Source organism: Lissotriton helveticus, chromosome 11 (assembly GCF_964261635.1).
Source record: "Lissotriton helveticus chromosome 11, aLisHel1.1, whole genome shotgun sequence".
Lineage (NCBI taxonomy): Eukaryota > Metazoa > Chordata > Amphibia > Caudata > Salamandridae > Lissotriton > Lissotriton helveticus.
The window spans coordinates 587,208,696-587,280,784 of NC_136072.1; the positions used below are offsets into that span (position 1 = coordinate 587,208,696).

Below are 72,089 nucleotides of genomic sequence, written 5' to 3' on the forward strand. Positions count from 1 at the left end.
CTCCATTCCCTCCCCCAGGACCTTGGTTCTGAGCCACTTTATTTAATTTACTCAGCTGCTTTTCCTGTTGTTCTGCGAGCTTTACTTGAGCCCACATCACTTTCTCCTTCAGGGCCTTTTTCTTTTCTGCCATTTCGTCCTCACAGTACTTTGCGTACCGTAGGACCTCATCTATCTTTTTGGTATGCCAACAGATTTTATTATCCTTTATCCACTGACAAATTTCGGGTCTTAAACCGTTTACAAACCTGTAAATGAAGTGGGTCATGTCCTTCATCTCGATGTTATCTATACCACTGTATGTTTTGAACACCTGCAACAGCCTTTCATAAAACGAGTGCACTGTCTCGTTCCTTTCCTGCGTGGTTCTATCTATTTTGGTCCAATCAGTTTCCTTTGCAGGTACTTTTATTTTCAAATGTTGAATTACCTGTTCATACTTCCTCATCACTTCCTTTGATGGTTCCCCTGTCTTGTCATCTCTCGGGTATTCCTCACTAGGCCAGGCAATGGCTATTTTACACTCAGTCCACAGATCTACAGGGACCACTATGTCGAAGAACCCATCCAGGTCTTTCCATAGGCATTTCTGCACTTTTACGAATCTTTCTACCTGCCGGTACCAATCGACTGGTTTTTTGCGTAATTTTGGGAAGTCATTTGTGAAGGACACAATATCCTGTCGGGACCATGGGACATGTACATATTTTCCCCCTGGTACTTCACGCATAGGGCATAACTGTTCTGGTTTCTCAGCTTCTCTTAGAGCGAATTCGGGAGTTACCTGTCTAGACCTGGCCTCATCTTTCTTCCTAGCCCATCTGGCTTTCCATTTTTCCACGTCTCCCCATTTCTGCAATACTGTCAATAGTTCCTTGACCTGTGCCTTTTTCCCTGACACATTCAGGTTTTCCAAATCTTTGTCTGAAAATTCTGCTCGGTAGGGTTTTTGCAAGGGTTTCGATTTTGAAATGTCTATTCCCATACTAGCAGCAGTATCTGTCAATTTTTCATGAAGTACTCGGACATTGCGGGTAAGACTTTTGCACATAAACAACAGTTCTTCTTCAGAGTAGGTATTTAATCTATCTAATCCTACGTTTCCTGCCATTAATTCTTCTATTTCTACTCTCAGTTTGTAGAGGTCTAAAGGTTTCGTTTGCGAAGTTTGTTTCTCTAATTCTTGACTCCATCTTTCAATTTCCTCAGGTGTGACCAAGGTGACACTTCTAGTACCCGAAGTCGATTCCATTTGAATCTCCCTCGCATTGAAAGGATTATGTCTTTTCTGCATTCTTTTTCCTGTATTTCTAATGGGCAGATCTAGCAGTGAGACTTCAGACTCACACTCACTCGTCTGTTCATGTACAATTAAGGGTTCTGGTCTGGGCTGTGCTATGACGGGAGTAATGACTGGAGGTTTTGGACTTTCATGCCGATCCCCGTACAATGAAACCACGGGTCCGATTGTTACTGGGATTGTCAATGCTTCAGGACTGGTATTTAACTGGGTCATTTTCTGAATGATCTCAGCTCTCTGTTTTGCTAGAACCTCCCGCTCCTTTTCTTCCAGTAATCTCTCTATGGATTGGTCATGTAACACCTGCGGGGTTAGTGTGGGAGCATAACTTGGGGCAGTGGGATGAGTCTCACTAGGTCCTTCACCATAATTTGGTCTTGGGAATAAACTTCCTGTACCTAGGGATCTTCTTTCTTCCTCATACTGTGACTGTAATAACGGCATTCCTGAACTTGAGGGTCTCATCTCGCCTCCATAGGGAGGTCGAGAACAAAAATCTCCTTCACGGGAATATCCCGTCTCCCCACTAGCTGACATCCTGGGGTAAATGTTTCTGGTATCCACTGGTCCTAGACTCTCGGTATAGGGAGGAATGTGGTAACCCCCTTCTACACTTGCGGACCTTACTTCTTCCTGAGGAGGAAGTCTTCGGGAAATATCTCCTGCACTGGAAGGTCGATGTCCCTCATTATAAGGAGGCGGACTTCTTGTACATAGGTCATCTAACAATTCATCATCTGACTCTCCGATGGGTACCCAATGTTTAGATTTTTCCAACCGTTTCTGTCCCCCAGTAGGATCATCTGCTGGCATCATGGGAAACAATCCCTCCACTATCATATTCTGCCTCCACTGTTTCATCTTTTTAGCTCGTGCTTCCTGTTTCAATTTTGGATAAAATTTAGTTAACCCTTTGTCCATCCGTGCCTTATCCCTTTCGAAAGCCTCGATTTCCCATTCCTCTAGTGCTTCATACTGCGTTAATCTAGGTCTGGGATGTAAATCATTCATTCGGGTTCTCAAATTAAATAGAATTCTGCTGTTAAATGTTCCATCTAACGGAAAAGCCAATACTCCGTCATCTTTCGTGTATTTCACCCAATTCTCCAACCATACACATGTGTTGTACCCTTTATCGAACATCATGAAAGATGCGGGAGTGTTGGGTTGCGGTATGACAACACCTTCTCTAGTTTTAATCGGCTTGTCCTTTTTGAAATAATTCTTCACCCTATTTACAAGAGATACTTCTCTCTTAGTTCCGTACATAATGTCGTTTTTAACTCCTTTCCACTGATCGTTCTCAAATCCCATATAACGTGGATCAGGTCTGGTATGCGGTCTATACGAATGCCACATACGATTTTACGAGTGATTTTGTTTACAAAATCACTTTCAATCCGAGTGCGTCTATTATTTTCGTGCGACCAATGAAATGCACGAGTTCAAATAATCTCGACCAATGGGTGCGCGGCCCTTTCGCGAGACAGTTCCCACGCTCCGGCGCTCGCCCCTCCTTTACAATTCCAGCTACGCTAGCAGCCCGCTGCGTCTACCAATCCCAGCGCGGCACGGAGTGACGTCAGAGCAGCTTCGCGACTGACTCCCTCCTTCACAAGGTAACGGAAACTTTCTTTCTTTCTAAAGTGCTTAGTGCTTGGTTATTTTACAACGAATACACATTCGCCACCGTGCTCAAGTGTCTAGACAGGAAAGAATTTGTTTCGCTGCAAGTAAACTACTTCCATTTACTTTTCACTCACTACGAGTAGATCTTTTCTGCCTACCCTTCACACTAGCATTGGAGAACCTGTTACTTCCCTAGACTCATCCACTTCTCCGGGATATATCTGAGACTAAGGTTTCCCTAGCGAACCCCTTCGCTTTCACTCGAGCTCCGATGAACCTGCTACTCTTCCGATGTGACCCTGACTAGGTTACGCCACAATGGGAATTTTGCCAATGAACCTCGTTACTAACATTTATTCAATCATATATTCAGAAAAACCCTAGTTAGTGCTTCCAGTTCTACCTAACCTGCACCAACTTTCCTTAAAACAGGTGACCTCAAAGCGAATGGATTCTATTCACCACTCGCTATTCAATTCCCCGGGGATTCCTAACAACATGCAAGACGTTTTACGTACAAATGGATTAATACATATAACAGTATAATAAGAAAAAAAAAAATTTTAAAACATTTCATAATTTTTCAAAGTAAACAATTTTCAAGTGAGTGATCAATTTCCCTTGAAGCGCCTACTCTTATAGCAGCATCCGACTTAGCTAGACTAACTAGTCCTACCTAACCTTTAACTATTCCCTAACCATAACTCTGCTACCAGAAAATTACTGCTAGAGATCGCGGGTCACCCGACCAATAATTTCGCCACTTCTGGCTTCGGGCCCATATACTTTACTTTATCATATACATTGATCAGATGACCACACAATCTACTACCAATAATTGTGAGTTCCTTTTCGATTTATTTTCAGTGTACCCAACTTACCATCCACCGTTATGGGTACCTATGACCACGATGGGTCAGGGAGCTAGCTGTAAAAGGAAAGGCAGCAAAATACAAACCCAACTTTTATACTTTATTTTATGAAATGGCCACGGACAACTGGAAGTTTTTGAAAGTTTATCTTAAATTCAAGTAAAGGGCAGTCATACAGCGTTATCAAAAGACTGCTTGTGCGACAGGGAACCCGCTAAGTGAGAGGAAAACTAAGATAAGGGGCAAGATGAACACGCTATAAATCTGAGTTACTTAGTCAGTTTTCGAGAGAAAACCCAAGACCATATCAGGAAGTTGCAAACTGCAATACAGAAAATGATTTCTAAAAGGTAGGGTAACATAGGAACACGCTATGAAATCAAATGCAAATGACTTTATGAAATGCAATGGTTGCAGGAGAAAGCATGGAAAATTATCACGTGCAAAGGTATGTCTTTATTGAAGCAAAGACAGAAAAATAGAAAGGTGCAGTTTTAAGAATTTCAGAGCAATATTTACCTAGACTGGTGTGAAAACCAACCCTGGCCACGGGTCAGTTAAGGACAGGAAAACCCTCAAGGAAGGATAACCCTCAGTGGGACAGCAGGTGCAGAATGGACACCCCAGGACAGGACAGGAAACCCAGATTCGGATCAGGACAGGACCACCAGGATACGACCAGCACCCGCAGTTCGGAAGCAACGCCTGCGCTCCACCCTCTCTGCAGCTATCAGTCAGGACCCCGATTGGGTCAGCGAATTCCCAGAAAAAGTGCTCCGCCAGCACTTAAGGTTCAGTAAAACCTTCAGAGTCTATGGTCAGATTTCGGACAGAGAGCTCCGCAGCACCTCTGTATCAAGTCACCTACTGAGTGCGTTGGGTCAGTGACAGGTCAGCTATTCAGACAAGTCGGACAATTTTCCCTAGGTGAACCCAGGGTAGATATACTGTTTTGGGACAGGGTACCACCCCCCAAATGTTGCAAAGTGTCAGAATCCCCAATTTCGATTGGTCCTAAGGTAGGATTTGGTTAACACACCAATCAGAACAGACTATTACAAGCCCTACTTAGCATCCTAGGGTGCCGCCTAGCAAGATTGGGGTTCCCACGAGAAGTCGCAGAGAATACAATGGAAACTTATACATTTGTTACAATATAGGGACATTGGCTCCATCCTCCTGGGTCAGAGGTAATTCTCCCAGGAGCATCTTGACTGTGGCTGCCAGCTGGCTGAGTTCCACGGTCCAAGGTTGTCTTTGGCCTCGCATTTTGAGCATGCGCAGAAAGGACCTTCAAAATGGCTCACGACCCATTCGGACCCCCATTTCCCGTGATACATGAAAAGTAAGCGAAAACAAATTAGTACATAAAAATAAATGAATGTATTACATGTCATGATGTCGTACTTTAGCTTCATCATTATAAAAATATACTATGCATTATTGGTGAGTGCAACAAACAATTTCACAAGAGCAGCAGCACAAAGCTTCACCACGTTATAGCCATCTTATTGCTTATTACGCATGCGCACCCTTTCCCTCCAAAACTATCTCTACACGAAGTCACGTGAGTGTGACTGACGCATGCGCAGAAGAGGAAAGTCAAGCAGCGGCCATTTTAAAACACGGATTAATCGTATTAGTAAAACACATAGGCAAGCTTCTCTATCATACATATATATCGGAAATAAAAGATATTAGTAAAACATACAATTCGTTACGAGGTTACAACGGTTTCGAGGTTCATGAATCGAGCAAGTCGCGATGCGAAATCTTGCTCTATCAACAGCACCATACATATAACAGGTTATCAGGAAGTTCATTCATAACAAACAAAGAAATATTACAAGGCAACAACACAAGTGTAACACTTACCAGCTCCTTCAATGAGTAGTTGGTGTTGATCCTCTGAATGCATGGGGAGTGGACATGCTCCCAAATTTCAAAGGAAACAGAGGGTCAAGAAAACACAGCATACATTTTACAGCTGAATCTGAAGGAGGAACAAAACAGGATACATTAAGTTGAACTCTGAAAAATAACACAGTAAAGAGCCCAATGAGTTCATTCTGACAGGACAATATTGAATAAGTAAACTTGTTGTGACAAATCAGTATCTTGTGTGTAGCACTACATGCTAAAATGTGATCTTCCTAGCCTTCTGCTAAAGGCATCAATCATTTCACTGTAGTCCAATGTTGCTGCAATATCTCCTTCTATTGAAAGAAGGGCAAATCCTGATAGTCGTTCCTGGGACATCGTTGAGCGTAAATAAGTCTTTATCAATTTGAGGCGTGAGAAACTGCGTTCGGCAGATGCTACTGTCACTGGAATTGTAAGCAGAATTCTTAGGGCAAGCACACAGGTTGGATAGATGTCTTCCAATCTGTTCAAATAAATATACTGAAGAGCCTCTAACATGCTAAGTTTTTCAGGAAGGACTTGAGCAAGAAAGGAAATCTCCTGAAACAGTTCAATCCCATCTATGTCTGAAGATATAGCTCCATCAGCTGAGCTGTCTGACAGAAGATGACGTAGATCATTGCAGTGCTTTTGTAGGTCTCCACTTTTCATGTCTTTTAGGATGGAAATATTATAAAGAAAGCCAAATTGCTTTTGGTGATTTTTTAGCTGCTCAAATCGTCTGTCAATGCACACAATTGCTGTATCAACAAGAGCATTAAAAAACTTGATGTGAAATTGCTCTTTTGGGTCCGTGATTGGCATGTCCGCTCCCTCATATCCAAACATTTTCTTTTTCTTATATATTCTTCGATCACATTTAAATTCTTTTTGAATTTCCAATACATCTGCAAGTTCATTTGCTGATATCAATGCAGCTGTAAATCCTTGATGGCGATACTTTGTTAAGAATGTAAGTAGTTCCTGAACGTGTTTCACAGCTACATCAAGCTGCATGTTCTCACTCTGCATCAGTTTACTGACTGTGTTGATTCTCATTAAAATATCATACCATATGATCAAACATAGGAGGAATTCATATGATTCAAGCTCTGATACTAGTGATGTTGCTTCACTTCTGGTTTTCACATCTTTATCCATTTCAGACACCTGCAGAAGTCCTTCAAGTAATAAACTCATCTGAAATCGGACCGCTTTGACGCTTTCCAGACGGCATTCCCACCGAGTAGCAGAGAGGCTTTTGAGGGAAAGGGTCACTCCAGCTTCGTTTAATACATTCCATCTTTTTGTTGATGCAGAGAACAATGAGTAAAGTTGTTGAATAATACCAAAGAAGTTGGCAGCATATGTAGATGAAGCTGCAGCATCTCCCAGGACCAGGTTCCAATTGTGACAGGCGCACAGTGTAAAAAAAGCCCGTCTGTTCTCTTTTAAGATTCGAGCTTGCACGCCACTGTATTGCCCATGCATATTTGCACCATTGTCGTAACCTTGCCCACGACAATCAGCAAGGGGTATTTTCAGTGCCTTCAGCTTGTGCAACAACGCATCAGTAAGAGCCAGACCAGTTTGCTCTTCCAGGGGAATGAATCCAATGAAATGTTCCTCAATAGTTACACATCCATTTGTAGAACTGACGAGTCTCACAATAAATGTCATCGGTTCGGTATGACTCAAATCAGGAGTACAGTCAAGAAGCACTGAGTAATATTTGGCTCTTCGGACACGCCGTAGAATTTCTTTGAGAACCATCTCAGACATCAGCTCAATCAATTCATTCTGAATGTGTTTGCCAAGATAATGTGTATGAATCTCCTTTGTGGTAACTCTGCGAACATGTTCCATCATAACCGACTCAAATGTGAATAAAAGTTGTACAAGCCCTAGGAAGTTGCCATTGTGGGGTTGGTTCAGCTGGTCAACACTGCCGCGGAATGCCAAGTTATGTTCTGCTAGGTACTGTGTAATTGCTAGGAGCCTCTCCAAGACATTTCGCCAATGCATCTTCTCCTGCTGGATTTGAGCAAGGTTTTGCTTATCAATAGTGCATTCCTTCCGCATTCGAAGTTCAAGCTCTTTCCACTCCCTAATATTTTTTAGGTGCTCCTGAGAAATTGCAGGTTCATGTAAACGCTGACCAAGATGATGCCAATCAGACAAACCGCTGCTCACAAGCTGAGTGTTAGTGAAGGAAGTGGTAAACAATTTGCAGCAGAAACAAAATACAGCATTTTTGTAGGTCGAATACACTAGCCACTGACGGTTAATTTGCTGACCATTACTCATTTCCCTTTTGAAAAAAGTAGGTTTGAAGGATCGATTTTGGGAGTCACGTGGGAAATAATCACATGCATTACGTCCAGCCTGGGTAGGTCCTCTTTCTACTAGGTAGCAACGTATTCTATCGTCTTGAGTAGTAGGCCATTTCCCCGGGTCATCATCAATGTGGTGGAAAAACTTTTCGGTAGTTTCGCTAGCAGTTTCATCGCTACCAGTCTCTGCCACTTTTACAATGTCCAGCCGCAGGGTATACTGGTTCTTTACTCCACAATCATAATATTCAGATGGCATATTAATTGTGATGTTAACTTGCTGTTGCACATCCGAATTCCTTTGTATCTCTCCGTGGAGCTTGGAAGTGTCACTGGCTTTTTCTTGCTGCTGGTCCTCTGGTTCCTGTTCTTGCAACTGTGATACTGGTCCTTCTGTAACTTGCTGCTCATGTTCCTGATCACGTTGCTCAAAACTGGAGACTCTACTGGCTGTGTTAGTATTGATGTGTTTAGGATCTTGACCCAACATGCTCTTCACCACTTTATTGTCGTATTGAATGAGTACACTAGTGGCAGTTGATGCTTGGTGCTGGTCCTGCGGGTTCTCTGGCTCCTGATTTTGGAACTGGGAGACTGCTGTGTTGGGGTTATGTTCCTTCTCATTATGCATCCCTCTTCTCATAAATTTAAGTAGCGAATACCGCGGACTTTTATCTTCTTCAATCTGTTCCTGCTTCCTTTTCCTCTTGAATGCACCAGAGGCATGTTTCCGTCCATTGTCGCGGTCACGGCTTGCCATTTTTCCTTATGTTAAAAAGCTTGATCCTGCAGAATAAATGTAAAATTAAATACCATATTAGATACTGAAATGGGAACAGACAGTATGTGTACGATTTTCAAATATACAAGATACCTATCACAAAAATGGATAGGATTCTATTTAAATGGCAAATCAAAGCATTAAAAGTTAATCTTGTATCTGATATCCTATCCCCTACTACTTACCAATTAATATTATATACCCAGCCCAATCTAAAACATAATATGGTGCCTCCTACTGTACCTCCATAATTTTCAAACACTGTGGACAATATAAGTTGCTATGGCCCAATTTAATAAGACTGTACATTTTATCCAAAACATACTTCTCTCCTTCATGACCTACACAATAGACAAAAGAAAGAAAAAAACAGAAAAAGAAAGAGGCTACAGTTTGAGGAAGGTCCCTCAACGTATGTAGGGACTTTCTACACAGATCTATATTCAATCTGCAGGCACTTACTTCAATATCAGTGAGATAAGCGTATTCTGCAAGTAACCGGATCCAAGGTTAGAGAGATTGCTCCTTCTCAGCAGGTAGAGTTTGGCCTATATATAAGGTGAGTTCTCCAGCAAAAGAAAGAAACCAATGTAAATATTTACTGCAAGAATGCACCATCAATCTAGGAAACCCCATCGGTAGTATTCTAAACACTTTGATGATCCTCTGGCAGCGTCTTAGAGAACCTTGTACTACCTACAGGCCTAACTCCAGTGCTCTCAGTCATGGCTTGTTATTTGTTGACATACACACACACACACACACACACACACAAGTTATATGGGTTTGCGGCTCAGATTTTCTTTATCGAGCTCTTGGTCTGATTTGTTGAACATAGGGGTGCTCAGTACCAAGGCAACCAACACTTGGTTTCACCCTATTCTGCTTTCTTTCACCATCCTACTCTTCCTGTCTCTTTATTTCACTGTTGCAAGTTCATTTTCCTCTCTCGTTTCTCCAATTGTCAGTGCTTTGCTATGACTTTGTTCCCCTTGTTTTCTGCCATTCTCTCTCTTACGGTGGTCTAAGTCTCATGTTAAAAAGTAAGCCCTGGTGTCTTAGAATTAGTGCTTGTGCCAGCCACTACCAAATGTCTACACGTTAGGCACTGTGTTAATGTTGTGGTAAAATGATGCAGATGTGTATAGTGAGGACAAATAAAGTGAGCTACAGACATCGGTGCAACAAAGTCAAAAAGCAGAGCATTGCTAAAAGAGGCAGGAAAAGAAAGGAAAGGTGCATGCAATTTGAATTGTTACATAGTGCATTCCACTCTGCGAGCTATATTGTATTGGAGTATGTACTTGAAGCCCCGTCTACTCTCTGCCCATATTTGCATTGGCTTGTGTCATTGCCCTTCGTAAATGCTGGCAAGACTGTGCTCCAGCCATCATTCCATGGCATAGGGTTGTGCTAAACAATGCAACGTCCAAGTTATGATGTCCACTCTGGGTATAAGGATTTCTGGTTCTGATCCGGTTTTTGTTGTAAAACTATTGTCTGGCACGGTTCCTATCACTCTAGCTCTCTAGCGAAGGGTCTGGAAATGTTGGTTCCCGTCCTTTTTGGACATTTTTGTAAATTAAAAGCAGGTCAGTTAACTATCTTGTCTGGTGGCTCGTTAGACCAATGCAGCCCTTGTAGCGGTTTGAAATGAACTCTTAGTCATAGGTTTCAATCCCAGCGGTCCACTCAGCCTTTCAACCTCACTCTAAAGTAAGTGATTGGCACTAGGATCCCCTGTGGCTTGAACATGGACTTTACATACATACAACAACTGCCCTGATTGATGTATGTAAACACCTGTTCGTCTTTAACAGCTGCACCCATCTCTGAAGAAAATTAAATGGAGAATTTTGTAGTGAACCTCACCTTATGACAAATCTTATAATCACTTTGAAAGTAATTGGTAGTGCGCTGCAACTTTTCTGTTTGATATTTTCATGGGCCCTCAATTCTTATTTTGCAAGCTTATTGCGCTCCCCTTTTTGGCTTCCGTTTTGCCTTGCTCAGCTAATTACTAACTAATTGGACGTACCAATCTGTATCTGAAAATTTTTACAACAAAAGGTACCTAACTTCAGGGTACATATGACTTTCTCTTACACTTTGCTGGAGCCACAAATATCATAAAACACCCATTAAAGTCACAATTTTTGTTACTAATTATAAAACCTAAAACTTTTGCCTTTACAAAATAGGAAAACATCGCCAATGCTTGTTGCAAAATGCAGTGAGGTCACAAACTCCAAACCAGATCGCTTGTAACCACAAAAATGCTTTGAACATCTGGCCCATGGCTCTTCTAGCTGACAAGTTAAAACTTTTTGATTCTGCTGGTTTTAGTTTGAAAGAGAAAATTACATAGATTGGTCCAAAGATCGCCGACCATGCACCAGGAAGCCCAGCACCTACAACAGTGGTTACTCAGGATCAGGCACGTTGCCCATTGGGCTCTAAGGGCTTCAGCATCATTTTAATTGAGATTTTTAAAACAAAAAGTACAGGCACAGTATAGAAGAAAGAGGAGCAATCGCATAGTGGGGTATGAGGACTGTGAGACAGAACAGCATGCTTTGCTATCAAGTTGTAGAGTCAAGGTACCATCATGACGTAACATAACATAGTAACATTTAATCTTAGTATCCTAGGTCATAGGTGCTTGAGATGAGTAAGGAGCTATAAGAGGGCTGGCGAGTGTTGAAGCGCCGAGAATTCTAGAGGAGGCCGCCTCACCTACCGGTAGTGAACAGCAATGTAGAGCAGACTTTTTGTGCAGTGGCGAGCGTTACTATTACGTAATCTTTAAGGGTGTGTAATATACAGACCGTGGAAGGATAAAAGTGTTAGCTTGCCTAGGCACGATTTACGTGTAGGAACCGCAGGTAAAAACCGATGTCAGGAGTGAGCATCTGATTTACTGACACATCTTGCCAGTAACGCATAAAGAGCATCTTCTGGTCTATGCCGTACTTCATGACTAGAGGATAAAATGCGTTTTGAAGCAATATGGTTGAGATGTGATAGCATGGCCATCGAAATGATCACTGCAAGAAGTCACTCAGCACCACCACAGCACCACTCAGCACCACCACTCAGCACCACCACAGCATCACTCAGCGCCACCCCAGCATCACTCAGCACCACCACATTACCACTCAGCACCACCACAGCACCACTCAGCACCACCACAGCACCACTCAGCAGCACCACAGCACCACTCAGCAGCACCAGAGCACCACTCAGCACCACCACAGCACCACTCAGCACCACCACAGCAACACTCAGCACCACCACAGCATCACTCAGCACCACCACAGCATCACATAGCACCACCACAGCACCACTCAGCACCACCACAGCACCACTCAGCACCACCACAGCACCACTCAGCAGCACCACTCAGCACCACCACAGCATCACTCAGCACCACCACAGCACCACTCAGCACCACCACAGCATCACTCAGCGCCACCCCAGCATCACTCAGCACCACCACATTATCACTCAGCACCACCACAGCATCACTCAGCACCACCACATTATCACTCAGCACCACCACAGCATCACTCAGCACCACCACAGCATCACTCAGCACCACCCCAGCATCACTCAGCACCACCACATTATCACTCAGCACCACCACAGCACCACTCACCACCACCACAGCACCACTCAGCACCACCACAGCATCACTCAGCACCACCACAGCATCACTCAGCACCACCACAGCACCACTCAGCACCACCACAGCATCACTCAGCACCACCACAGCATTACTCAGCACCACCACAGCATCACTCAGCGCCACCTCAGCACCACTCAGCACCACCACATTATCACTCAGCACCACCACAGCACCACTCAGCACCACCACATTATCACTCAGCACCACCACACTATCACTCAGCACCACCACAGCATCACTCAGCACCACCACAGCATCACCCAGCACCACCACAGCATCACTCAGCACCACCACATTATCACTCAGCACCACCACATTATCACTCAGCACCACCACATTATCACTCAGCACCACCACAGCACCACTCAGCACCACCACAGCATCACTTAGCACCGCCACAGCATCACTTAGCACCACCACAGCACCACTCAGCACCACCACAGCACCACTCAGCACCACCACAGCACCACTCAGCACCATCACACTATCACTCAGCAGCACCACAGCACCACTCAGCAGCACCACAGCACCACTCAGCACCACCACAGCACCACTCAGCAGCACCACAGCACCACCACAGCACCACTCAGCACCACCACAGCACCACTCAGCACCACCACAGCATCACTCAGCACCACCACAGCATCACTTAGCACCACCACAGCACCACTCAGCACCACCATGTTGGGGTTCAAGGGGGCCTGGTTCCTTCTGTCTAGTTCCCCGTTAGCGGTTTTTCTTAAAAGTGCCAAGTGCATATGCGAATTTATGGACGCTCCCTAGAGCTCGCTTTAAAAGGGGGCTGCCAACAGGAAACAGGTGCTTGGTTTCTTTATTGGTCCCTTGCCGTGTGTTTCCTGTTCCTGTGGTTCTACCTTGTTTCCCTTCCTTCGAGCTCCGTTCCAGCGGTCTTTTCTAGTGCTGTGTTTTGATCCCCTTTTTCCCCTGCTCCCTTGTTTTTCTATTCCCGTGGGCATTTCAGAACCCTTTATTGGGGTCCTGTTTTTTGATCTTCGGTGACATTCTGGGATTCGCGGCTGCGTTTCCTTTGAGTTTTAACGCCCCGTTATTATCCCTTTTTGTATCCAAACCATCTTGTTATACGCTGTGTTTGGGTGGTTTCACGAAGGAGCTGAATAACGGCCGTTTTGTGCTACCTTCGTGTTCTTTTTTAGATTCCAGGGGTTTTTTGGGTGTCTTTCGTATTCCCTTTGATACCATTTTTCCCCTGTCCTTTTTTTTGTCCTAAGAATTGTGAATTCCACCCCCTTTGTCATTCTCTGTGTTTCCCGAGGGGGCGTGGTTGGTCTGGGGTTAAGCAAGAAACAACCAATACGATTGCAGTGGAAGAATTCCTGTTTCGTATCAAGCCACTCTCGTTTGTTATCTGGGGTAAGCAGGGAGGTCGGTGGTTCGTGTGTGTACTTGGCACTGGTAATAGTAGTAGGGGTGTGTTTAATCTTGTCTCCTTCTTTCATTTTAGTGTTCTCGTCTGTGTCAAGCTGTCAGCTGCCAAGAAGCCAGAGGAGACGAGTTGTGTTCCCCAAGACCTTGGGTTCCCTTGTTTTGTTACCCACCTTCTCCCGGTGTCGTGTTCTCCACCATCCGTTTTGATTGCGGGTGTTGGGGGTCACGGTGAGGGTAGAGGATTGGGACGTTCTTCACTCCTGCGGTGTTGGGCCGGTCGGCAACGGAACAGAAAACCAAGCCCATGAATTAACACACCGCCCGAGTGAAGAATGGTTGAGGAGGCAGCAGGGGGGGCTTCTTCGATGCAGGAAATCATGCAGGCTTTAGCGCACATACAGGGTGAAGTCCAATCCCTGCGTCAGGAGAATCAGGAGTTACGGGGGACACTGAGTGAGGTGAAGGAAAGCACTAAAAGAAGAGGGAGGGATGCCTCCGTTAAGGCTAAGCCCCCATTGATTCAACCAGCCACATTTCAATATGAGAGGAGTGGGGGGCAGAGTGGGTCTCCTTATCCTTTGTCCGTTACAGTGAACACTCCCATGCCGGTGCCTCTAGCAGCTCCAGAGAGGTTTTCCGGGGATAGTAGCAGATATGCTATATTTATGAACCAGTGCCATTTGCACTTCATGTGTTGACCAACCGCTTTTCCTGACGACACTACTAAAGTAGCGTTTGTGAGCTCATATCTTTTGGGTACTGCAGCTAGTTGGGCGGTCCCCTTAGTGGAAAACAATGACGCTGTGTTGAATAGTTTCCCGGCCTTCAAGAACCAGATGCATAGTCTGTTTGCTAAGCATGCTTTTATGCAGGCAAGCGATGTTGAATTGTTAAAGCTCCGGCAGGGTAAGCAGGATCTTTTGGGTTATGTGACTACTTTCAATCGCCTAGTAGCAGAGACACAATGGCCCATGGCAAAAAGAACCTCTTTGTTTTATCAGGGCTTGTGCGAGGACTTAAAGGATATAGTCTCTCAGGTTGTAGACCCCCCTGAAGATTGTGTTGAGTTCATCGATTTGGTTGTCAAACTCAACCATCGTATGAGTGAAAGAAAAGGGGAAAAGAGCAGATTTCAACCCCCAAGGACAACTGTAACCAAGAGAGAAACATCTGAGAATGGGGGCGTGAAAACAGATCCTGAACCTATGCCTTTGGGTGGGGTGCGGGGTCCCTTAACCAAGGAGGAAAAGGAGCGAAGGCGTTTGTTGCAGTTGTCTTTGTATTGTGGGAGGGGTGGACACTTTGCTCGAGAGTGTCCAGTGAAACCGTCCCGGATCCCGGAGAATAAGGCTGTGGCTTTCGTGGGAAGGGATTGCGCGAGTCCTTTAGTCCATGAAAGAGGTTTTTGTAACCCATATGACGTACAAGGGGCGGTTCAAAGAGTCCCGCATCATTTCACGGTATCGGCTTGCTTCGCTTACTCATCTTGTGGTAGAGCTTCCTTGTCGGTATTATTGGATTGTGGGGCCACAGGGAACTTTATGGACATTGGGTTGGCCGAGTCGTTGATGGTTCCCTGTGTGATGAAGAAACAACCTGAACCCGTGAGGGCTATTGACGGCACGGAGCTAACCTCTGGGTCGATTGTACGACAAACCGAACCTTTGTTGATGACATTTGATAATGGGCATTCTGAGACGGTCTGTTTCAATCTGATTGCCGCACCAGTATTTGGGGTGGTACTCGGGGTACCCTGGTTACAGGCCCATAATCCCAGAATCGATTGGGCGCGGAGGCTGGTTACGCTTGATTCGGAGTATTGTCTTCTTCACTGTTATTGTGAGGCGACTGATAGGGTGTCTCCGTTTTCTGGTGCAGCGAGTGGTTGCGATCAGAACGGTTTGCCTCCTTCGTTTGTGGCATATAAGGAGGTGTTTGATAAGGAGCAGGCATGTGTATTGCCACCACACAGGGCTTTTGATTGCCGTATTGATTTGGTTCCGGGGGCCATTTTGCCCTGTAGTAGGGTTTATGCGTTGTCGGAGCCGGAGGAGAAACATCTACGGCAGTATTTGGATGAGATGTTAAAGAATGGGTTTATTCGGCCTTCTTCTTCGCCTGTGTCTTCCTCCATATTTTTTATACCGAAGAAGGAGGGTGATCTTCGCGCTTGCGTGGACTACAGAGCGTTGAATAAGGTCACAATAAAGAACAAGTACCCATTACCTCTTATACCGGTGTTGTTAGACCAGCTGCGACATGCCAAGGTGTTCACTAAGCTTGATTTAAGAGGCGCTTACCATTTCGTTCGCGTCCGCGAGGGCGACAAATGGAAAACGGCGTTCCGTACTAAGTTTGGTTTGTTTTAATATTGTGTTATGCCTTTTGGTTTGTGTAACACCCCTGCCGCTTTTCAGTTTTTTATAAATGAGGTTTTGCGTGAGTTTTTGGATGTCAGTGTGATTGTTTACATTGATGATATATTGTTTTTTTCCCCGTCCTATGAGGAACATGATGCTCATGTTTCGCAGGTTTTGTCTAAGTTGTTGGAACACCGTTTATTTGTCAAGCTGGATAAATGCACTTTCGGTGCGACACATGTTGAGTTTTTGGGATTCCTGATATCTGCGGATGGTATAAAGATGGATCCCCGGAAGATCGAAGCTATAGTTAACTGGCCCATACCCGCATGTGTTAAGGATATACAGGTGCTACTTGGTTTTGCCAACTTCTACAGGCGTTTTATCAGTCATTTCTCTGACATTGTTTCGCCTATGACTTCATTGTTGAAGAAGGGAGTGGTGTTTGAGTGGACGCCTGCGGCACAGTTGGCTTTGGAAAGATTGATTGGTCTTTTTATATCTGCTCCTGTGTTGATGCATCCTGATCCTGCTCTTCCGTTTTATGTAGAGGCGGATGCGTCCCAGCTAGCCGTTGGGGGCGTGTTGTCTCAGCGTGACAATGAATCTGGGTTGATGCATCCAATTGCGTACTTTTCAAAGAAACTACTACCGGCTGAGCAGAATTATATGATTGCCGAAAGGGAACTATTGGCCATAAAGCTGTCTTTTGAGGAATGGCGCCATTACCTTTGGGGGGCTCGTCACCCCATTACTATCTATACGGATCACAAGAACTTGGAGTTTTTCCGGTCCGCTAGGGCTTTAACTCCCAGACAGATGAGATGGGTGCTATTCTTCAATGAATATGATTTTACCATCACATATAGGCCAGCTGCTCAACAGGGGAAATCTGACGCATTATCTCGGATTTATGCGGATCCGTCACAAGGAAACAAGATGGAGGAGTCCTGTTTTATGATTCCTGGTGATAAGATAGTTGGTTGTGCTTCCATGGATGATTTCATGGTTAAAGTGCAGGATGAAATGAAGCAGTTAGATCTGGCTCTGTGGCTGTCGGAACCTGGAATCACGTTAAAGGATGGGTTATTGTATCAGGCAAAGAAGTTGTTTGTGCCCCCCGAATTGCGTACACTGGTTCTTACATATGTCATTCATCGTCCTTGGTTGGGCATCCGGGGATCAATAAGACCAAAGAGCTGTGTATGCGTTGGTTTTGGTGGAAGTTTCTGGCCCATGATGTACAGGTATTTGTGGCCTCATGCCCAGTGTGTGCTGTTAGTAAGTCCTCGGACATGTCTCCGTCTGGGTTGTTGCACCCATTGCCAGTACCTCCTTTCCCCTGGCATACGGTCAGTATGGACTTTGTGACCGATTTGCTGCTTGATTCAGGGTTTACGGCCATTTTAGTTGTTGTGGATTTATTCAAAAAATGGCTCACTTCGTTCCCTTGCCAGGGTTACCTACATCTAGAGAATTGGCTGATATGTTTATGGCCCAAGTGATCCGACTGCATGGGGTTCCTACTGCCATCGTTTCAGATAGAGGGTCACAGTTTGTTTCACATTTTTGGACTGCCCTGTGTCGATCATTAAAGATGGAAGTACGTTTGTCAACAGCTTACCATCCACAAAGCGACGGGCAAACAGAACGTACCAATCAAACCATGGAGCAGTATTTGCGCTGTTTGCTAACGTCACTGACGGGCAGTTGGGTACAAGCCCTTCCTGTGGCAGCAGTGGATTCCCTGAGTAGGGGTTTGATTGAAATCTGGAAGAAAGCCCAACAGCATTTATTTGAGTCCAAGAAAGCCATGAAAGTACAGGCAGATAGGCATAGATGGCCAGCTCTTCTGTATGCAGTTGGGGATAGGGTTTGGCTATCAACGAAGAATCTGAAGTTGCCAAGACCAAGAAAATTACAGCCTCGGTTTGTAGGTCCCTTTCCTGTCCAGAAGGTAGTGAATCCAGTTGCGATCAGGTTGGCTTTACCGGCTGAGTATGGTATTCATCCTGTATTTCACACCTCTTTGTTGAAGCCATACGTCACCACTTCTCAAGAGTTGCCACCTCCTCCTCCCGTTTTAATAGATGATAACGTGGAGTATGAGGTTAAAACTGTTATGAATTCCAAGCGGAAGAAGGGACGGCTGTATTACCTAATTGACTGGAAGGGTTATCCCCCAGAGGACTGTTCTTGGGTTCCGGCAAGTAGGGTTCATGCTGCCCGGTTAGTTCGTCTGTTTCATCGCCTGCACCCTGGGAAGCCAAGGCCTGTAGGGAGGCTTTCGGGAGGGGGTACTGTTGGGGTTCAAGGGCATCTGGTTCCTTCTGTCTAGTTCCCCGTTAGCGGTTTTTCTTAAAAGTGCCAAGTGCATATGCGAATTTATGGACGCTCCCTAGCGCTCGCTTTAAAAGGGGGCTGCCAACAGGAAACAGATGCTTGGTTTCTTTATTGGTCCCTTGCCGTGTGTTTCCTGTTCCTGTGGTTCTACCTTGTTTCCCTTCCTTCGAGCTCCGTTCCAGCGGTCTTTTCTAGTGCTGGGTTTTGATCCCCTTTTTCCCCTGCTCCCTTGTTTTTCTATTCCCTTGGGCATTTCAGAACCCTTTCTTGGGGACCTGTTTTTTGATCTTCGGTGACGTTCTGGGATTCGTGGCTGCGTTTCCTTTGAGTTTTACCGTCCCGTTATTATCCCTTTTTTGTATCCAAACCATCTTGTTATACGCTGTGTTTGGGTGGTTTCACGAAGGAGCTGAATAACGGCCGTTTTTGTGCTACCTTCGTGTTCTTTTTTAGATTCCAGGGGTTTTTTGGGTGTCTTTCGTATTCCCTTTGATACCATTTTTCCCCTGTCCTTTTTTTTGTCCTAAGAATTGTGAATTCCACCCCCTTTGTCATTCTCGGTGTTTCCCGAGGGGGCGTGGTTGGTCTGGGGTTACGCAAGAAACAACCAATACAATTGCAGTGGAAGAATTCCTGTTTCGTATCAAGCCACTCCCGTTTGTTATCTGGGGTAAGCAGGGAGGTCGGTGGTTCGTGTGTGTACTTGGCACTGGTAATAGTAGTAGGGGTGTGTTTAATCTTGTCTCCTTCTTTCATTTTAGCGTTCTCGTCTGTGTCAAGTTGTCAGCTGCCAAGAAGCCAGAGGAGACGAGTTGTGTTCCCCAAGACCTTGGGTTCCCTTGTTTTGTTACCCACCTTCTCCCGGTGTCGTGTTCTCCACCATCCGTTTTGATTGCGGGTGTTGGGGGTCACGGTGAGTGTAGAGGATTGGGACGTTCTTCACTCCTGCGGTGTTGGGCCAGTCGGCAATGGAACACACCACAGCATCACTCAACACCACCACAGCACCACTCAGCAGCACCACTCAGCACCACCACAGCATCACTCAGCACTACCACAGCACCACTCAGCACCATCACAGCATCACTCAGCGCCACCCCAGCATCACTCAGCACTACCACATTATCACTCAGCACCACCACAGCACCACTTAGCACCACCACATTATCACTCAGCACCACCACAGAATCACTCAGCGCCACCCCAGCATTACTCAGCACCACCACATTATCACTCAGCACCACTACAGTACCACTCAGCACCACCACAGCACCACTCAGCACCACCACAGCATCACTCAGCACCACCACAGCATCATTTAGCACCACCACAGCACCACTCAGCACCACCACAGCATCACTCAGCACCACCACAGCATCACTCAGCACCACCACAGCATCACTCAGCGCCACCTCAGCACCACTCAGCACCACCACAGCATCCCTCAGCACCACTACAGCACCACTCAGCACCACCACAGCATCACTCAGCACCACCACAGCACCACTCAGCAGCACCACTCAGCGCCATCCCAGCATCACTCAGCACCACCACAGCACCACTCAGCGCCACCACAGCACCACTCAGCACCACCACAGCATCACTCAGCACCACCACAGCATCACTTAGCACCACCACATTATCACTCAGCACCACCACATTATCACTCAGCACCACTACAGTACCACTCAGCACCACCACAGCACCACTCAGCACCACCACAGCATCACTCAGCACCACCACAGCATCATTTAGCACCACCACAGCACCACTCAGCACCACCACAGCATCACTCAGCACCACCACAGCATCACTCAGCACCACCACAGCATCACTCAGCGCCACCTCAGCACCACTCAGCACCACCACAGCATCCCTCAGCACCACTACAGCACCACTCAGCACCACCACAGCATCACTCAGCACCACCACAGCACCACTCAGCAGCACCACTCAGCGCCATCCCAGCATCACTCAGCACCACCACAGCACCACTCAGCGCCACCACAGCACCACTCAGCACCACCACAGCATCACTCAGCACCACCACAGCATCACTTAGCACCACCACATTATCACTCAGCACCACCACAGCATCACTCATCACCACCACAGCACCACTCAGCACCACTCAGCACCACTACAGCACCACTCAGCACCACCACAGCATCACTCAGCACCACCACAGCATCACTCAGCACCACCACAGCACCACTCAGCAGCACCACTCAGCGCCACCCCAGCATCACTCAGCACCACCACAGCACAACTCAGCACCACCACAGCATCACTCAGCACCACCACAGCATAACTCAGCACCACCACAGCCTCACTCTGGAACACTAGAGCATCACTCTGGAACACCACAGCATCACTATGCGCTACCACTGCATCATTATGCGCCACCACAGCATCACTCAGGGCCTCCACAGCATCACTCAGGGACTCCACAGCATCACTCAGGGCCTCCACGGCATCACTCAGGGCCTCCACAGCATCACTCAGGGCCTCCACAGCATCACTCACGGCCTCCACAGCATCACTCACGGCCTCCACAGCATCACTCACGGCCTCCACAGCATCACTCAGGGCCACCACAGCATCACTCAGGGCCACCACAGCATCACTCAGGGGCACCACAACATCACTATGCGCTACCACAGCATCACTGAACGCCACAGCGTCACTCGTCGCCACCACAACAACACTCCGCGCCATCACAGCATCAATCTGTGCAACCATTCAACAACAACTGGTTCAAATATGTTCTCTCAATGTTTGAAGCTTCATTACAAATGTCACAAAAAGATGTTAATATGTCACTTCTGTTCTTGGATTTTCGTCACAATAAAATACACTGAACATAATCTTCACAAAAGTTATTTACAAAAGTTTAAGCTATTGCCATTATACATTACAATCACTTTTATTTAAGTATTAATTAATTAAAAAAATTAAAAGCCATTGTTATTTGTAATATCAATACATCTCAGTCACGTAAATACAAAACATGTTGCATTACAAATGCTATAGGTGTCACATTTGCGAAAGTTATAACTATTGGCATTGTAAATGACAAAGCTATTAATTTAGCTATTTTCAAAACCAACACATAAATAAAAAAGTTGTCATTTACAAGACCAATAGCTCAAACTTTCCTAATGCGAGCCCTATTGCATTGCAAATGCTTATTTAAAAGGTCCACTATACTTAAACGGCAAGGTGCTGTTGTGTTCTACTAGTAATTTTTGAACGTGGTTTCCACTGCAACTGATTTTGCTTCACTTACTTTTTCACGTCTCTGCTTCCTGCCCAATATCCACCGATGGCTACAATGCCCACATTACAAAGATGATAACAATTTTGTAGTCCAGGTCAGGCTCATTGGAGGCATACATTGCCACCTTCACTGACTTGCCGAATGTATCACCAATATATGAATGAGTCCTGCTTTAAACTTACACTCTTTCTGCGCTTTCTGAAACAGACACAGAAGGCTACAAGGCCCAGGGAAGGGGGCCCCCACACCATGACCTTCCAGCTCGACACAGTGCTATGAGGCACTGGGAGGGGGCCCCCCTCCCCTGGGCCTTCAAACCGTAACAAGGCACTTCCCAAGACACTGCGAGAGCTCATCAGAGTGCAAAAAGTGCACACAAAAAAAACCTCAGCTGAAGGGGTGTGCTTCAATTGTAGCTGCACCTAGCTTAGATGGCAACGAGAACAGTAAATATATTTTCGTTTTGTATGTAATACTGCCCCCTTGTGTGAGATCAGTACAAGTCAAATATTGCTTCTGCATAAATGAATTGCGTTTAATATATCGAGCTAGGAGTAATGTTATTACTGAACTTTAGCTGTTCAATTAAGATAAGAGACACTGCCCTACCAAGATTCGAAGTATAACAAAAGCCAGTTAATCTGGCTGCTCCCTCCTCCCCTCACCCACCTCCTCTTACCTGTGTGCGGCTGGTGCTCGAAAGAAACAAAGGGGCCTCTGTTGCCTGGAAACAAAATGCACAAACAGAGCCTAGAATGGCCTGTACTTAACCGAGGCGCTGCCCCGCCCCTGACATTGTGAGCCAACATAATTGTTGGCCCAGCTGTTGTGCCGCCCCCCATTCTGTTTGCACCTTCCCCCACCTGTAATGTGATCAGGTGAGGCAGGGGGCCCTGTAGTGAGCTGTGAAAGTGTGACCTTTCACAGGGGCGCGAGGCCCCCTGTGTTTTGCCGAGCGCGAGGCCCTGGGCGACTGCCCATGCCTAGCGTCGGCCCTGGTGAGCAGTGTGAGCATACGCACATCAATGTGCCTGCTGTCACTGCAGTCTGGAAAAAAAACGGACGACTGTGCCAGGGCACAAAACAGGGCCGGATAGAGATCCGTTTCGAGGCCCCCTTTAAAAAATTGCCGGTGCTCGGCACCAGTGAGCCCTGATGTGATTTTATGGCCAGAGCTGCCGACTTTGGAGCTGGGGCACCAGGTTCGAGCCTCGGTGTCGGCTCAACATCCTGTGATTCTGGGCAAATCACTTAATCTCCCGCACCTTCCAAAAACGCATGTGTCCTTGTGTAACATAACTGGTGCTCATGTAAAGCGCTCCAATACCTTCGGGTCGAGTTCGCACTATATAAAACTACAACAACAACAAAAAACAGCCACAGCAGTATTGAATGGGCAAGATTTATGAGCTAGCTGTCTTGGGATATGAGACTACAAGCAGGTGGTCGCTTCTTTGCTGTTTCGTGCATACGCTGGTGGTCTGCCTTTGTAGCCTAAGGAGTTCTTGCCTCATAAAGTAAGATGCAGTTGTACAGAGAACCCAAAATCAAGGCCTCTTCTTGCCCGTTCAGTCTGATGAATGGTTTGCGAAACTGGAAGAAAGTTTCCGGAGAACTGCAAGATGTCAACAACATAGAAAATGTGCCGCTTCCATTACCATATAATAAACGGGAATATAAGAGATGTCTCAGGAATAGGAAGGATGGCAGATGCATTCGGGGCGTATTTTAGACACAAAAGGTGTCGCAGCCCCATGTATTAGTTGAGCGAATACTGCGGCAGCAGAAGGATTATCACAGAAACAAGTGACATTTCACAGGTATAAGAGAGCTGTCCTAGCCATAAGAGAGGTGCCACCGTTATAGCGGAAATGTAGTAACCACGGAGGCAAAGAACAGGTTACATTACGCATCGTCAGAAGAAGAGACAAACCAGTTGTGGTTATAATACGGAGCCCCTCGTAGATGCTACAGTACTGCCATTGACCTCTAGATGGGGGTGTTGACAAAGGAATCAGAACTGAGCAAAAAAAGTTACTCAAAGGAAGCAACAGAGGCTTCGAAAATCTAAGGGTAGCTTCAAAGAGTTTGGTTTCGCTGTATCTCTATTTTAAAGGAAGTCTAAGAAAAGAAACGACGGATTCATTCTGCCCTACAAAATCACAAATATGAGAGGAACCTGGCAAGATTACCAGTCTCCAAAAACAACTAAAAAAGTGGTCTTTAGTAAATTCTACACAAACACAACCCATATCTAGATAGTTTGGATGCTCTGTAGAAAACCCGATTGTAATTGTAGTAGCGCGGTCTAGTGTTGCACGTCACGTGAACTACGTGACGTGCCGGCGGCCATGTTAGGCTGCGCGCGCAGGGAGCGAGAGAGTGGCGCGAAGAGTCGGTACGAGCAGCACAGGCTCGGCGCTCTATTAGGGTGATAAATAGAAATAAATACATTGAACACCACCGAGGCTGCAGAGTCATTATTGGGGGCAGCAAGGAACACTACAATGGCGACGAGGATGGGATGAGCAATCCCCCAAACCCCCCCCACAGAAGAAAAAAAAAAAAAGGACAACTGCACACCGGTGGCCAGAAGAGACCAACAGGCTCCACACTGCCATACAGGTACCCTATAGAGCGCGGCAGGGCCTATAAAGCATCCGCTGGATCAAGGCAGTCACCACAGAAGGGGACAGAGCGGGAAGGCACAAGAATTGCGCCAGAACCAGCCACCAACCACAACCTGAGGGCACAGAGCTGGATAGCGTACAAAAGAGCGAGGGGGCTGACGCAGGTAGTCCCAAGGCACACGGAAGCGAGGAAGAGCAAGACAGCACGCCGGGGAGCCCCAGGGGCCCAGAGCCCAAGGTCAAGAGCGAGAAGCTGAGTACGCAGGCGGGGTATGCGACGGCGCCTGTACAATTTCTACCCAGGCCGGGCGAACCACTGATGAAGTGGGAAGACTGGCGAGAGTACATCGACAATTTCATAGGGGTATTAGAAGACGAGAACGAGGAAGTGTTCAAACCCCAGCGGAAGAAACGCATCTTGTTACTAAACTTGGGCCCCGAGGGGTTGAGAGTGTACAAAAGCTTAGTACCAAAACAGAGGACAAGCACGGACGGTGACGTGTACGCTCATGCCATTGAGGACCTCAATGAACATTTCAGGCCGGCGGTATGCGTGTCAGTGGATAGATTCAACTTCCAACAAAGGAAACAGCACCCAGGAGAGACAGTAGAGGAATACGTGGCAGCACTGAAACGATTGGCGGCCACCTGCAAATACGACAACTGGGAGGAAGAATTCATAAAGGACCAGGTGGTAATGCACACCACGTGCACGTCCGTACAAGACAAACTATGGGCCAGCGGAGACACCACCCTGAAAGAGGTCATGGTCATTGTCAAAAGGGCAGAGCTGGCAAGAAGGTGCGCTGAAGCGACGAAGAAAGAAACAGTGCCCAGCACCATGGTAAACAGAGTGGACGAAGAAGGGCCCCGGAAGGATCACCTGAACAGGAAGTATGCAGAAAAGGGACAGTCCAAATGGCAAAGCTACGGCGGTTCTCAAGGAAAATCGGCGGGAACCAACAGGAAGTCATGTTACAGTTGGGGAAGCTGGACGCATGAGGCCCACGACAGAAAATGCCCGGCGTTTCGCGCCAAATGCTTATACTGCGGTATAATAGGTCATTACGAGAAGGTGTGCAGGAAAAAGGCCTCCAAAGGAGAAGTGCGATACGTAGGCCAAGACAACGATGACCAAGAAGAAACGACGGAACAGGAGGTGGTCACGTTTCTGTGCATATACGACCAGTTACTGGGCGTCGAGGGGCAAGTGCTCAGCGTCGATGGCAAGAGAACAATGAAGCCCATCCTGGAGATGAAGATTGGCGGCATCATGATCAGTGTAGTGGCGGACACAGGCTCCCCATACACCATTGTCCAGCGAGCGGTATGGGAGGAGAAATTTGCACCGCACTTGGGTTCAGCACTGGAGAAGTTAGACATCCGGCCAGTATCATACAACGGAGACCAAATACCAATGGCAGGGTTCAGACCGTTACTCTTCGAGTTCCGCGGCCGGTCGGCCAACTGCAAACTCTATGTGTCAGAGAAAGGCCCCTCGGTCCTGGGATGGCTGGACCAGGGTGACCTAGGCATCAAGCTTGATCCGGGAGGCAAGGAGCAGATACTACTGACGGAACCAGAGAACTGGCCAGACCTGGAAAGGTGGAAAAGCGAATTCCCCAAAGTCTTTGGAGGAACAGTGGGGAAGTTAGAAAAATTCGCACACAAGATAATCCTAAAGGAGAATGCGGTCCCTGTAGCCCACAAGGCCAGGAACATCCCCTTGGCGGTACGAGATGCAGTTCGGGACGAACTCCAGGACTTGGAGAGAAAAGGGATCATCGAGCCGATAACGTGCGCCGAGTGGCTGGCGCCCTTGGTGGTAGTCAAGAAACCCAGTGGAAAGGTCAGGTTATGCATCGACTTACGCGAACTGAACAAGAACATTGTGGTCAAGAGGTTTCCCCTACCCCGAATAGAGGAGATGTTGGCCAACACCAGGGGGATTAAATGGTATTCCACCATCGACCTGACCTCTGCCTACCACCAAATAGCTCTACACCCGGAGAGCCGCCACCTCACATCGTTCATCACCCCATTCGGATGCTATCAGTTCCGCCGAATGCCGTTTGGGCTGGCCTCGGCGGCAGCTGTTTTTCAGAAGCTGATGCACCAGCTGTTTCAGAAAACAACTGGAGTGCAGTACTTCCAGGATGACATCCTAGTGATGGGCCAAGACAAACCCGACCATGACACGAAACTAGGAGAGGTGTTGCGGATTCTGGAATCGAAAGGCCTCACAGCTGAGTGGTCCAAATGCCGGATAGGAATGGAGTTAGTGACGTACCTGGGGCATGAGATCGGTGTAGGTGGAGTGACCCCAAAGACAGACAACGTGAGAGCCATATGCGAGGCACCATCACCGACCAACAAGGATGAAATCAGGTCGTTTATCGGCATGGCAGAATATTACAGCAAGTTTATGCAGCATTTTGCCTCCAAGACACACCATATGAGGCAACTCACTCGAGAAAACACGGAATTCAAATGGTCTGAGGAAGCCCAAGGTGAATTCGAGGTGGTCAAGAAAGAAATTGCGGAAGCCATCCCACTCCAAGGTTATGACCCCCAAGTGAGGACGGTGCTGACCACGGATGCAAGCGACAAAGGGCTGGGCGCAGTCCTCATGCAGGACCGAGGACAGGGACAACTGGATACGATAAGCTTCGCCTCTCGCACGCTGAGTGACACGGAAAAAAAGTACAGCGTGATTGAGAAGGAGATGCTGGCGGTGGTACGGGCCACTACAAGATTCAGGCAGTTCCTGTGGGGCACACGGTTCCAATTGAGAACGGACCACAAGCCGTTGCTAAAGGTACTAACATCTAGTGGACATGCCAACGCAACGCCCCGGATCTCCAAGATGTCGCTGAAGTTACTGGAGTTCAGATATGATGTAGAGCACATCCCTGGGAGCAAGAACAGAGTGGCAGACTACCTGAGCAGGGCAGCAGCCATGGAACAGAGCGGGGATGACAAGGCGGGAACAGAAGAATGGGTAGCGCTGACAGAAGACTTGGAGAGTACTATCAGCATCCAGGAGTGGAGACAGGCATATGAGGAGGACCAAATCCTAGTGGCAGTAAAAAACACATGTCATCCAAGGATGGCCGAAAAAGAGATTTATCAGCGGAGAACTGAAACCATACTTTGAAGTCAGGGAAGAACTATCGATTGAGGACCGAAGAGTGTTTATGCAAAGGGGGGAGAAAGTGATTCCTCCGGCTAACCTCATCAACAAGTTGTTGGACATGCTCCACGATGGGCACCTCGGAATAGGCAAATTGAGATTGAGGACAAGACAGGATTACTGGTGGCCAGGAATGGACATAAGGGCTGAAAGACATGTGAGGAACTGCACCAGATGCCAGGGAGCAGACAAGGCACTCAAACCCCTGCGACCAGCAATGGGACAGTTTGAACAACCAAAAAACCCATGGGAGGAGTTGTCGGTGGACATCCTGGGTCCGGTTCTGGACACACGGGGCACACAGAAGTATGTATGTGTCATGGTGGACAGGTACTCGAAGTGGCCTGAACTCAAGATAGAAGAAACAATGGACACAGAAACAATAATAAAATTCATGGCAGATACATTTGTGAGGGAAGGAATTCCTAAAGCGATTCTCAGCGACAATGGGCCACAATTCAGATCGGAGAAATGGAACAGCTTCATGCAACGGAACGGCATCATATCCAGACACACCTCCATTTACCACCCGGCGGGGAATGGTCTGGTGGAACGTTTTAACCAAGTAGTGATGGGGTCGATCCAAGCGGCCATATCAGACAACAAAGACTGGGAAGTGGAGATATGGCACATGATTTGGGCATACAGGATTACCCCCACAAGCACGGGATACAGTCCATTCCAAATACTGAGGGGACGAGAGCCATTCACCCAGGACAACAGAGTGTGGAAAGAAAAAACGGTCAAAAGTGAGTGGTCCCCAGCAGTGGTGCGAGCAAATCTGGAGAAGGCCCAGGCGGCTTACACCAAACACTACGACAACAGGAGACGGGTGAAGGACACTGGATTGGAAAAAGGAGAATGGGTACGTGTAAAGTTGGCCACGATGCAGAAGAAAGGAGAGAGCAAATATAGCAAGCCTATGCAAGTAAAGGAAGTCCTGGGCAGGGCGGCACTGCTGAGTGACGGGAACGTATGGTCGCAGGACCGCATGGCGAGATGCAACAAGATTTTGTGTTGGGACCAAGGAGTAACAGACTTAGACGAGGAGAACCAAGAAACAACTATGCAGGAACAACCAGAGACAGTAGTAGAAGGGAATGGAGAAGATCCACAAAGACAAAAGACTGAGACGAGTGACCGAGAGCAGAGGGCTGGAGGTGGTATGAGCAGAGGCGATGGAAGTGCAGCCGCACCAGTAAGTAGAGGAAGAAGCGATGGAGATGACCCCAGCACCCCGGTAAGACTGACCCGCAGGGGTAGAGTGGTGGTCAAGCCAGCCAGGTTCAGAGACTATGAGATGAGCAGTGGACTATAGTTATGTTGTACATATTATTGGGAAAAAAGGGAGATATGTAGTAGCGCGGTCTAGTGTTGCACGTCACGTGAGCTACGTGACGTGCCGGCGGCCATGTTAGGCTGCGCGCGTAGGGAGCGAGAGAGTGGCGCAAAGAGTCGGTACGAGCAGCACAGGCTCGGCGCTCTATTAGGGTGATAAATAGAAATAAATACATTGAACACCACCGAGGCTGCAGAGTCATTATTGGGGGCAGTAAGGAACACTACAGTAATTGTAATTGTAAGCAGCATTTATAGAGCGCACTGTGACCCTACGGGTATCCTGGCGCTTAGACACGTGAGATCAGCTAACCTCTGAGTATAATTTAAGGGCACAGGATCAGTGAAGCTAAAAAGGACATGGCCACAAACTTAGGCCCTAGGAAAGATCCAAGTTTTTATTTAGCTTCTTTCTGAATGGCAGCAGATTTTCTATCTGTCTAGGTTCGGCTGGAAGTTTGTTCCAGGCCAAAGCTGCTGCAATGCTGAAAGCCCTTCCTCTTGATCTAACTCTTCTAAACCTGAATACTCTTACCGGTTTAGCTGAGGAGGTACGAAGGTTACGAAAGCGGGCATACCATTAAAATCTACTTTTTTATTTTTATTTATTTTTATTTTTTCATTTAATGCGATTTTCTATAGTGCAAACATTACCCGAAGGTGTCAGAGCACTTTACAAAAGAACCAGTTGCGATGCATAAAGACTTAGGATTACATGAGTTACATAAAAGATACAAACAGGAACAAAAATTGCAAATGTACAAGTTGTAAAGTCACACATGGAAGAGATACAAATAGAAAAAATTGCAAATGTACAAGTTGTAAAGTCACTCAAGGAAGGGATACAAATGGATAAACTCTAAGAATCACATAGGAATGGTAGTGAGTACAAAGGTCTACTACATACACTTGTGGTTAGAGTTATCTCTATATACATATATATATACAAATAGTAGATTGTCTTAGGATTCCATTTTACCAGCAATTCAGCTAGGACAAGTATATATCACATATTTACAGAGTGAAAAGAGAAATAATAAAAACATAAAAGAATAATAAAAATAAAAAGGGGTAGAGAGTGGTATGTTGGGAAGAAGAGTTGGAGGCTGAGATTGGTGAGAGGAGAGAGGGGGACCTGAGGGGGAGAAAGAGATAAGGCAGTCCAGAGTAAGTGAAATGTCTGAAGGTCAGCAGGATGGAATCCAAGGGACCAAAGGAAAGGACAAGAATCAACAAAATGGCGGACCCGGGTCGTGGGCATCGATGGAAACCATCTCAACATGGCAAGGTGCACCCAGAGCAAGAGCGACAACAGGAGAGGGTCCCAAAATGGCGGGGCGCACACAAGTTCCAGTCCAAAAGTTACGAGGACCAAGTCCAAAGAAAACCAGGGAGCCGACCCAACAGAGGAAGAACAAGAGGGGAAAAGGAGCCAGACAGTCAAAAGGAGGAGCATCTTCAGTATTTGCACCTCCTTTCACCACTGCTGCACACACATGATCCCTGGTCTAAATGCTCCCATGTTCCTGTACTGGGCACCACAGTCCACCCGTGTCATTAGCTGGAGGGGTGCTAAAACAAATCCCCAGGTCTCCACCCAGCTTTCATGCTCGACAAAAAGCTGATGTCTATCTTGGCTCTCCCAGGGGGGCGTTAGTGGTTTCGTCATATGTAGGGGGTGAGCGCTGTAATTAAAATCCTCTCCCGGTCGTGTAACCTGTCCCACCCGTCCACTGTGGCCACGGGCCCCCATCCACACACTGCGGTCGGGCCACACAGGTGGATGGAGGCTGCAGATCCGGCGATCACGGCCTGTACCAGCTGTGGGAGCCCGCCTTGGAAGATGAAAGGGCAGCAGGGCACCCGCTCCTGATGTCGCGGCCCCCACATGGTTACCTCATAACGTGGGTCCATTTCACTGCAGTCCACCCACTTCTACCTCCGTTTCACCTCGGGCGCCATTTTGAGGTGTTATCGCCAGGGGTGGATATTGCGGATATCACGCCAGAGCAGCCGCTGGAAGTATCGGCGGTCCCAGCAGTAGACGCTCCAGATCATCCGATTTGGGCATTTGGCCCTTACAGATAATTTAGTGGAGCTTGGAGGGCCATGTTAGGATGTTGTGCGCGGGGTTTCCACGGAGCTGAAGCTCCGGGCGGCCATGTTGGAATTGGCTTTACTCTACAGTATTCTACTACACTGTAAAGGCTTGGGCCCAAGGCCATGCAGAGCCTTAAAGACTAAGCATAGTGACTTGAACTGTACCCTCTGCATAACTGGAAGCCAGTGGAGCTCAGCAAGTGCCTGAGGAGCCGATGAATGTCGTGATCTCATCAGAGCTAGCTTGGCCGCCATCAACTGGATTCTCTGGAGTCTTCCAATCAGATATTTAGGAGACTCCAGCAGCAATGAGTTGCAGTAATCAAGTCGGCTTGGGACAATACTACCAACGATCTGGTCTTTTTAGGGAGCATTGGAAGGATCCTTCGGAGCACTCTCATCAGAGTGTAGCTGCCACCAACTATCTTGTTTACTTGAGACTCTAGACTCAAATTACCATCAAAGCTGACTCCTAGATTACGTACTACCTTGGCGGTAATCAGTGGGGCTGTCACAGGTAGTGGCCAGAACCCAATAGGTAGTGGAAGGGGAACCTTCCCAACTGAGCAACACAGTGTCTCGTTTTTTTCCCCATTGAATTGCAAGTAGTTATTTTGTAACCATGATGCAGTGTCTTGCAAACAGTCATGACATTTTTCCAGTGAGAGTGACTGGTGGCCTTCTAGACACAGAATCAATTGGGTGTCATCAGCATAATTCACAAGGCTTATATTATGTGATTTGATGACAGCAACCAAAGGTCTCATATAGATGTTAGATAGAATAGGGCTGATGGCAGACCCCTGTGGCACACCATGCTGGACATTCATGAACTGTAATTGGTACGGAGGAAGAGTAACTGCCTGTTGCCTCTCTGAGAGGTAAGATTGAAGCCACGCCAGTGCCAGCCCTCCCACATCCGCTCCAGTGAGCCTGGCCAGTAGTACCTTGTGATTGACCGTATCAAATGCTGCGGACAGGTCCAGCAAAATTAAAATTGCTGATTGTCCCCTGTCTGCCCGCATTCGGAGATCATCCAATACGGTCACTAAGGCAGTCTCTGTCCCATGTCCTGGGCGAAAGCCAAATTGCACATCCTCCAGCTTTCCGTTGGCTTCAAGAAACTGGGAGAGTGCTCTACTGACTAGTCTCTCTGTGATCCTCACTGGATAGGGCACCAGTGAGATAGGCCTGTAGTTCTTTGGACAGGCTGGGTCTAGTGAAGCTTTTTTTCAAGAGAAGTGTGATTATCGCTTTTTTCCACCATGTTGGCACTGTTCCGCTTTCCAGAGATTGCTTGCTGATCAGCCTACGCACTGAAAAGAGCTCTGCTCCTAAGGCTTTCCAAATTTTATGAGGTAGCGGAACCAACGGGGATCCTGAGGAAACACTAAAGGCTAATTTGGTAAAATCCTCCTCTGATGGTATTTCAAAGTGATCAAGGATACCAGAGGTATCTGTCATTTCCTGCACATGTTTCTAGAAAGTTAGATACCCCTGAGATTTTCAATTCTGAGCCTCCATTGTGGGCACACTGCCCAGTTGTAGCCCCTTAATGATTTTGCTTATTTTTTCCTCAAAAAAGGTGACAAAACCATCACAGAGAACTTGTGTTGGGGGAGTCTCCTTTTTAGTGCAAGCAGGGTTAGTGATATCATTCACTATTTTAAAAATGCTCTTTGCGCTGTTAGGAGATTTTAGGATAGAGTCAGCAAAGATTTCAGCCTTTGCCATAGGTATATTCTTTTTTATAGCTAGTTATTGTTCCCCTCCAAACATTCCTATCCTCGTCACTATATACTCTTCTCCATTTCCGCCCTGCCTATTTACATTATTTTTTCAAGAGTCTCAGATTATCATTATACCACGGTGCAGAAGGTCTACCCCTTTTTTAATATCTTTTAGGGGTGCTAAATGGTCAGGCTTCGTATTTATTTGATTACAGAAGTGTGAATAGTTTTCGTCCACCTGTTTGCCTGTACAAACGCCCTATTCATGAAGAATTTCGGCGAAGGCTTAGTCATACCTAATAGTCCTCTCCAGTCCCTACCTCTAAGATTCTCATTTTTCTTTGGGGTAGCTGTTTTCGATCTCGGGCTAACAGTCCTGAATTGTATTAGATGGTGGTCGGACCAGTCTACTGGCAAGACTGTCCCCATCTTAATTAGTTCTTTATTTGCAAAAATTAGGTCCAGTACATGCCCTCCTCTATGCGTGGGCTCTATGAACCACTATGTCAAATTCATGTTTTCACATGTCTGAAGTAGATTTTGATATCCTGAATCTAGGTTCTTGTTAGGCTGTGGAAAAGTAAATTTTGCCATGTTCTGTGTCCCTACGTGTTCCCCATCTTATGTTATGTGTGCATGATTAATATGCATATGTATTCCCCATGTTTGATTAAAGACGCAATTACAGTTGTGCAAAAAGTCAAAGGGAAATCCCTGGGGTGTATCAATACGTTACTCGTGTCTATGCTCGCACGGTTGCACTATAGTCCCCAGTTAACAGGTTACTGTAGGTCACCGTCAGAAGAACAGAGAACTTTATAATGATTCCCACAACGAAAAGTACTTGTTAACAGTCTAGATTTTTATTAAAAATAAAACGACAATTTACAATAAAAATGTACACATTTAAAATTTCAAAGGAACCTTTCCCTGAAAAGTAAAAATTAATCAACAAGATGTCATTGAATGATAAAAAACTGTAAAGCATATAAGTATATTCACATTACATTGCATATCATGAGCACACACATTGGTTATTATAGACAACACATATAAGGACAAGAAAAGAAAAAAGACCCCTTTAAAACAGTGGCACTTTGATGTTTCTACCACAATTGATTCCTGGATCCACTAACAGAAAATGGCCTGTATATTATAATATAACACACATGTGACCATAATATATGTGCATCCAGTGCGTTTAGGCTAAAGGTGGATTCTCTCATATAGAAATGCGTCGACGCGTTTCGGTGCTTTGCACTTGGTAATGTGGCACCTTCCTCAGGACTTCTTGATAGGGGTTTTCCGTACAAGAAAGACTTCACTTTCCCTGTATATAGGGCGAAATAATATCATGTCAGAGTCTATTTGGCCCTGAATTCATAGTCATACTCTCTACATACTTTTATCTACTTTATTATACTAAAGTTCAGGATATATTCATGTTAGCCCACCTAAATGACCAATGGTGTGAGCCTCTTCAATTTTCCTTAATGTAGGTACCATCTTCTAATTGCTCTTAACATTAGGAAGCTCCACAATTAATAAATATGCCAGTAGTGTACAATTGATATTACCATTGAAATACTTGGACGTCATATGCAACATTTCATTCCCTTCAAATACTATTCGTATATGGAAATCATTACTATAAAGGCGGAGACTCCCAAAACACGGAGTGAGGAGTGCAAGTTATATATATGTTGGCTGATGTCAACTACCTCACCTAAATATAGGCGAAAGGATAGAACACCGTTCCTTTATCGGTGGGTCCTGGGCGCCAGTTAGGTCGTTCCAGGGCAGTCGCTGTCGGATCACAGGCTGTGTTTGGCCTAAGGGTAGATATAACAGATATTCAGAAACTGGGTTTAAAATTTGTTCTGCACTCCAGGGTGGTATCTAATGTTCGCTCATTACCTTTGTGTTATCTTTCAGGCTTCTATTGGTGATGTACTTTTATCCTCAAATTTGGTCTTGTCTTTTTCTTTATTTTTTCCGTTTTAAAAACTCTTTTATCTGATTAGAGAGAGATGATATGTTTCTATGTCTCTGTGGTACAGATAATTGGCAAATGATAGATGGTATCATGAATATTGATGTTTCCTGATGGAAACGTAGTGACAAGGAGGGAATGTGGAAAAGTAAATTTTGCCATGTTCTGTGTCCCTACGTGTTCCCCATCTTATGTTATGTGTGCATGATTAATATGCATATGTATTCCCCATGTTTGATTAAAGACGCAATTACAGTTGTGTCCATCCCTAGTATGCCAGTTCCCAGTTCTCGTGAATACTACGAATATCAGGCCTATGTAAAGTTACGTTGCCACGTTTCTCAGTGTGCACGTTATTTCATTGTAAAGTCCCCGTTTCTAGGCCTCAAAAGGGCCCGGACACCAGATTCAACTCCTGTCTCCTGAGCCCTCGCTGAGGAGCGATACAGCCCCCACCTGTATTCCTGACCCTTCACTTACTTCCTGCCTCACAGTGCCCGGCTCGGCCTGGCTCTGCCTCTGAGTCTGCCAAAAGTATGTTATGATTCTAGTTATCAGTTCAGCCCTCCTTCTCTGCATTCCTAAACTACTGAATCGCATCAATAGTTTCCATCATCGTCTAGCCCTTACGTCTCCATGTAAGAGAAATACTGTATTTATGGTCATTTAATATTCTTCATCACGCACTACATGTAGAATAATGCATGCTCCAGTCTTAGAGTCTGTTAGCCTCTCCCCTCCTGACTCTTAGTTTATATCAACATGTTCTCTAAACATCAGATACTAGATATTGTTTAAGGCACATGTCGCCCTGACTCTCCAGACTCCAGTCTCTGCTCCTAGTACAGAGTTCATAGCCCCCAGCTTCTCCTAGTAACACGTCATTGTCAGTTTGCGCGCACTATTAGGTTAGAGGTCCCAGCTCCTTAGGTAGCCCCCTCCATGTTTCCGCCCCATTTATGACATATTCTGTTACGTTTACATCACATGTCTATGTATACGCCTCCTGTTACACCCACTTTCACCCTTATCTTTCGCGACTGCTATTGACCACATCCACTGCTCCGCCTATTGTATGTATTGTAGTGCAACTGTTTTAGTATATATGCTTGTGTACTGTTATTAAAGTTAGCGCGCGCTCATCCCAGATCCAGCCCCGGCAGCTGCCGGGCTCTGCCATCCTATTCCTGTGCAGGTTGTCCTGTTCCTGTCCTTTATGCTGTATTAAACCTGCAAACTCCTACTACCTCGAATCTTGACTCTTATTTATTGAGCTATCTGTTATTGCTATGTCCAGTCAAACCTAGATCCGGTATTATTTATTTATATACCACATAATGGCGCCCGAATAGGGACTTGCCCTTTCCCCACGCGCCGGTGAAGCCACGTATGCCCCCTGACCCTCTGCAGCCGTGACGGAACCATACCGGCCACGTGCAGATATTTCTGCTTCAAGTATCCCTCAGGCCCACGGAGGAGACGGAGGTTGCGGTCCAGCATCCAGACGAGGCGGTGGAGGAACGCGGCGAGTCCCGACCAGAGCCCAAGCCGAGAGTCCAAGGTCCGAGGTATCCGGAGGCCCACCCGTAACAGAAGTCCGAAGTCCGTCTGTCCGGCGTCGAAGCAGTCCAGTCCAGTCCGAGGCCTTCCGTTCTTGCTGCCCGGTGAGTACCGTTGCTAGGGTAGTATCTAGACAGGGTCAATCTAATTGTCTCTGGTCCGTGGGGTTTGGTGGTACACAGATCCCAAAACGAAGTGTCCACTTCGGTGGATGCGGGTCCTGACGTGTCTCTTTATGAGACCGGTAAGTTTCGTACTGTTTCAGCAGTGCATCTAGTCTCTGTTCTAGCCAGTTCTGTTCTCGAGAAAATTCATGTATTCTGTTTTCCGTATTCCAGGTAGTATTTTGTCAGAACTGTTATTTTAAATGTTCTTCATGTATTTTAATGTCGTGGTATGAGAGTGGTGTAATTATCGTGTTCATTTTGTATTGTATTGTGTCTAGATTACAGTTCAGTCATGCCTTTATTTTCTAAACTACGTCAGTTAAAAACCAGAAAAGGTCTGTTAGAAGCAGCAGTTCCTGTCCCGCCTAGGGACAGTCCAGGTCATTTTATGTATCAGAAGCATGGCATAAGTGCCATATTATATCTAGATTTATGGGTAGAGTACACCAAAGAGTTAGAAGAAAAGTATAGATGGCCCGTATCAGGTACGTGGGATGCCGAGTGCATCATGCGAGTAGAAGAAGCATTATGGAAAAAGAAAGCCAGACAGTCACAGAAAGATGCCATCGAGTTATGGCGCAAAGAATCTCATAAAAGAACCGAAAAAGAAATCAGAAAGTCAGAATTAAGTAGAGAATCCTTAGAACGAGCCCAAGAAAGGGAATTAATCGAGATAGGTGAACGAGTTAAAACCGAACAGTCAGACAGACAGAGGAATGCCCTCATTAAGGGTATGTATCCTCTTCTTGCCGAGGGCTTGCCAAAAGCGACCCCGGAGGCATCCAGTAATTTTCCGCCACCATTAGTTCCGACCAAGCTACGTCACAAACCGACCGCAGCTGATATTTTCATCTCGTCCTACTTGGACGACACAGTCCCAGAATATGCAAATCCTGTTCCGTCAGTCCCTGTAAATCATGCAATTCCTGCTCCTCCAGACACCGGAGTACCTGCCACGGTACCCCCGGTCCAGCCTACATTACAATTTCCCGCCGCGCCAGTACGAAGAGTATCAGTCGACGATTCCAGTTTAGGGGCCGCAGGAGGAGGTCCTCCTGGTACCCCGCCACCACACCAACGAGTAACGTTAGTCGAGTTACATGAATGTGCGTTACAGCGTACGCCCAAATATAAGTCCGTTGCAGATATCCGACGAGCTCTTACTGAATGCCGCTATGATCCAGTTGCAGGTGATGATAGTACAGTTATATATTCCATCCGTGTAAGACGGGTGACCGGGTATTTGGACACCCTACCGAATATGAAAGAAGATCTAGACAGAATATATCGTTTCATCCGTACAGGGGATGATCCAGAAAGTATTGGCGAAGCCATGTCTCAAAGGAAAGCTGAGATCCAGCTCATGCTATTAAAGTTTCTGATTAATTGTTTAATAAGAGAACAAGATTACCCGTCCAAAGATCCGGCCGAAATGAGAATCCTGACAAGGTGGAGTGATAATATAGCCGAGGGTAAACACAGAACTATCAGTAGTATAGAGAGTATGTACAAGAGAATTCGTAAGGAAATAATAAAGTTACACGAACAACGTAAAGCAGCACAAGTAAGCGAGAAAGAGAATGACTCTTCTACTGAAGAGGTAGACGACGAGAATCCCGCCAGAATAGCGTATGTAGGAAAATCTAGATTTCCAGACCGCCATTTACGCCTAGAACACAAGTCAGTTTTTCATCACCCAGCACCAGAACAAGGTTCTCTAGAACAAGTATTTCAAGCTATCGATCATATTCTGAAATCACGAATCGGTTATAGTAAGTTAAGTACTATGCATGAACAAGAACTAGCCCGATCAGCAGTCCGATGGATTACTGATTCTACCACTTTTCCAGACGAAATAGTGGCACAAATGTTTCTGAAACTGCCCCCAGCCGAGCAACGACTGGTGGGTATGTATATGATCCAGCACCTCATTACTCTGTATGAGGGTCAACATTCTGATCCAGGTCCGTTACACGATGTCCTGAACGAGTTACTCCAGTATAGATGGAAAGGTTTAGGTACCGATTTAATTAGTGTCATTCTAGAACAGCGCCACAAATATAGAACGTTCCTGAAACCGCATTTTGTTCATGTCTCACCTCCAGAAAGTAAACCCTTTTACATAGACAGACAGAATCCGTTACGAGAAGTACACCCAGTCAGGACAGCAGATGGTGAAATGCAACGAGTGTTTGTTTACACTCCGATTACAAAGATGGAACTCTTAGAGATGAAGAAATTAATTCCCTGTCATGACAAAGATCCAGCAGGGTTCCACCGAGAATTAAAAGACATGCTCCGTATGGGAGAATACACGTATCCAGATATTATTAAAATGCTAAAGGTCCTGTTGCCCGCAGGGGTATACGAGAAACTCAAGGAAAAAGAATGGGAGGTGGGAGAGAAAAAGATCGATTGGGCAGTTCTAGAAGCTGAAGATAAGATACGATTACCAGGTACCGGTCTTGGAGAGAAATGTAAAGAATTACCTGAATTGTTAATACAAGTTTTGCCCAGGTTATTAGCCACTAAAAAGGAAGACTGGGATGCAATCTCAGCCTGTAAACAGAAACAAGACGAAGACACTAGTGATTTTTATTCTAGATTTGAGAAATGCTTTATTATAAACAGTGGCTTGAAGACGAGTAGCGAGTCGTACCCTCATCTTTTTGTTACTAAATTAGTCGAGAATTCAAGTCCACAAGTTAAGAATCGAGTTTTGAAAGTCGAAAGTACATGGCAAGCTAGTACCCCGTCCCAGATGTTACAGATGCTCCAATATCACCAGAATAGAATCAGAGAAGAGCAAGATCATGAGAGAAAACGTATGAAAGACACGAAAATGAAAGTACTAGTTGCACAATCTGTTCCTCAAGACAGTCAGAAGAGGGATCCGAATCAAGCCAGTCATCCTGCAGCTCCCGTTAAAGGGACCTGCAATTATTGTAAACAGCCAGGTCATTTCATAAACGAGTGTGCAGTTCTGAAACACAATATAGCTACTGGTAAAACTAAAGAAAGACCACGTCCGCCTAGACAAGAACAAGTTTCACAGACTTCTCAGCCACAGAATGCACAACAGACAGTTCCAGCACCGCAGCCTATTGCTGCAACACAGCATGTTACACAGCAGATGTACCAGTATGCACAGTCTGAGTATCCAGAGTATCAGCAGTACTCATGAAACAGCTTAGAGAGGGAGGTAGGCTTGCCTCTCATCGAGATTCCTGTAGATCAAGAAGGTCCCTATGTTCATAGTCAGGTATTAGGGAAAGACAGAAAGTTTCTGATTGATACAGGGGCAAGTAGGACGACCATCAGTCACGCCGAAGTTCCAGGGGCTCCGCTCTCAGGCTCTAGAAATGTTTCCCTTGGATTTTCAGGAAAGCCTATTGTAAACGAGATATCTAAGCCAGTTACTCTAGAAGTAGGTCCATTGTCCCGCACTACTGATCTGTTACTTACGAAGTCATGTCCAGAAAATCTGTTAGGTATTAGGACACTGAAAGAATTAGGTGCAGTTATTTGCTGTTCCCCCGAGGGAATACGACTGTTTCTACGTGACTTCAAGGGTCACTATGTATTACGAGATTTTGATCCGAGATTGTCTAATGTTCCGCAGCATCTATGGGCGCAAGGTCCAACTGATGTAGGTCTTATGCAAATCACACCCCATCGTGTGACTCTCAAGCCAGGTGTAGTGTTACCACGAATCAGACAGTACAGATTGCCACCTGAGGCTGTAGCAGCCTTATCCAAAATTATTGACGAGCTCATGGCTCAAGGAGTAGTTGTAGAAACTGACTCCAATGTATGTAATTCTCCGATCATTCCAGTCATGAAACGTACTGATCCAAATGCACCCCCAGTATATCGATTAGTGATTGACCTTCGAGAACTCAATAAATGTATTATTCCCCAGTACCCAGTTGTCCCAGATATTTCATCCCTATTGACAGCCATTGATTCCGAAGCCACATTTTTCACAGTCATAGACCTCAAGAACGCGTTTTTCAGTGTCCCCATTCATCCAGACAGCCAGTTTCTTTTCGGATTTTGTTTAAATGGAAGGAGCTATATGTTCACACGAGCTCCTCAAGGTTTCACAGAAAGTCCTAGCATTTACAGTCAAGCACTTAAGAGACAACTAGACAACATTCACATGCCAACAGACACTGCCCTGCTCCAGTATGTCGATGATCTACTGATCACAGCCCGTTCTGAACGTGCTTGCGAGCGAGCATCACTTACAGTCTTGTATTTCCTTGCCGAGATGGGGCACAAGGTGTCCCCTTCAAAGCTTCAATTCTGTGTCCAGCAAGTGATCTACTTAGGCCACTTACTGTCCAAGTGGGGTAGGCAGTTGACACCAGACCGTATCCAGTTAATAACGAGTCTTCCTCAGCCCAAGACCCAGAAGGAGGTACGTGCTTTTATCGGCCTTACTTCTTACTGCAGACAATGGATTCCTCAGTATGCATTTCTAGCTAAACCACTAATACAGTTAACGACACAGGAGGCAGCCGTATCGACTGTCCTCCCTTGGACATCTGAACATACACTTAGTTTCAATGAGTTGAAGAAAGCCTTATGCCAAGCTCCAGTTCTAGCTACACCGAACTACAGTAAGCCTTTTACACTTTTCGTCACAGAACGCGAAGGTACAGCATTATCTGTTCTCACACAAGATCAAGCAGGACAATACAAGCCCTGTGCTTATTTTTCGAGCACATTAGATCCTGTAGCCCAGGCTCTGCCTGCGTGCCTCAAGTCAGTTGCAGCCACAGCACTAGCTATCAGACAAAGTGATTCCATAGTATTAGGACATTCCTTGACAGTACAAGTTCCACACTCTGTGGAAGTTCTTTTAAATCGAACACAGACTCAGCACTTGACAATTGCACGTTTAACAGGTTATGAACTGACACTGTTCCAGCCACACATAGAAATCAGACGCTGCAATGTTCTAAATCCTGCTACACTATTACCGTCAGTTAATTCGAATCCTGCCACACATGACTGTGTGGAAGTAGTTAACACCATGACAAAGCCAAGACAAGATCTGACAGATATTCCATTACCAGATCCCGACCTGACACTTTATGTGGATGGTTCATGTATGAGAACAAGTACAGGAGAACTAGTAGCCGCGTATGCAGTGACTACTGACACTGAAGTTATAGAAACACACCGTATTGACACCCTGTCTGCTCAAGCAGCAGAGCTAGTTGCTCTGACACAAGCCTGCATACACGCTAAGAACCTGAAAGTTAATGTTTATACAGATTCACGCTACGCATTCGGAGTTGTACACGACTTCGGAGTGCTCTGGCAGGAGAGAGGTTTCATGACTTCTCATGGAACCAAGATTCAGCATGGTCTCCTTATTCAAGCTCTGTTAGATGCCATACATTTACCGACATCTATTGCTATCATGAAATGCAAAGCACATACGAAAGTTACTGACATTATTTCTCAAGGTAATGATCTAGCAGAGCGCACAGCCAAACTTACAGCACAGACTCCAGACATTTCAGTTAATCCAACACAGACACATACTCCAGATCCGACTACCTGTATGACAGTTAAGGACCCTACTCAAGATGTCATAGATATCCAGTTACATGCTACTCCCGATGAAATTAAGAAATGGTCCGAACAAGGAGGGGTCCAGACAGATCAGGGATGGGTAACGAAGGGTAAAGCCACATGGTTTCTCCCCGACTCTATGGTTCAAGTCATTATCAATACCGCACATAGTCCAGCACATTTAGGAGAAAAAGCTATGTTAGACAGTATCCAGAACATTTGGTTTAACAAGCATTTACGAGCTGCAGCCAAGCAGAAAGTCCGAACCTGTATGATATGTTGCCAGTTCAATCCAGGTAAAAGTGTCCCGGTGGAACAAGGTGGATTCCAGCCCCCTGACCACCCTTTTGAGGTCCTCCAGATGGATTATATTCAGATGGAGCGATGTCGAGGTTTCAAGTATGTCCTTGTAGTTGTATGCGCTTTGTCCAGGTGGACAGAGGCATATCCAGTTCCAGATTACACAGCCGCGACCACTGCCAAGCAGTTGGTTCGTGAATTCTTCCCCCGTTACGGACTCCCTAGGGTCGTATATTCTGATAACGGCCAGCCATTCTCATCTGAGCTCATGAAACACATCTCCCTGTTGTTAGGGTACCAGTGGAAGTTCCATTGTGTACGCCATCCTGAAGCAGCCGGTCTCGTAGAGAGACATAACCAGACCCTGAAAATCCGCATTGCCAAAATATGTAAAGAGAAAGGTGTGGACTGGTTAGTAGCTCTGCCAGTCGCTCTGTTTTATATGCGCATGGTCGCACATTCCAGATCAGGTCTGTCCCCGTACGAGGTCGTATTCGGCCGCCCCCCTAATATGTGGGGTACACCTAGACCTCGAAGTATTACAGATGTTTCAAGTAATATGCTGACAGATTACCTAGCTTCCTTGATGTCTGCCCTACACTCTTGTCGTTCACAGGTTTCCGCCGCATTTCCAGACAATACCGAGGTGGCACTGCATGACATCGTTCCCGGAAGTTTGGTTCTTGTGAGGAACTTTGATCGTTCAAGTCCGCTGGAGCCTCGCTGGAAGGAGCCAAAACAGGTCCTCCTGGCCACCCGTACTGCCGTCAAGCTGGAAGGCAGGAAGGGCTGGGTCCACCTGTCTCACGTGAAAAAGTTTTATGGACTAAAGACTGTTTCCAAGAACATTTCCAAGGATTTTAAGGATTGCCAAAGTACTATTCTCAAGGACTGTCCCGCAAAAGACAATGATACAAATCCCTCCCTGTTAGAGAAAACTCCGCAACAGGAGTATAAGCTAAAATTAAGGTCTAGTAAAATAAGTCAGCCAGTTTGATTGTCTAAGTCCTCCCCTAGGTGAAACGGTTAGACCGGTTTCTGACATGTATAAAATAGACCCCCATAGTGAGAGAGTTAGTCAAAACTCAATCCGATGTATCGTTTTTCTAAGTTTCATATTGTTTTTCAGCCTCATGATTACCTGCACAGGTTATGCATTTTATTTGTGTTTTCCAGTTTCTCATGTAAATAAGTCTTCTATTTTTACAGTAGAGCACACGTTTAGTGATCTGCCTCCTCATGAACTATCTTATCGTCTTGCTATGCGTAATAATTCCTTTATCCGCATGTTACATTATTCACACCAGACCAGCAATGCCACTAATTGTTGGGTGTGTGGTCGACTCCCCCCTTTCCAGACACCGAAGGGAGTTCTGCCACTCTTTCCTTATCCATTTTCACATAATGGTTCATGTGGAGCATGGTCCACGTTAACGTCATCCTCAACAGATATGTCTTTTCTTAACAGTACATGTTTTCCAGACAAGCAAGGTCTTCCCCACAGAACAGGGCTAGATCTAGAAAATGAAGTTTATAATTTAGGTAATTATTCTTCGAATTTTATGGTCCTGAATGTTCAGTCTGATACTACTCCAGACTTCCCTGCTATGTCAGTATTACCAGTCAAAGGCGAATTATGTGTCCAAAAGAATGGTTCCGTACATGTAGGACATAGTGATTGTACTACTATTGTCAAGTATAGTGACAGTGGGAAATCTATTTTTAAAGCTTCACGTCATTCTTATTTTGTTTGTGGTCAGACCGCATATGTCCGTCTGCCCCTCGATTGGGAGGGAACCTGTTACATTGCCTTCCTACTGCCACCAGTTTTTCTAGCCCCACCTGACTACCATAGGAATTCCCACCTAGTACATATCAGACACAAGAGAGACCTCCCGATTGTCGATTATACTGAAACTGCTATAGAACAATATATAGATATCAATAAAGGTGTCTTCCCTTATTTAGGTACTGTTGTGAATAGTAAACTGATACGTAGATTAACCAGAACACTCGAAGCAGTAGTGATTGAGACTACTTCTGCTCTAGGTAATTTAACCGAGGAGCAATCCTTTATGAGAATTGTCGTGCTCCAGAATCGTCTCGTCCTTGACGTCATACTGGCCGATAGGGGCGGGGCATGTAGAGTCATCGGATCTAGTTGCTGCATTTTCATTCCTAATAACGCGCCGTCTGTTTATTCAGCTATAACCAGACTCCATAAAATTGCCCATATGTTACACCAAGATCCAGGCACCTGGGCATGGTCCGGTTGGTTCTGGAATATGATTTCCGCCTGGGGATGGAAAGTATTGTCTTTTCTAGGTATTGCAGTAGCGATCATATTCAGTTGTTGCCTTTGTATACAATGTGGCCCTGCGATTTGTGGCATTTGTGCTACCTCTTGTATTCCTAGTCCCAAGTCCCGTTCTAAATCCAGTCCCAAGAAAATTCGAGACGAGCAAATGATACTGTATGAAATGATAGATGGTATCATGAATATTGATGTTTCCTGATGGAAACGTAGTGACAAGGAGGGAATGTGGAAAAGTAAATTTTGCCATGTTCTGTGTCCCTACGTGTTCCCCATCTTATGTTATGTGTGCATGATTAATATGCATATGTATTCCCCATGTTTGATTAAAGACGCAATTACAGTTGTGTCCATCCCTAGTATGCCAGTTCCCAGTTCTCGTGAATACTACGAATATCAGGCCTATGTAAAGTTACGTTGCCACGTTTCTCAGTGTGCACGTTATTTCATTGTAAAGTCCCCGTTTCTAGGCCTCAAAAGGGCCCGGACACCAGATTCAACTCCTGTCTCCTGAGCCCTCGCTGAGGAGCGATACAGCCCCCACCTGTATTCCTGACCCTTCACTTACTTCCTGCCTCACAGTGCCCGGCTCGGCCTGGCTCTGCCTCTGAGTCTGCCAAAAGTATGTTATGATTCTAGTTATCAGTTCAGCCCTCCTTCTCTGCATTCCTAAACTACTGAATCGCATCAATAGTTTCCGTCATCGTCTAGCCCTTACGTCTCCATGTAAGAGAAATACTGTATTTATGGTCATTTAATATTCTTCATCACGCACTACATGTAGAATAATGCATGCTCCAGTCTTAGAGTCTGTTAGCCTCTCCCCTCCTGACTCTTAGTTTATATCAACATGTTCTCTAAACATCAGATACTAGATATTGTTTAAGGCACATGTCGCCCTGACTCTCCAGACTCCAGTCTCTGCTCCTAGTACAGAGTTCATAGCCCCCAGCTTCTCCTAGTAACACGTCATTGTCAGTTTGCGCGCACTATTAGGTTAGAGGTCCCGGCTCCTTAGGTAGCCCCCTCCATGTTTCCGCCCCATTTATGACATATTCTGTTACGTTTACATCACATGTCTATGTATACGCCTCCTGTTACACCCACTTTCACCCTTATCTTTCGCGACTGCTATTGACCACACCCACTGCTCCGCCTATTGTATGTATTGTAGTGCAACTGTTTTAGTATATATGCTTGTGTACTGTTATTAAAGTTAGCGCGCGCTCATCCCAGATCCAGCCCCGGCAGCTGCCGGGCTCTGCCATCCTATTCCTGTGCAGGTTGTCCTGTTCCTGTCCTTTATGCTGTATTAAACCTGCAAACTCCTACTACCTCGAATCTTGACTCTTATTTATTGAGCTATCTGTTATTGCTATGTCCAGTCAAACCTAGATCCGGTATTATTTATTTATATACCACAAGGCCATAAATTGAAATCTCCTAAAATGAGTAGTCTTGAGTGGGTTAACGCCATATTACTGAGGACGTCTGCCAGTGCACCCTGCTGTTGAAGACTGGCTACTCCAGGTGGTCTATAGCAGACTATGCCAGTCATTACATGTCCCTTGGTGTCCTGTTATGCGAATCCCAGTAATTCTGAGCCACTCACCTCGTCAATGTCTACTGAGATAAGGTCCCATTTTTCATTAAAAATAATTCCAACCCCTCCTCCTTTCCCAGTCTGCCTAGGTGTGTGTATTGCCTTGTAGCCCGGTGGGCAACTTAGCCCCAATTATGGGGATCTAGAAGGAGTTGGACCTTCACCCCATGTTTAAATAGGGATCTAACATTGAGTAGGCCACACACTAGCTTATCCACTTCTTTCAGCTTTACTTGCCGCCTGGGAGAAGTGACCCCCTCCATCCCTATTCCTGACTCACCAATCTCTCGCCGGCTACCAAAAAATGGATCTGTCCTTGTGTAACGTAACTAGTGCTCATGTAAAGCGTTCCAATACCTTCGGGTCGAGTTTGCGCTATATAAATCTGCACAAAACTAAGAGTACGATTTCAACCACACGACTCCAAGCTTCATTCAAATCAAGCAACATATCTCAAATGAAACCTGTGGCCCTGGGGTAATTTTGAATTACTGTTAAGGAACTATTCAGTATCTATCCCTCTCTATTAGAACCTCATTCACAGTGTTCAACACTATCTGGAGTCTGGAAAATCTTCAGCACAATTTCTTCAAAAATTGCTAGTATGTCAGGGTTTGAACGATACAGCTCAATCAAATTAATCGATCTTCCAGATATGTTTGATCTCCTTTGGCTTTTTTCAGAATGTTCGCCCAACCCTAGAACTCATAGTTTATTGAAATGTGTGCGATCTTTCATATTTCTTACCTGTGGCTTAAGTGCCTCTACTTTGCTTGAAGTGTTCATCATCCTCTACAAATAAAAAATCTTTTGAAGTCAGTATTTCGCTCCCTAACTTTTGCCACCACTTCACACACACTCTTTAGTCTTTTCGTCGAAAGTGCTGTCTTGACTCCAAATATGTTACTGTCTTCAACATTTAGATTTCAGAGTCGGTAATTTCTTCATTTCCCATCAATGTAATCCCACGTGTTTAAGAAGTTTATCATGCATGGTTTTCCTCAGCTGACTACCGAGGCCTCCAGGCGCTACTTCTTTAAGTGAGCAAATGTACAAGCCACTGCGAGCCAATGGTCAGACCCTAGATATACAACTTCACTTTCAGTCGGGTGGGACATAGTATTAATCCCCAGTGCACAACACTAAATAAGCCATAGGATATAGTTACTGTCAAGTGTATCGGTCAATGCTCTGGGAGGGCTCTACCGGTGCAGATATATACAACAGCTCCTGTATTCTGGGCTCTCCAGGAGGGCACTCCCTGAATATCAGATCCAGTCAGGTGATGACGAGGAGATGGTACTGTTCCAGAGAGGTACAAGACCCTTTGTCCCCTGGTAGTGTCTCGGCTCCTAGGATAAGAGGAGAGGAATCCTCGTCTCGTGTCAGAAGGTTCTTGGAGCGGAGCCGCAGCAATCCTCTCCCCACAGTCTTCTACTTACGCGTCTCTTCCAGAATGTGAGTAGGGTGTATGCTCCTGCTTATGGATGAGCAGGGCACAGGCTGGGATCATGTTTGTAGAGAGGTCAGGCGCTAGCAGGTATTAGAAGAAAGTCTATAGGCAAATTACCTGGACCATCACGAAATCAGCCACAGGAGAATCACACAAGAGAACATGGAACACTAGAGCGTTCCTTAGAAGGACCGTCAAGTATGCCTCACATGAAAGAGGGACAGAAAAGAGTAAGCACAGATCACCCAAAAGGATGATGGGAGGACTAGAAAAGAGGTCAGTTTCCAGGCTCCTCATCCCAGAGGCGACCAGGAGGTGCTATAGGTGGACAGCTGCTGAAGGAGATCTGCCCTAAAAAAACTGGCTGTCTTAACCCTTTGAGATTAGCCTTCCCGAAGAAAAGAAACAATGTATGGGCTGTGCTTGGCTACAGGCCTCAGGGAAGTGTTGCAAAGCTGAGGAATAAAAAAAAGATTTGCAAGCATGACTGCGGGCCTCACAGAGCCACTACCAGCTGCTACTCAGCAGCTCACATACGGCACGGAGTCTCGCAGTGAAAGCCTACAGGAGCGTGTTCATGATTATCCTAGGAATCCCGAAAACATTGATGGATAAGGCAGACACAGCTCTTCTAAACACCACTACAGGAGGCTACTTCCAGTGCCAGTATGGCCGTGTACAGACATGCTGGTGTGAAAGGAGCGCTTTCAGTGAGCGCCTAGAGACCTGTAGGTGATTGGCGCGATATAAATCCAACATACAAATACAAATACAGTGGCGCTTTAACACTCAAATGCAGTTCATTTAATTAAATGTCGCTGTCAGCAGAAGAGACACAAGTCACAAATTACGAGACACAATGGAGGCAAACCAAGTCAGCAGCACCGGGTCCATGCCACGACAGGCAAGTATCCCATTAAGTCGCACTAAAGCATTCTGCCCTTCCTTGCACGAAGCTATGCCTCTCCACAACATCTGATGCTCCTCAAAGACCACTGTAGCGCCCCCTGGGGAGTCTGCACCACGGTTTGGGGTGCATGGTTGTCCCATGGTTACCACCCAGACCCCACTCAACGCTGTTGGTAACAAAGGTCCCCAACCGCTCACCAGCAGTTGCCTACTCTGCTGTTGAGGGACTGCCCCCCAGCATAAGCTCCACTATGAAACACCTTATCACTCCACAGATGACTAGTTTAAAAGACCAATTTCTGTATGAGTTTTCCACAGCTTGGAGGATACTGGGGAAAACAAATGAAACGCGTATCAACCAAGTGATGTAATTGAGTAATCAAATAATGCTAGACATCACTTTCGCTGCTCCTGACATCAGTGCTTTAAATGGGAAACCGAGTAGCAGTACTCATATGGGAGAGTACCAGCACTTCTCAGTAGCAAAGAGGTACTCTGGGATAGTGAGTACCACTGCAACTTTATATTCCCATGTCAAGCACTGCCTGGCATTTTGATGAATTGCCATCTATAATGTAAATGTAAATGTACCGGTATTTATAGAGCGCACAGCTACTTCCCTGAGGTAATGTCCCGGCGCTGTCCGTATACCACTTAGGAACCCTTCCTGGTTTTCCCTGTGAGTGTCCACTCCTGGGCACCCCCCAGGGTGAAACCAGGCATCCCAGCGCTTTTGGGGCCGTTGTGGAGATTAAGCAAGCTATTGCCCAGAGTCGCAGAGTGGGACCCATGATTAGAATAGGCACCAAGGTGAGAATTGTCAGGTCCGAGGAAATTGAGCCCAAGACCCGCCAAGGCAGGTATTGTACCCTGGTCCCAGGCCAGACATCTGCATCAGGGTCTGCCGCTCTAACCATTTGAGCCACACTTCTCCACTAATAATGTCTCCTCAAGAAATACAGGCAGCGGAGGCTTCCAGCTCCAACCTGGTGTGCCTGCAGTCAACAGTTGGTCATCGGCCCCTTAGGAGCTTGTACAGCCTCAGTGACTAGTCCAGTGAAGATAACTGAGTGGCACTGGGTTTCATCAAATGTTAGTCAGTTTTTTTGCTGAGTAGGCTGTGGCACCTCCTAAGGACTTTTAACATTCAGTCTTTCTCCTAATGCTGTTGCCTACTTTGTGCATCAGCCAATGGGGTGCATTCACTGCCTTTTTGATGCTCTAATGTTTGTTTCACAAATGAGCTGAATCATCACTCTTTAAAAGTATTATTTCAGAGGTGCATTGCTTGCTGAAAGCAATCATTATTGTTGTTAAACATTTAAATTAGGATTCATAAAGTAAGCGACCTATTGGCTTTGCCAATACTTGTTCTGAATGAAGGCACATTTAGGTGCCATACAACCAACTCCTAATCAAACGTAGAATACTTGAACTCAAACAGCTTTATCGGCCTAGCAGACATTTATTGTGAAATCTGCTGGTAATCAGTTAGTGATAAGTGACTTATGCATGAATAACTGTGGCTGTTTACATGCAGAAAGCCGGACTGCATTGTGGGGTTTGTCAGCAGACCTTAAAGCAGCCTCTACGGAGGCCCACCTTACATGACAGACAAATAGATAAGAATTTCAGAAGGTGGGGATGCACACAAGTTTTTGAAAAAGTTCCTGTATCTTATTTCGCCATATTTCAAACCAGAATGTGTGCTATTTGGTAAAGTGCCATGCCCGAGCGGCACCAAGAATATAACATTATCAGAATTGGGGTGGGGATTTGCCCCAACCAAATGCACTGCTATGATTGCCCTAAAGGCTTGAAGTACTGGGTTTTTCAGAACCGGTACTGAACCGGTAACCCAGCGGTGCCAGGGACACACCCTATGACTTCGGGTCCTTCCTGTTTCAGACTACAGAAACTCAGAGTCTTCTAGGTGAAGTCAAAGATTGAGTTTATTGGCTGCAACCAAGTAACAGGCGTCCTAGAAGTACAACACGGTGTATATTCTCAGGAGACTGCTCAAAATTACAAAGCCAGCCTTCTCTTTTTATACAAAATATTACGCTTTAGGCAAACGTTCTTTGTTTTACAGTTGATCATTCACATATTTTCACTACAAAGAAAAAGCAGAGTCATGATGACAAGCCCATATTTCAGTTTGTTCAGCCCACAATCAATTACCCGGCAAGGCCCAGTATTTTCATGAGATATCGACGAAACCCCAATAAAAACGGGCACGTCCTCCTAGTAAAGCAAGTCATAAAGAAAGAAACAGAGGCAGTTGTGTGTAAGATTAGGAAGGGTTTGTGTGCGATGAAAGGTTTATGGCATGTTGTGCCTTGATACTATCTCGCCCGGCCACTGGGAGAGGAACTGACCGAACAGGTTTGGGCCTTGGGCAGTGGAGCCAGCTTGCCCAGGTCGTGCAGGAGTCAGCGAAGGTGTACGTGTCCTTTTGGCCTTAGTCACCGGCCTATGTGAGGGCAATCTCAAAATGGCTGCCGTTCACAAAATGGAGCCCAAGGGTTCAGGACGAAAATGACGATTTCAGGGTGAAATCGTCACTCGAATATGACGAAAATGCTTGTGCATAGTATACTGGCCATTTTCGGTCTGCTGATATCAAAATCGTCATGATACGACGATGTTTATAACACAGGTCCAGAATTTTAAGTACTACAGGCTGTCACGTCTTCCAACACATTTATCCATATAATCCAGTGTAATCCTTCTTTTCAACGCTGTCATCCAATTTATTCACACATTTTTTTTCATCCACAGGCGGAGTGATGCTTGCCAATTGACATAGTTTCTAATGTTTATGCTGGGCCATCCGAACCTCTCGCAAGAGACACGAGTGATGCAAATTCGTCTGAAGGCAGTGATGTTTATTTAAAAAAAAAAGCCCAATGCATTTAGGGCAACTGGGTGCCCTTCGTCAGGGGTCACTACAATAACACATACAAAGAAAACCACATGTTACCTTTTATACCTTAATTTTCATGCACATCAATGCATTAATACAAATCATCAGAGTGCTTCATATACTTTAACATTCTCATTAACAATTCATCCATTAGCAATGTTAAACCATAAACTGAGCTCCCAAACTCTGACGGCAATCTTCACCTTTCTCATGTTGTGCATTTAAAATTCAGCAAAACCTCTCATTATCCCAACTCTCAGGTATTCACTGAACGCCGTTCCGCTTCTCATTCATCCAATCAATGCTTATATTCTACGGAACCTCCCTGTCGCTTGCTGTATTGTACATTGCACCCCCCTATCTCCCCAAATGCACTGACTCCTCCCATACATAATCACCAACTCACCACACTCGCACTTGTCATCCTCTCCCTGACTCTCACCTATCACTCCAAACTCACAGCTTAACTCGCACGCTGCACTCAATATTCGCTAACCCCCACTAAGGATAAGGAGAACTGAGGATGTGCGAGAGTGCACGGTTATGGCAGGTATGGCGCTTCGTTACAGCGGGGAAAGATTAGAATATTGTCATTTTCACCTGGGGCGCGAGTGTTTGAAAGAGTGGGGTTGTTGCTGGTGAATTGCGGACCGACCGAGGATGTGCAAGTTTGTTTGAGTGGGGGTTAGCGAATATTGAGTGCAGAGTGCGAGTTAAGCTGTGAGTTTGGAGTGATAGGTGAGAGTCAGGGAGAGGATGAGAGGCGGAAGTGTGGTGAGTTGGTGATTATGTATGGGGAGAAGTCAGAGCATTTGGGGAGATAGGGGGGTGCAATGTACAATACAGCAAGCGACAGGGAGGTTCCGTGGAATATAAGCATTGATTGGATGAATGAGAAGCGGAACGGCGTTCGGTGAATACCTGAGAGTTGGGTTAATGAGAGGTTTTGCTGAATTTTAAATGCACAACATGAGAAAGGTGAAGATTGCCGTCAGAGTTTGGGAGCTCAGTTTATGGTTTAACATTGCTAATGGATGAATTGTTAATAAGAATGTTAAAGTATATGAAGCACTCTGATGATTTGTATTAATGCATTGATGTGCATGAAAATTAAGGTATAAAAGGTAACATGTGGTTTTCTTTGTATCTGTTATTGTAGTGACCCCTGACGAAGGGCACCCAGTTGGCGAAATGCATTGGGCTTTTTTTTTTTAAATAAACATCACAGCCTTCAAATGAATTTGCATCACTCGTGTCTCTTGCGAGAGGTTCGGATGGCCCAGCATAAACATTAGAAACTATGTCAATTGGCAAGCATCACTCCGCCTGTGGATGAAAAAAATGTTGTGAATAAATTGGATGACAGCGTTGAAAAGAAGGATTACACTGGATTACATGGATAAATGTGTTGGAAGACGTGACAGCTTCCGCCACACTCCAGCAATGGATACATGGTGTACAAGGCATATCCCCAAATATATCATGGATGTGTGTAAAATTCATGTTTTCTGTGATTCTGTGTCCATTTGCAGCGACATTTTCGTGGATATGTGCTCCGCCGCAGATGCGACCGCGGAGGTAGCAGTGGCTCATTGTAACTCAGCGGGGGAAACTTCCCAGCCTCATCGATCAGAAAGGGCTTGCGAATACTGTGGTTGGATGGTTCGTCCGACCGGTATCGTAATTAGGCCCTTTATTTTTAACATGTTCTCTGATTACAGTGAGATGTATGTTAAGAGTTTGATTCCATCCTGGGAGATACCCTAATACCTATGTTATATATAGAAAGTTTCTTGTGTTATTATAGTTTTAATAAATATAATTTTTCTTCTTTTTGACACCACATGCTGTTGCTTACATTAAAAAAAAGTCGAGCTGTATATTCTATGCCATGAAAACAACTGAGCACAGCATCCATTTTAGGACATCCTCATTCTGTGTGACTCTAAATATTGCTCAACTATGGAGAGCAGTGGAAAGATTAATTGAGTAAAAGGTGACTTTGCCACCTATGGTCACGAAAACAATGTGGGAGTTCAGAGAGAGTACAGAGCTGTGATCAGAAACAATATATAGAGTAAGAATGGACATCCAGTAGCCATCACCTGGAGACAAACTCTGCCAAAGTACTTCTTCTGCACAACTACATGTCAACATCCCCTGCTATACCAATATCTGTAAACAACTACCTTTTGACCTACTCACTATTCCCAAGATATATGGGGTTCAGGCAATGTATCTCAATCTTGTTGTACATTGATTTGTACAGTGTTAGCTATTTACTACTAAAATATCTATCTATATCTGCGGGCATTTATTGTGCTAAAATAAATACTTTACAAAATTTGTATGACGTGCTGGGGTTGGGGTGGGAGGTGGAGTGCACCTAGTTCTTGCAATTTTACTTCTCTACTGCGTCAATTAATTGCTGTTTTTTCGCTCTTTGTCTTTTTTCTTTTTCCAACTAAAATCTTTGCGTTTATATTAACCCTTTCTCTGTTCTTGTCTCTCCTATTACTCTATGAAATGTATATATTTTACCATGTTCATGGTCAGACACCACAACTGGCTTCCTCTCCAGCTCTACATTATCCAGACACGGCCAGATGAAATCTTCCTTCCATATAATGTTTCTAACTTATAAGTACATTTTATAGAATATATCGAAAATACATTTAATCAAACTTCCAACCAACCCCAGGACTATTACCACCCATTCCCACTGACTATCTTTCTCCTTTTTTGCAGTCTCTGTTCCATCTATAAGACCGTTGGAATGTTCCATATTGCACTTAGAAAGCAATAAATAAATCATTTCATGTTGCGACATTCTGTGGCACTGAAATCCAGCCGCGGTCCGTGCAGGTAACAGCGGTGAAGCCGTGGGGCCGTGTAAGGGGGGATTCCGAGGGACGATGCAGAGGGACACGGCCCCACCGCTGAATAAGCTTGAATAAGGCGTTGTGTGGTACATGTCTCAGGCTCTCCAGCACAGCGGCCCATACCTTCTCAGTGTAGGAGCATGTTAAATCCGTATCCCACCTGTGGTGTTAAGGAGTAGTTGAGAAGCAGTGTGGGATCAGAGGGAATCAGTGAGCCAGCATACAAGGTGTCTGCCCCTGCCCATCATGTGGAGGTATTATACTGTGAGATGCATGGGTAGGTCGGTGGTCACATTCCCCCAGTGGCGTCCGATCGTGGCAAGCAGTGAGTTATGTAGCAAGAATTGTCCCGGAGGCAGGCCATCCACCCCCATCAGTATATCGAACGTTGCCAGCATGCCATCTCTGTATAAGATACCCACGGTGTGTACGCCCACCTCCTGCTAGCTTGCCAATTCAGCTATTGATGTGGACCCTCCAAGCCTTGTTGTTCCCAGCAGTGCCAACCCGGGTGCCAAGGGGTTCGTATGTTTGGTGAGACGGAGGCATCTGTGAAAGCAGCGAGTAGCAACCCCCAGTGAATCAGGTATCCTCGCTCTTGTGCAAGGGTGAAATAAGTGCAATAAAGCAGGCACTCCCAACTGGGGGAGATCATCGCTGTGTCCGACAGATGTAGACCTGCCAGTCACCTCATTATCCATCGAATTTGGGAAGCGAAGTAATACTGCTCAAAATGTGGAGCAGCTAGTTCCCCCTTGTATGTGGGTGAGTATCGTTTAGCCAGGGCCATGTTGCATCTCAACTTGTTCCAAATGAATTCTCGAATCTATTGCTCCAACACATGGAAAAAACACTAGGGATGTGGATAGGGAGGTTCATAAAGAAGGACAAAAGGCCGGGCAGCACCACCATCTTCAGCAATGCCACTCTACCTGTTACCGCCAGGGGCAGTGTGCGCCAGGCCATCTGGACATACAGGATGTCACTGCCCTCACAGCATTATCCCCAAAGACATCAATCAGGGAGTGGTAAATCCTCACCCCATGTATCTAAATGTGTGTTATTGCCACTTCCTACCAAGGAAAAACCATGGGTCAGGTATATCTGAGTGAAAGGGAAAAAGGCAAGATTTCACCCAGTTGACCCTTAAACCAGAAATGGTGGCAAACTGTGGCAATTTCGAAGCAAGTAAGTCATGGATTTAGCAACCTGTAATCTGTATATAACGATATTACATGCACCCCTTGCCCCAGAGGAATGCCCAATTACGACCCCCCCCCCAGTATGCAGTGCCACTGGTTCAATTGCCAATGAGAACAGCAGGGGTGACAGTGGGCAGCCCTGTCTCATCCAACTGTGTATGGTAAGGACATCCGATATGAGAGACCCCATTTTTAACCTAATTAGGGGGTAGGTATATAACAATTTCACGTGGTGAAGAAAACGGTGACCAATGCCATATCAGGCCAATATGGCAAAAAGATACCCCCACTCTAACGAGTCTAAGGCCTTTTCCAGGTGTAAGACTAGACACCCTGCACGGGGCACACATGTCACACATAAGTCATGACTCGGAAGAAGCTACACAAATTCAGGAAGTTATAGCTAGCTGGAACAAACCTGTTTTGATCAGGGTGAACCTAAGATGTGACCAAAAGAGCCAAACATTTGGCGAGTATTTTTGCCAGTATCTTGTAACCAGTATTGAGCCACGCAAACAGCCTAAAGAATCCCACGAGTAGTGGGTCCTTAATGGGTTTTGGTAGGGAGATGACCATTGCCTCCCTCTGGGAGGCAGAGGGACTGTCACTTCAGATTGCTTCTTTGTATATTGCTAATAAATGGGGATCCAGTTACGATGGATAGGCCTTGTATAGCTCAGACGGTTGCCCATCCAGTCCAGGGGACTTGCCTGTGGCCAAAGCTGCAATTGCCTCCTTAACCTCTGTGATGCAGGGCAGAGTCAGGTTGGCGAAGAAGGGCTCTTAGCCCTCCAGGCCTGTGTCCGCAGTGGACTGATATACCTTTGTATAATGTTGCATGAGCTCCCCATGAATAGCGCGTTGTATATAGAGGATGGAACCTGTGTTGGAGCATAATGCTACTATAGGCTGCTGATAAGCCTTGCAAAAAGTCAGCCGCCTCTATCCGCCGTGGCATATCTCCAAGATGAGTGAGCAGGCTAATCTGTCTAGCAGCGTGACACGCTTTTCACAGCTCCCCGGCAATACTAGGGACTCCAGCAGCCTGTGTCTCTAAGTCTGGAAGGGTACATTCCAACTTGGTTATGTCTGTGGTAATGGATTGACTCATGTTGCCCTGTGCTCCAAAACAGTGACCGTGTAGTGTTACATTTAATGCATCCCAATCAAATAACTTGGAGGAGGTGGTACCAGCGTTGTGGCAAAGTAGTCCTCAATCGCCGATACCACAGAGGCGCGGAACGGGGGATCCTCAAGCAAGCCAGGCTGGAGCCACTAGGTAGGGATAGGTGGCGGCTCGGCCACCCACCACAGCTGTATGGTCTGGGGATTGTAATTAGAATGGGTGTGGCCCATGTATTCCACACGTTCAATGGAGGGAAGTAGGGATGTTGCCCTAAACAGCCTGTCAATGCAAACATGTAAATGGTGTGGTGCTGAGTAGAAGGAAATACACCCTAGTATCCGGGTTCCAAACCCGCCACAGATCAACCATTCACCACTGGAGGAGCCAATTTGAGAGTTGAAGGACGCAACCTTGCGGGCGGAGGGGGGGCAGAGCGGTCAAGGGCAGTATGTAAGATGCTCCCCCAATAAGCCACAAAGTGTCACTCCATCTCGAGAGTGTATGTGAAAAAAGGTGGCCTGTTCCTAGTTTGGGTCATGTATAGAACCCAAGAGCACAGGGCGGCCGTCTATGCAGCACATTAGTATAGCAAATCTATCCTCCGGGTGCCAGGATCATGTCGTCAACAACAAATGGAGTCCTCTCCCTACTCCATATGAGTACCCCCAGACATAAGTGGAATAGTTAGCAGCAAATACCTGCCCAGACAAGCGCTGCTCTCCACATGTACAAGATGAGTAATAATGTAATGTGCAAGAAGTGGCATTTCAGGTAGGTGTATCTAGAGTATCGGCATAAAGGCGAATGCATAACCCTCACATTTCTTGTAAATATATTAAGGGAGACATTTATGGTGGAAAATGACGCCAGTACCGCACTGGTGAAGGGAGGCAGCACACAGGATGCAATATGTATTGTGGAGAAGGTGAACCAGGCGTTGTATATCCTAGCCAGCAGGAGTCGTGGGTCACAACTAAGTATGTGAGTAGACAGACATGAAAACGTAAATACCAAAGGGCAGAGGGACAACATGTTTCCATCCAAACGATGACATAACCAAACTCAGCAGGAGTTAACCAGTCATGTAACTGATGCTGGGCAGTTAGAGTGAAGACACCCCAGAAGTATATAGGGGAGCCCATGACTAGGGCTACCCCAGTGTTAGCCTACTATCCACACCTACACCTGAGTAAGGACACTGTGGGTTTCCCCGGGCATGCCTGACCACCTCCCCCACCCTGTTTCTCCTCAGCCATGCTACAACGAATCAAGAGGGAACAAGAACCCCTCCCCATGCTCCGCACCCCCGGTGTAAGAAAGAGCGGAACAAATAGGTTATACAATGGAGAACAACCAGCAAAGAAAAGGGGGGGAATCAGCGCAGCTACACTGAGCTGCCAAGGACAAAGCAGAGGTATTAGACAGACATAGCTAGGCACTGTAAGGGTCAAACAATGTCATCTGATATCTGTGGTTTGATTACAGGGAGCACCGCTGTAGCCACTCAAGAGGGCCAAGTATTTGAGGAGTCGTCCTCACTTATAGATTTGTCTGTGTCATCATCCAGGTCCAAGCCATGGTCCACCTCAGCCAATGCTGCTGCTGTTTGCAAAGCCTGGCATCTCTCCTGAGTTACCTGTTCCAAGTCTGGTACGACCATCAGCCGCAGGGAGCAAGGTGGTTGGAGCTTGTGCTTCATCCTCGAATGCCCCGCCGCCTCCAACCATTCCCACACATCCTCCGAGAAGTTGAAGAAGTGGTTCTTCCCTTCTGCCATTACCTGCAGCCGCGCCAGGAAGAGGAGGGTATATCTGATGTCCAGGTCTCTGAGCTGGCGTTTCACCTCAAGGATAGAGCTGCGTTGTGCCTCTACATAGAATGTGTAGTCTGGGAAGAACTTTTGCATTATCCACTGTGATCTCCTGCAGTTTCTGTGCCTCACGCAATACAACATCTCTATCCCCTTAGTGCAGTAGGCGGAACAACAGCCTGGGCCTGGAGCCCAGCGGCGGTTGGCGTGCCAAAACACGGTGAGCACGCTCTACTGAAAAGACCTGCTAAGAAGTATTAAGAGGTAGTAGTTGTCTCAACTATTCCTCCACATACGCCATGGCATCACTGCCTTCCGTGCCCTCCAGAAGCCCCATGACGCAGACATTGTTGCGGCGTGAGCGCCACTTCGCGTCCTCAATGCAGCGCTCCAGGACCTCTATGCACTCCGCCATCAGGCGCATCGAAGATTCAAGTTCACGAACCTTGTGCTGCTGCTCCATAAGAGTCAACGCAGTGGTGTGTACTCTGTCTGCCAGTTTGTGGTGATTTGCATGGAGCAATGTAAGATCCGTTGTTACTGCATCTATCTTGCTTTCCATTGATGTACGCATAGTCTTCAAAGTAGCACCAATTTTATCTACCGCTTCTAGAACAGCACCCAGCAAAGCAAAGGATAGGCACATGGCAGAACGAGCAGCCCCGAGCCTGCAGGCACACAGATGTGGCTGTTGCATACCAAAGCTGGGACTTCATAATACAGAGTCCTGTCCGGCAGGTGATAGGGCCACCAATCACAACATCAGGCTGCGTTGCGCGGCAGCGGTGTCACTGCTGCAGCCTGCAAGATACAGAAGGCGAAGTGGGTCTGTTTACTTACGTCATTTATGTCCAATGGGGGCAACAGCATGCGAAGCCCCAGTAGTATAGCCCATGGGCAAGGGTATCAAGCAGTTCAGTGTGGGGGTAACAGTATACTGGCTTAGATACAGTAGGAAACCAGCTCAGGGGCAACCAGGGAGCAGCGCAACCAAGCTACGCTGCAATGCAGCAGGTCACGTGGTCTCTTATGGCTGGTGTCTATAGCGTCCCAGTGGGTGATGCAGCAGTCTGAGGCCCCCTCGTCTGGGCCGCTTGGTGGGGATCAACGTCCAACTGGAGCGCACTCACGGGACGGGTCCTGTTTACACCTGGCCCGAACGAAAGCAGCCGCTCCGCTCGCCTCCACTGGCCTATCCTACCACAGGCGGTACGGCCCTTTCGCCCCCCACCCCCTGTAGTGCCGGAAGAACACCACTCACAACAGGGCTTCCAGGCGCATGAACAGCGGGAGGGACGTGCCCAATGGCGATGGATATCGGGCTTTCCTCCGAATAAGCATAGGATTATTGGGGATAAGCACAGAGCTCGCTCAGGGCATGCCCGCCATGTTGGCTATGATGTTCATTATTGATAAAGGGTACATTTTTCTTTAGCAGTTCGATTTGCCAAAGCATGTGCTAGTAATGATTGATACCTGTACCACAAGGGCGAACTCAGCATCAGAACAAATGCCTGAGGGGCATATGGTGTTGGATGGAACTGGTATGGTATTAAATGAAACTGGAGAAGAGTCCATATCATTGGCCCAGACAGGACGACTCTATTGATACAAAATGCTTCTGGTGATAAGCAGCTCCCTATTTGCTGGAATACGTTTCTGGAAGTGAGATGATATTCGCCATTCAACTGTTATGAAGACATTGGTTAAAGAATTCTGAAGAGTGCAGTGGACTGGATAGATGTTTTTTTGTGAGGTTAAGCTTGAAGGTCATATGGGTGTTATTGGAGTACATATAGTTTTGGAGACCCAGCGAGTACAGTAGTTTGACCAAAGGTAGCATACTGATGCTGAATTAAAGTGGGAAAAGCTCCAAGCCTTTGGGCACTCAGCAGTCAATCTTCTTTACCTCAGATCTAAACAGCGGGTTGTGTGACAATTTATTCCCACTCGATCAAGGATGACTCAATCTAAAAATGTGGTGCCTCCAATCCCCACTTCCTGGAGATGGGTTAAGATGGATGACATGATCAACGCCACTGTACGGTCTAATAGGACAAGGGCTTCAACACTTTTGTCATTCACCAAGGTACACAAGCTGTTTAAGACTAAAGTTAAGCAACTCAGGGGCATATTAGCAAGAACCTAGTTAATATTATCGCCGTTTTAGCGGCAGGAAACTGCCACTAAAACGGCAATAATGGGCTTGCTAATATGCGTTATAGAATTCCAATAGATGCCCAGGTTAGATGTCCTGCACATCTAACCTGGGCTTCTATTGGAATTCTATAACGCATATTAGCAAGCCCATTATCGCCATTTTAGCGGCAGGCGATAATTTTAACGAGGTTTTTTCTAATATGCCCCATAGTGTTTGTTCCAAGACAGAAGTCTGCATGGACAGAATACAGTTTGCCACTGCTTTTGAAATAAGCTTATAAATGGTAATAAGCTGGTTTCTCTAGAATTTTTCCTAGGTTTGGTAGAACTGAAATTGGGCGAAAGGAGTTAGGATCGATCAGGGTCAGAAAGGCTTCTATAATAATGGTGCAACTATTGCTGGTTTCCATGGTAGAGGCATCTCCCTGCCTTTGTGAACTGATAAATAATGACTAAAGTTGAGGGATGAAAACAGTGCCTGGTGATTTCATTATTTTGGTTGGGAACAGCCCACCAGCCATGCCAAATGGCAGATTACAAGACATGAGCCCCATTAGTTAATTTGTGGAGTTTTCCTTGTACTGTACTAGCCTATCATTTAAGGAGCGTGTCTGGTCATGTAACGCTTTTGAACAGGGTATCGATTCTAGTGTAATAGGTGTTCTTATCTTTACAAATTTTTTTTTCAAATTTGTTAGCATATTGCCTAATTTCTTGTAATTTGAGAAGGGGCTTTATGCTTTTCAATGAACAAAAACACTTTCTTGTCTTTGTTGGAGGCCTTGGACATCAACGCTTATGTTAACCCACCAGTTGTATACACATATAGATGGTGGCTAACCATTGTTTTTTAAGTCTCACCTGACCCAGCGCTTGCGCTGGTCTGGCCAGACCGTAAGTAAGAAGGGCTTCAAAAAATGCTACCGCCGGCTACAGCTTGCAATGCATGTGCACGGACACGCGTGCTTGAGCATAGGCGCCACATTGCGTAATTACTTAAATCCTGCGTTCATTCATGGAGCCTGTACTAAGGGGGCGGAAGCAGCGTGGTATTTCTTTTCATGCCCCCAGAACACTTTAATAGCATTTATAAAAATGACCCACGTTTTTTAGGCAGCTTCCGATGCCGTTTTGCCATATGCCGTAGTGTAAGCTCCGGATCTCAAAGCTATCCACCCCAGAAGGATGAAAGACTGAAGTTTAGCACATCTACCTTCATGCTGCAGCCGCACACAGAGGTGAGCAGTGATTGTGTAAATCCTGACTGGATTACTAGTAAGTAAGTGAATAACTGCTGTTTATTACTCTTCACGCAATTATGGGCCTATATAAGTGCATAATGATGTGAGGTTAATTAACAGCCCGTATTCACCTGAACTAAGAACAATAAGGCTATTAGCACTCCCCCTAAAACAAGCATTGGCATAGCCAAGATGTCTCGCCTTTGGGCCCTCATAAGTGTTAAGCCATGCAACAGTTGATGTTGTTGCACCAAGGATATTGTGCCGCACAACTAAATACTTATACGGTCCCAAAAGCGAGATCTATTGGCTATGCCAATGCTTGTTTAATATCCAGCGGATAATCCCGCCTCTAATTTCTTTCCAGTTATTGTGTCTCTAGTTTGAGCCTTGCCGATAAACTATAGATTTTGTCAAAGCATAGATTCAAAAGAATGCCTTTGACATCTCATGGTCAGAACTGAGTCGTGCAGTTTATGTAAAGCATCTTTCAAAATTCTGACTAGACGGTTGATGTTAGAACCACTTGCAATAGAGGCCTGTGCTTGAAAGAACTGTGGTGTGTGATATATTGCATAATGAAGACTAAAATTCTTCAATTTTCTCTCTAGTACAGTAGACTTTATAATTGGTCTTTTCTGAGGCTTAGGAGATTTAAGAAAAAAGGGAACGCCATAACAGTCAGGCCCGATTTGCTCATGAAAACCAAAAATGGCATAAAGTAGATGGCCCGTGGGTGGGTGGTTTGCTGATTAAACATTCAGATTACAAACTGCTAAATTATTGAGAAAAGTTGTGGTTGTTCCTGCTGATGTCTCTAACCAGAGATGGGATACTCAGGACATTTACATTATCTTTGCATGAGAATGAACTTGGCTAGATGGTGATTGTGACAAGGGAGACTCAGGCTTGGAGTAATGAATATCATTAGAAAGTTCTTGCGCCAAACCTCATTGCTTGAATGATTTCCTTCCTCTATTTGTAATTTTCGTTTATTTATTGAATATATTTATAGCACCCCTGAAGAAGGGATTGTTTATCCCGAAATGCATTGGGACCATTGTTGAGAGAAGATGATGCTGTCCACATATGGAAGGGACCGTTGTTGAGAGAAGATGGATGCTGTCCACTGATGGATTATTGAAAATATCATGTGTTAACATTGTATTTATTGTTACTGAAGTCATCTCATCATATACAAATGATGATTGTGTAACAGCGGAGAGGTATCCGCAGAAAATAAAAACATTAATATGTAACTAGCCTAATAATGCGTGTGAAAGTACATATAATGTAGCAGAAAAATTGGTTTAATTTTGTGTGATTTTCCTTGAACAATCAAAGTAGCTGTGCGGCCAGGTGTTGAGTGCAGTGTTACACTTGCAATACATTTATTAGTTTACATGAGACAGGCAACCTCATTCCTGACATGCACGCTAAATGGGCAACAGTATTGACAAGCATTTGAGCAATAATAATATTGTGTAGAAATTGAGGTGTGTGCAACAACTTCATTTTATGGTTTCATACAGAGGGCCCATCTTGCTGATACAGAGTACAGTAACAGGCAGCAATGAATAAATCAAACAAGCATTAGCATGGCCAATAGGTCTCACATTTGGGACCTTATAAGTATTTAGTTATGCAGCACAATATCCTTGGTGCAACAACATCAACTGTTGCGTGGCTAAACACTTATAAGGTCCCAAAGGCAAGACCTACTTGCTATGCCAATGCTTGGTTTTTTTTCTTGGGGGAAACCGGGCTAGTGCCAGGAGGGTCATGGGTGAGTGGCAGCTAGGTGAGGAATGAATGCCAGGAGGGACAAGGGTGAATGTCAGGCCATGGGGGTGAAGGGTAAGTGCCAGAGAGGTGAGGAGTGAGTGCCAGGGAGATGAGACGTAAGAGGAGGGTCAAGGGTGAGTGCCAGGGAGGGGAAGGGTGAGTGCCGAGAAGGGGAAGTATGAGTGCCAGATGTGAGGGGTTGCTGCCAGGCCAGGGGGGTGAAGGGCTAGTGCCACCGAGGGGAAGGTTGAGTGCCATGTCAGGGGAATGAAGCGTGAGTGCCAGGGAGATGAAGGTTGAGTGCCATGGAGGTGAGATGTAAGAGTCAGGAGGGTCAAAGGTGAGTGCCAGGGAGGGGAAGGGTGAGTGCAAGGGGTGAAGGGTAGCTGCCAGGCCAGGGGGGTGAAGGGCTAGTGGCATGGAGGTGAAGGGTGAGTGCAAAGGGGGCGAGTAGTGAATGCCAGGAGGAACATGGGTGCGTGTCAGGGAGGTGAAGGATATGTGCCAGGGAGGAGAAGTATGAGTACCACGAGGCTCGAGGGTGAGTGTCAGGGAGGTGACAGTTGAGTGTCACGAAGACTCAATGCTGAGTGCCAGAGAGGGACAGCTGACATCCAAAAAAACAGGGTGTTGTGGAGGACTCGGATTCTGATGGAATCAGAATTTTTAAAAGAGTAAATTTTTCATAAAACTTTTTTTATTTAAACAACTCTTTTGAACACACTAGCGTATGGTGCCATGTGAGTGCCACTGCCCTTCTCCTAAGACACAACCTCTGTGAAACAAACCGATTAAAATAACTGTTTGCTGTTTAAAACTAAGTGGGGCACAAATGCAGTTTAGTATTCTGGTTATTGTTTGAAGGAAGGATAAGAAACCTGGTTACCTTTGTCTGTACCACTGATATCTATGTGGATCGGAGAAAATGCATGGAGTGGTATGGTTGACAGGAGACGTGCAGGCTGCTTAAATATTGTAGTGATTGGAATGTCAAGCACTAGGAAACAAGAGTGAATGCTGAATAAAACTAGAAATGCGAACACTTTCAGGGCGAACGCGACGGTGAAAGTGAAACTGATCGCGATCAAGTGAAAGTGAAACTGATCGCGATCGTGCTACCTGGCTGAGAGGAGGCTGATAGGCAGTGAGTGGATGGGGGCTGGGTGTGTGTGTGTGGTTGTGTGTGTGGTTGTGGTTGTGTGTGTGGTTGTGGTTTGGTGTGTGGTTGTGGTTTGGTGTGTGGTTGTGTGTTTGGTTGTGTGCGTGGTTGTGGGTGTGCGTGTGGTTGTGTGTCTAGTTGTGTGTGGTTGTGGGTGTGGTTGTGTGTGTGGTTGTGTGTGTGTGGTTGTGTGTGTGGTTGGTTGTGTGAGTGGTTGTGCGTGCGGTTGTGTGTGTGATTGTGTCTGTGTGTGGTTGTGTGTGTGTGTGGTTGTGAGTGGGGTTGTGTGTGTGGTTGTGTGTGTGGTGTGTGTGAGAGTGTGTGTGGTTGTATGTGTGTGGTTGTGTGTTTATGTGTGTGTGGTTGTGTGTTTGTGTGGTTGTGTGTGTGGTTGTGTGTGGCTTTGTGTGTGTTAGTGGTTGTCTGTGGTTGTGTGTGTGTGGTTGTATGGGTGGTTTTGTGTGTGGCTGTGTGTGTGGTTCTGTGTGTAGTTTTGTGTAGTTGTGTGTGTGTGGTTGTGTGTGTGTGGTTGTGTGAGTGGGTGTGTGTGGTTGTGTGGGTGTGGTTGTTTGAGGGTGTGGGTGTGGTTGTGCGTGTTTATGTGTGTGTGGGTGGGTGCGTGTGGTTGTGTGGGTGTGGTTTTGTGTGTGGTTCTGTGTGTTTATGTGTGTGTGATTATGTGGGGGTGGTTGTGTGTGGTTGTGTGAGTTTGTGTGTGTGGTTGTGGGTGGTTAGTGTGTGTGTGGTTGTATGTGTGGTTGTATGTGTGTGGTTGTGTGTGTGGTTGTGGGTGTGGTTGTGTGTGAAGTTGGGTGGTTGGGTGTGTGTGTGTGGTTGTGTGTGTGGTTGTGTGGTTGGGTGGTTGTGTGTGTGGTTGTGTGTGTGGTTGAATGGTTGTATGTAGTTGTGTATGTGGTTGTGGTTCTGTGTGTGGTTGTGGTTGTGTGTGTGGTTGTATATGTGTTGTGGTTGTGTGTGTGGTTGTGGGTGGGTGTGGTTGTGGGAGGTTGTATGTGTGTGTGTGGTTGTGTGTGTGTTTGAATGGTTGGATGTAGTTGTGTGTGTGTGGTTGCGGTTCTGTGTGTGGTTGTGGTTGTGTGTGTGATTGTGTATATGTTGTTGTGGTTGTGTGTGTGGTTGTGGGTGGGTGTGGCTGTGTGGGGTTGTATGTGTGTGTGTATGTGTGGTTGTGTGTGTGTTGTGTTTGTGGTTGTGTGTGTGGTTGTGTGTGTGGTTGTGTGTGTGGTTGTGTGTGTGTGTTGTGTGTGTGTGTGTGGTTGTGTGTGTGTGGTTGTATGTGTGGTTGTAGTTGTGTGTGTGGTTGTGAGTGGGTGGTTTTGGGTGTGTGTGGTTGTGTATGGTTGTGTGTGTGTGGTTGTGTGTGGGTGTGTGTGGTTGTGTGTGTGGTTGTGGTTCTGTGTGTGGTTGTGTGTGTGTGAGTGGTTGGGTATGGTTGTGTGTGTGGTTGTGTGTGGTTGTGGGTGTGGTTGTGGGTGGTTGTGGGTGTGGTTGTGTGAGTGGTTGTGTGTGTGTGGTTGGCTGTAGTTGGTTGTGTGTGTGAGTGGTTGTGTGTGTGGTTGTGGTTGTGTGTGTGGTGGTGTGTGTGTGGTTGTGTGTCTGTGGTTGTGTGTGTAGTTCTGTGTGTGGTTGTGTGTGTGGTTGTCTGTGGTTGTGTGTGTGGTTGTGTGTGTATGTGGTTGTGTGTGGGTGGTAGTGTGTGGGTGGTTGTGTGTGTTTATGTGTGTGTGGCTGTGTGTGTGTGTGGTTGTGTGTGTGTGGCTGCGTGTGTGGTTGTGGGTGTGGGTGTGGTTGTGTGTGTGGTTGGGTGGTTTTGTGGTTGTGTGTGTGTGTGCGGTTGTGTTTGTGTGTGGTTGTGTGTGGTTGTGTGTGTGGTTGTGGTGGTGTGTGTGTGGTTGTGTGTGTGTGTGGTTGAGGGTGTGGTTGTGTGTTGTTGATTGTGTGGGTGGTTGAGGTTGTGTTTGTGGTTGTGTGTGGTTGTGTGGCTGGTTGTGGTTGGTTGTGTGTGTGTGTTTGTGTGTGTGGCTGTGGTTGTGTGTGTGTGGTTGTGTGTGGTTGTGTGTGGTTGTGTGTGAGGTTGTGTGTGGTTGTGGTAGTGTATGTGTGTGGATGTGTGTGTTTGGTTGTGTGTGTGGTTGTGTGTTTGTGGTTGTGTGTATGTGGTTGTGTGTGTTTATGTGTGTGTGGTTGTGTGTGTTTATGTGTGTGGTTGTGTGCGTGTGTAGTTGTGTGTGGCTGTGTGTGTGTTTTGTGTGTGGTTGTGTGTCTGTGGTTGTATGGGTGGTGTTGTGTGTGGTTGTGTGTGTGGTTTTGTGTGTGGTTGTGTGTGTAGTTGTGTGTGTGGGGTTGTGCGTGTGTGGTTGTGTGGGTGTGTGTGTGTGGTTGTGTGTGTGATTGTATGTGTGTGTGTGTGGTGTGTGTGTGTGCGTGTGTGTGTGTGCATGTATGTGTGCATGTGTGTGTTTGTATATATATATATATTACCTACTGGCAGTCGCCAGTAGGTAGTTATAGTTAGGACCTAGTTTCCATAGGAAATCCACAACATTCCATTTGGAATAACTTTGGCGCCGGTGGACGAATCTTCGCGAATTTCTCAAAGAAGATGGCCCGCTCCGCTCCGTTCCTTCCCTGAAAGATTTGGGGGGATTTGTCAAGTGGGGGCTGAGAAAAAAGGGGGGTCCCAAAACGTGTTTTCCCCATGTTATTTTCCATAGGACGATTAGACACGGCTACAGCCCGAACTGCTGAACGGAATTACAAGAAATTTGGCAAAATGGTAGAGTCTGATTCGCAGATCACGCTTTTGCTTAAATGGTGTAAATCGCTCCAGTAGTTCCTGAGAAAATCAAAAGAAAAAATATATATATATATCGAGCATTCCGAGCACGAGCTGCATGCTGATTGGCTGTCAACTGTCTGTCAACACTCCAAACCAGAAATTGTTGGCAGCCATCTTGGGACCAATATACATGATAGCACCTCATTAAAAAGCATTGCAGTTAATATAAGGTTTTAAGACTTTAGTTACATTATAAATCATTTGTTGATAGTACCATACGAATTTTAGGAATTGTGGTGTGTTCTAAGGTGATTTTACCATGTGAAAAAGCCTTCTGCTGGGATATCATGAATCATGTTTTAGAGAAAACTATTTTCTCATGCTTTTCCCACAGAGGTTTGGAAAGTGATCTATAAGCTAAACTGAGAGCATATTTTCTGTAAATTCACATTATCTTTCTCAGTCATGTGAGAATGAAGTCTGACATTCTCAGTAAAACATGTACATCCAACAAGAGCAGAGACTGTCAGTTGATTCCTTTGTGTTCTACTGCAGCTTCCCAGAGTGTTCTAAAGAACAACTAGAGCGCTAACAGTCCTACTTATGACAAACGTATGGCACACCTGAAGCCATCTTGATTGGAATAAAGTGGTAACTCTTAAAACATTTAATTTAAAAAGGAACAACATGAGGGGGTTCATTTTGCCATATAAAGTATGATTAGTGCTGCAGAAAAAAAAATTAGGGCACATTTTGAGTGACTTCTAAAATCCTCTTCTATTTCATTAAGAAATTCTGACATGCAGACTGAAACATGCACTTTCAATACCAGCAGCAGACTTCCCTGGTGAGCAGTAGCTTTACTACAGTGATCTAATAAGCAACTAGAGTGCTAACATTCTGAATTTATGGCAAATGTGTGACACATCTGAATGCCTCCTTGATGGAATCAAAGTAAAAAACTGAATGTATTTCCTCCTGAGGAGACTGTAGTAAGTGAGGAAATTAGGACACTTCATAACAAATACGTCTCCCAAGATGGCCACCAGAGACAATAGAGCCCAAATGTAGCACAAATATCACCCAGATGTAGCCCAAATATAGCCCAATGACAGAATGTCCCAGAGTGTTCTAAAGAACTACTAGAACGCTAACAGTCTTACTTATGACAAAAGTATGGCACACCTGAAGCCATCTTGATTGGAATAAAGTGGTAACACTTAAAGCATTTAATTTGCAAAGGAACAAAATGAGGGGGTTCATTTTGCCACAGAAATTATGATTAGTGCTGCAGAAAGAAAAATTAGGGCACATTTTGACTTCTCAAATCCTCTTCTATTTCATTAAAAATTCTGACATGCACTTTGAATACCAGCAGCTGACTTCCGTGGTGAGCAGTATCTTTACTACAGTGATCTAATGAGCAACTAGAGTGCTAACATTCCGAATTTATGGCAAATGTGTGACACATCTGAAGGCCTTCTTGATGGTACCAAAGTAAGAAAGCATTGAAAATGCAATAGGTTTCGCCCTTGTTTAAGTTAAAGCAATTCTGTTTGTAATTAGGTGGCTTTTTAGCTTTGCTTGTATTTGTAGTGTTTTCAAACTTTCATGTACATGACATGCATTTGTATGCATATATGTATATGTATGCATGCATTTATATTTGTATTTATATAGATATGCATTTTATATATGTTTATATATGTATGTATATATATATATATATATATACACACATACATATATGCATATATATATATATGTGCATATGTGTGCGTTTAGAGAGAGGTAGAGAGGTAGAGAGGTAGAGGTGTAGAGATAGAGGTGTAGAGGTAGAGAGGTAGAGGTGGAGAGTAGTAGAGAGAGAGGTAGAGAGTAGAGAGTGAGTATTAGAGAGTAGAGAGTGAGTAGTAGAGAGTAGTAGAGGGAGTAGCAGAGAGTGAGTAGTAGAGTGAGTAGTAGAGAGTGAGTAGTAGAGTAGTAAAGAGTGAGTATTAGAGTGAGTAGTAGAGAGTAGTAGAAGAGAATAGTAGAGAGTGAGTAGTAGAGAGTGAGTAGTAGAATGAGTAGTAGAGTGAGTAGTAGAGAGTGAGTAGTAGAGAGTAGTAGAGAGTAGTAGAGAGTGAGTAGTAGAGAGTAGTACAGAGTGAGTAGTAGAGAGATAGTAGAGAGTAGTAGAGTATTGGAGAATGAGTAGTAGAGAGTAGTGGAGTAGTAGAGAGTGAGTAGTAGAGAGTGAGTAGTAGAGTGAGTAGTAGGGAGTAGTAGAGAGTGAGTAGTAGAGTGAGAAGTAGAGAGTAGTACAGAGCCAGTAGTAGAGTGTGTAGTAGAGAGTGAGTAGTAGAGAGTAGTAGAGAGAGAGTAGTAGAGTGAGTAGTAGAGAGTGTGAAGTAGAGAGAGTAGTAGAGAGTGAGTAGTATAGAGTAGTAGAGAGCGAGTAGTAGAGAGTGAGTAGTGGAGAGTGAGTAGTAGAGAGTAGTAGAGAGCGAGTAGTAGAGAGTGAATAGTAGAGAGTGAGTAGTAGAGAGTGAGTAGTAGAGAGAGAGTAGTAGAGTGAGTAGTAGAGAGTAGTAGAGTGAGTAGTAGAGAGAGAGTAGTAGAGAGTGAGTAGTAGAGCAGTAGAGAGTGAGTGGTAGAGAGTAGTAGAGAGTGAGAAGTAGAGAGCTAGTAGTAGAGAGCGAGTAGTAGAGAGAGTAGTAGAGAGCAGTAGAGTAGTAGAGAGTGAGTAGTAGAGAGCGAGTAGTAGAGATCGAGTAGTGGAGAGTGAGTAGTAGAGAGTAGTAGAGAGTGAGTAGTAGAGAGTGAATAGTCGAGAGTGAGTAGTAGAGAGTGGTAAAGATAGTAGTAGAGAGAGAGAGTAGTAGAGAGTAGTAGAGAGTGAGTAGTAGAGTAGTCGAGGGGGTGTGGTAGAGAGTAGTAGAGAGCCAGTAGTAGAGTGTGTAGTAGAGAGTGAGTAGTAGAGAGTAGTAGAGAGAGAGTAGTAGAGTGAGTAGTAGAGAGTGTGAAGTAGAGAGAGTAGTAGAGAGTGAGTAGTATAGAGTAGTAGAGAGCGAGTAGTAGAGAGTGAGTAGTGGAGAGTGAGTAGTAGAGAGTAGTAGAGAGCGAGTAGTAGAGAGTGAATAGTAGAGAGTGAGTAGTAGAGAGTGAGTAGTAGAGAGAGAGTAGTAGAGTGAGTAGTAGAGAGTAGTAGAGTGAGTAGTAGAGAGAGAGTAGTAGAGAGTGAGTAGTAGAGCAGTAGAGAGTGAGTGGTAGAGAGTAGTAGAGAGTGAGAAGTAGAGAGCTAGTAGTAGAGAGCGAGTAGTAGAGAGAGTAGTAGAGAGCAGTAGAGTAGTAGAGAGTGAGTAGTAGAGAGCGAGTAGTAGAGATCGAGTAGTGGAGAGTGAGTAGTAGAGAGTAGTAGAGAGTGAGTAGTAGAGAGTGAATAGTCGAGAGTGAGTAGTAGAGAGTGGTAAAGATAGTAGTAGAGAGAGAGAGTAGTAGAGAGTAGTAGAGAGTGAGTAGTAGAGTAGTCGAGGGGGTGTGGTAGAGAGTAGTAGACAGTAGTAGTGAGTAGTAGAGAGTAGAGGAGAGTGAGTAGTAGAGAGTAGTAGTAGAGAGTAGTAGAGAGTGAGTAGTAGAGTAGTAGTGAGTGAGTAGTAGAAAGTAGTAAGGAGTGAGTAGTAGAGAGTGAATAGTAGAGAGTGAGTAGTAGAGAGTGAGTACTAGTGAGAGAGTAGTAGAGAGTAGTAGACAGTGAGTAGTAGAGAGTAGTAGAGTAGTAGAGAGTGAGTAGTAGAGTAGTAGAGAGTGAGTAGTAGAGAGAGAGTACTAGAGAGTAGTAGAGAGTGAGTAGTAGAGAGTGAATAGTAGAGAGTAATAGAGAGTAATAGAGAGAGAGTAGTAGAGAGTGAGTAGTAGAGAGTGAGTAGTAGAAAGTAGTAAAGAGTGAGTAGTAGAGTGAGTAGTAGAGATTAGTAGAGTAGTAGAGAGTGAGTAGTAAAGAGTGAGTAGTAGAGAGAGAGTAGTAGAGAGTGAGTAGTAGAGTAGTAGAGAGTAGTCAGTCAGTGTCAGTCAGTGTCAGTCAGTCAGTGTCAGCGTCAGTCAGTCAGTAAGTGTCAGTCAATCAGTGTCAGTCAGTGTCAGTCAATCAGTGTCAGTCAGTGCCATTCAGTAAGTGTCAGTCAATCAGTGTCAGTCAGTGTCAGTCAGTCAGTGTCAGTCAATCAGTGTCGTCAGTCAGTA

At 45.7% G+C, this 72,089-nt stretch overlaps 1 long non-coding RNA gene across 1 annotated transcript; it reads right to left on the reverse strand.

The window, feature by feature from the left end:
• Positions 1–33,923: 33,923 nt before the first annotated feature.
• Positions 33,924–34,904, reverse strand: LOC144790969 (uncharacterized). Its single transcript, XR_013602260.1, has 3 exons — positions 34,804–34,904; positions 34,613–34,718; positions 33,924–34,216 (listed from the first exon to the last, which is right to left on the reverse strand). It is a non-coding gene; the product is annotated as an uncharacterized LOC144790969 (long non-coding RNA).
• Between the last annotated feature and the right edge of the window lie 37,185 nt (positions 34,905–72,089).